The following is a 60,948-nucleotide window of genomic DNA, read 5'->3' as shown; positions in this document are numbered from 1 at the left end:
CCTTCCTTTTGTTCCAGATCATAGAAAGACTCTGGAGAGGGAAGGAACAGGTCCACTGTACAACCAGCAAGTTTTTTAAACTGGAAAGTTTTTCTAAGAACTCTAAAGTAGTAAAGTGCATTTGGTAGTGGGGGAGAGGAAAAGAAATGTATTTTTAGCAGGAAATGAAGGGATGCTCAAACATAATTCGTCTCTTTAAAAGAGAATACCATTCATCTGTCCCCTGCCATCATCACAGAGCTTCAGGCACAAGGGATATTCCACAAAGATTTCCTGAGGACAAAGCTGAGATCATCTTTTCACAGCTACTGGGCAGCAGTCAGGACTCCTGAGTTCCATCCTCCACTTTTTGGGTAAGCATCTCCCTCATCCACACCTCCCTAACCCAGCCTAACTCTCCCTAAAAGCCTATCCATCCCAGAATGGGTGACAAGTTCTTCAGCCACCTGGTAGAAGGGACACCTGGGTTTGAGTCCAGCTCTGCTTAAATAGCTGGCTTCAGGTAACTGACATTACAGCTGAGGCTCCCACACATTGTCTGTAAAATCATGAGCTGAGACTAGATTGGGGTTTTGAGATGTACCCAAGGGCTCCAGGTCCCAGGTACTCCACTTCCACATGGAGTGATAAAGATAGGGAGCTCATAACACGGTGGTTAGGAGATGGGCTTCAGAGTGAGACAGACTTGAGTTGGACTTTGTCACTTACTAGCTGTCCAACCTTGGGCAGGATTCTTATTCTCTCAGCCTCAATTTCTCATCCATAAAAATGAGGCTAATAAAGGCCGGCCCGTGGCTCACTTGGGAGAGTGTGGTGCTGGTAATACCAAGCCACGGGTTCGGATCCCTATACAGGGATGGCCGGTTAGCTCACTTGAGAGAGCGTGGTGCTGACCAAGGGTTAAGATCCCCTTACCGGTCATCTTTTTTTTTTTTTTTTTTTAAATGGGGCTAATAAAATTACCTATTTTGTTGTTGGGATTCAATGAGATCACATTTGCAAATAACTGAGCCTTGTGCCTCGCACATGAGTGCTCAATAAATGTTAATATGTTAATGGTTGTGATTGTTGGAATGGGCTTCCAGCTAAGATTTCATTTGAACTGAGTTCTGTGTGTGTGTGTGTGTGCATCCAGCCACTGGACTAAAGAATCTGAGCCCCTCCTTAGCTTCGAGATTCTATTCCTCCCCAAATATCTTTCCATCCAATTCCTCTCCATTCTTCCATCACTAACTTTTCTTAATTTTAATCTTTTTCTCCCCTCCCAATAACTAAGTGGCCTTTCCTAAACTTCATCATTTCTTGTTACCCACTTAAATACAACACCCTCTGGTTTTTAATGAAAAATTGGAGGTTAAGTCCACACAATCAGAGGTGAGTTAGTGGCTTATAAAGTGACTCACTATGTCAACATCCCTACTCCACTCACCCACTCCACTCCCAGGAGTCTCCAAGTCTGTTGGGCCATCACATGGGGAAGCAAAGACTGTCAGCCAAGGCCAGCCATCCAGGGAAGAAGGGTGCATTGTGGCTGGAGGCTGGACTGGGGTAAGGTTCAGAAAGGCTACATAGGTGAGATTTAGAAGGTGGAAAGTCCTGGGAATAGTTTGGAGGAAAGAGAGGGGCTGGGGTGGCTCTCCAGGCCCCCTAAACATTCTAGGATCCCCAAAGCCTTTCCCCTCTCTAGGTACAGTGCCAAAGGAAAAAAAAAAAGAAAGACTTGTTGAAATAAAACAAATATACCAAATATAAGAAATATACCAAAATGCTAGCCATGGTTGATCTAACAGAAGAGGACTCTTTTTAATCTCTGGGATTTTTTTTTTTTTAAATAAATGTGGTCATATAGCTTGTTAATGACATTTAAGTATTTAAAATCAATTTAATCAGTTGTGCTCAGCCAAGGAAACAAACAACAACCTAGAGAAAGACTGTTTTGGCTCCCACTGAAAAGTAGCAGGCTCCAGTCCTCAAAAGAAGACCATAAAGAGGAGAAATAAAAACATCATGAATATCTGCCTCCCACCCAATTCAGGCCCCTCTGGGCTAGGGACTCACTGAAATCCACCTTAAAGGAAAGGCTGCCAAATGGCACCAGGCCACAGTGCTGGAGAGAGTAACGAGGAGGAGGTGTGAGGCATGAGGAGTGAGTAGGACTTCCTGAGGAGGACTTCTGAGAGCCACCAACAGGACTAAGGTCCTTACTAGCAACTGTGGTGGTGCAGAATGACCAGTCCACAGGGGTCAGGACACCTGGTTTTAGTTCTCTGCCACTAACTTGCTGCATGACCTTGGGCAAGTCAGGCCACTTCTCTGGGCCTCAGTTTCCTCATCTGTAAAATGAGGAGACTTGGTTAACTTAAAAAATTTGTACCAGGCCCTTACTCTGTGCACTGTCTTGATGCCGTGAGTAATATAAAAAGGAACGAGATAGTCATTTATTCAAATAATATTGAGTGACTACTCCATTTACTAGGCATTGTGGTTACAGGGATGAATGAGTGAGCGTCACTACCATCAAGACATTCACAACCTGATCAGGGAGACAGTGTGCAAACAAGTAGCGGCCAACCAAACACTGGGTGCAGAGACAGGTGTGGGCACACAGGGGCACGGGAAGGAGTGGCCTTTTCTATTGGGGCCAGTTGGAGGAAGTATCAAGGAAGAAAAGAGGCATGAACTGAATCTTGTAGGATCCTTAGTCCCGACCCTCAAAGAGTGCACAATCTAATCAGGGGTTAGGACAAACACTGAAACAGCTGCCACGCAAGGCAGAATGAAACCACCACAGGTAATCCAAGTTCAGAGGGGAGTGACTTAGGTGGGGTAGAGGAAGGAACAGACAGGAAGCACAAAGAGGCCAGGAAATGATTTGCAGGAAATGGCACTGAGATAAACTTTGAAGGATAGTTTCCTGTGAGCCCCGGGATGCTGAAGAGGCATTCTAGATATGGGGTCTTCACAAGTAAAGGCACGATATGGGGACTGTCAGGGTGTACTCAGAAAAGAAGGCACAATAGAGAGTGGAGACGAGCAATGCTAGAAACCAGCTGAAGCCATCATGATAAAAAGCATTGGAAATGACAGACCCTGGGCCAAGTACTTTATATCCTCACGCCAGTTCTTGGATGTAGGCTTTCTTACTACTCCCCCATTCTTTCAGATAAGGAAACAGAGGTCTGGGGACGTTACAAGGTCACATGGCTGACAGGTGGCAGAAATAGCATTTAAGCCAGGTCTGTCTGATGCCCCATCCTGACCTCCTTAACTACTGGAATGCCAGCCAGTGTCATTACCAAGCCCTTCCCATCAAAGGTCTTTGTTCCAGTGTACCTGGCCTGGCACATCACCTCAGACATGTGGGCACCGAAAGGTCAGTCTTTGCCTTAACCATGGAAGCTGGCTTGATTCAGCCTCTTCCACTTGAGCATCTACGGGACCATCAGAATCTCCTTCACCAGAATAGAGGGGATGGATGGGGCAAGGAATACTAGGATTGCTGAGGGTGTTTTGTGCTCCGCTGTCTGCTGGTCTTGTTTTTATTGTTCTACAATGGTGTAGGCTGACAAGTTTCTACTTCTCCTTTGATCAGACTAGTGTCCTTGTGGCACTTGGCAGATCATTCTGCCATGACTAGGGTGGATGGCTTTTCTTGAGACACTGGAATTTCAACTGGTCCTGGTACATTCGAATGCTATCCAAGTACTGCTGGATTCTCATAGATTCCCGTCTCCAGCGCCCCAGCTTTCTGAGCTGATCTGTCATGAACTTTTTTTTCAGATGGTCGTACAAGTGGCTCATCTTTTTCTTGGTTTTGTCTGAAGCTCTTATCTTATAAAAAACAAAGGTGCAGTTAGGATGAAGTAACCATTTCACAGCAAGAGAGGCATCTGTGCTGCTGATCTGGGGGTGGAAAATGTGCCAGTTGGACCTGATATTCATTCCATAAATGTCTTGACTCATAGGCAACCTCAGTTTCCATATTTGTACAAAATGGGCATTAAGCGAGGTAACCCCTAATGATACCTTCTGACAGTCTGCAGCCTAGAAGTCTGATTTTGACCTTAACAACATCTCTAGTTGAAGACTAGAAAGAGATGGGAGGGAGCAGTTGGGGGGTGGGGGGGGGTGATCTTGTTTCTTTCCCTTTCTGTAACTCCTATCCCCCTGCCCCTATTGATCATTTGGTGGTTCCCACAAATTGTCTGTTTCATCTCCTGTATATCACACTGAATTCTACTTATTTCTTCTATGGTATAACTTCTGTCCTGTCCACAACAAGACCGTAAGGTCTGGGAAGGGATATCCTATGCCTTACTCATTCATTTATTTATTCCAGTGAGCTAGATGCAGGAGATACTAAGAAAAACCAGTTGCAGGTCTTTACAGTAACTACAATGTAGTCAGGAGGTGAGACACAAGCCCCAATATTTCTAAGCACAGCAGAAAGAGATATACCCCTACGAGAAGCCCAGAGTTCAAAGAAGGGAGACATCGAGAAAAGCTTCCCGGAGGGTTGACATATAAATTGGGGTTGGGTTTTATAAATTCATATCAATTGAGGATGGGGAGATTTGGGGTATTTGGAGTAGAAACAGAATCTGGTGGATGACGATCCTGGGAGTCTATGTTTTTAGCAAGCTTTCCAAGAGATTCTGAAAAGCACGAACATTATCTGAAGACCTAGCACAACGTTAATCAAAGGCGTCCTTCATAAAGACAGTCAATGGTGGCATGACTATTTGTCACAGGAAGTTAAAGAGGGAGAGTGGGTGACAGAAAATATGGGCAATAAAAGACAGCTAAAATGGGTGGTCTCTAAACCTGGCTGAGCATCAGAAATATTTCAGTTGCTTGATAAAAACATAGACTCCAGGGATTCTAGCTTAGTAGGGTTTGGATGGGGGCCAGAAATCTATATTTTTATCATGTACCTGAGATGATTCTGATCCAGCCATTGAGAAGTAAGCGGCTACTTTTACCACCATTTCTAGTCCACCCCATAACGGATGGCTTTTTGGCCTCTGTCATCAAGTGATTTCACCTTGAGCATTACTCTTACCACAGATCAGGGTTTCTCAACCTTGACACTGTTAACATTTTGAGCTGGGCAATTCTTTGTGGTGGGGAGCTGTCCTGCACATTGTAGACTATTTAGCAGCCTCCCTGGCTTCTACTTACTAAATGCAAATAGCATCATCCCACTTGTGATAACCAAACACGTCTTCAGACGCTGTCAATTTCCCCTGAGAGGCAAAACCACTCCTACTTGAGAACCACAGCCATAGATAAAGGGACACCAGCCATCATTCACTGTTCTGAGCATGCTCAGACACTAGACCTTTGCTGTCCTCATTTAAATCAGTGCATACCCAAAGCTTCCTCTTCCCCAAATGTGAGCACTTTCTTGGAGAGACAGAAACACTTTCACATTGTCACCGAGGCCATCAAATCCACTGAATTCCTGCAAGCCAGGCTCTCAGCTAGTCACTGGGTCTACAAACATGGAGAAGACAGTTTCTGTCCTTAAGGGAGGGTGGCCTGCACAATGATCAGTCCAACCCAGGTTTGCAACTCTGCAATGATTTTCTGTGTGAGTGAACTTAGTAAAGTTACTCCATCTCTCTGAGCTTCAGTTTCCCGAACTGTTGAATGGGGGAATAATAAATAATGCCCATCAAGTACCTAAACATATATAAAGGCTCAACACAGCTTTAAAAGTAAGTTTCTGGATGACTGAAGGATGACACAGCCCTCTGGTACCTAGAAAGCCAACTCAGGAGTTCCAGTTATAGTATTTCATTTTTTTTTTTTTTTAATATTATTTCAGAGATCCTCACCCCACCTGCAAGAGGTACAATATTCCCCATGGACTGCTTATAGGGGTGGCCCACAATCCATCCTGGGCCAGTAAGAATACCCCACACCACCTGGCCACAATGACTGGAGCAAGAATGGGCCCATGACCCAACTGGGGCCAACTGGAGTCTGTCTCCAGGATTTGTCTAACATGAGCAACACTGGAAGCACTTCCACTTCCATTGTGGTCTACAGGGTTTCCCGTGGCCCTGCTCTCAAGGGACAGCCAGCCTGATGATGATGTCAATGTCCAGAAAACAGCAGACAAAGGAGATGAAGAGGGAAAGTGAAAGACACACTTGATGGTACTGGAGGCCCTGGCTTCTCTCATCCCAAATGTTGGTGACCCTGCCCTATCCATTCTTGATTATGTAAACCCATCATTCTCCATTTTGCTTGAACTACTTCAAGTTCAGCTTATATCACCTGCAACTGAGAAGATCTTAATAGATCCTATTTTACAAATAAGAAAATGGTCCTGGAGGAAGTGTGATTCATCCAGGGTCACACAAAGCTAAGTTGGCTTGCCCGTCTCCAAGTCCATCGCATTTCCACACCCCTGGAAGTTAAGCAGAGGAAGAAATACCCAGGCCCCTAGTCTTCTTTTGGTCTTTGTGGCCCTCAAGAGAATCTGGCATCATGCCTTAAGGCTCCCCCACTCTTTTCTTTCTTTTTTTTTTGGCAGCTGGCTGGCATAGGGATCCGAATACTTGCCCTCGGTGTTATCAGCACCATGCTTTCCCAAGTGAGCCAACCAGCCAGCCCCTCCCCCACTCTCTTCAATATCAGAATCCCACAGGCCCATCCAGATTTGACCCTGGAACACAAAGGGAAGTTCAACATAGTCAATAAGGAGGCAGCCACTCAACTCTGGGCTGCCTGCTTTGCTTGAGGAAATGAGTACATTCTTGGAGTCCACAATGCTTATTTTTCTCTTCCTAGTGTCCAACACACTACCTGCCCCAAGCAGGCCCTAAAGACACGTTTAATGAATTAATCAGTCAGGGTTTACAGGGAGCAGTGGGGTGACAGCACTTTGAGCCTTTGAGTAAGCAGGTAAAACCCTACTTGTCCATAAGCAAAAAGTGGGAGAAGAGCTTCAGTTCTCATCTGGAAAATGGGGGTAATCACCCAAGGAAAAAACTGAACAGATAGTGTTGCTGCTAATTCAAGCCTTAGGACCCAAGACTTTGTATGGAAGATAGTAAAGGTCTATTCATGGATTCCCTAAATAGAGATAATGTGCTTTGAGAAAAAAAAATGCCACAAGACCCACGAGACATGGAACAGGTGTGACACCTTGGGCAAGTCGGTAATAGTATCAATTGCCTCCTCTGTAAAGTGGGGCTGCCTTAGAGCACCTGGATGGCTCCCTATCACCTCTGTGACCTGTAATCGCCTCCCTCCACCCCCCAAGGATATGGGGAGAGTGAAATGAATATGGGTCAAGCCACTAACATCCTGTCAATGCAAAAGCTTATGGCTACTTACCTCCATCTCATAGATTCGTTGTGCACTGAGGTTGTCACGAATAATCACCTGAGACAAATGGCTCTTGGGTAAAAGTTTTTTCACCGCTGCTTCACTGGAATTCATTAAACTGGAATGAGGAGGGGAAGGTGGTACAGGTTATATATGGCCGGGATCAGGGCCAGGGCCTGATTTGATGGGGGAGTGGCAGAGCTTCCCCAGGTTTCTCAGGACAAGCACAACTCTGTCATAATTTTCAGAGGAGCAAGAGAGTAGCCATAGGTTTCTTCTTGTGGAAAAGGTATGCTAAAGGGGTATTTCTTGGGTGCTTAGAGAAAAATCCATCCTGAGAAGGCTGTAGGAGGGTCCAGGGTAGACCACAAGAGAAGAGTCAACAGGGACTCAGAACTGTCCTCAGAAGCAGTCATCTTAATGACATAATGCAGAATGAGAGGGAAGGTGTGCGTCTTAGAGGAGAGGAGTAAAAGTTGAGGGGTAGGATTCAGAGGGATGAATTTGAGAGAGACTGAAGTGGGGGGCCCTTGCTCCAGAGCCTAGGCCTAAAGGGGATCTGGGTGGCAGGGGGTAGATCGAAGAAGGGAAAAAAGAAAATGAAGAGTTTAGACAAAGGTTAGACTGGTTAACAGGGGAATTCTAAGGGAAAAGGGTTTGAGAAAAGTGTACAAAGGTGAGGGAAATCTGAAGTGGACAGGGGCTCTGGAGACTGTGGAGGGTGAAAGGTGGAAGACAGTGTGGGGTGGGGTACAATGGAACCAGGTGCTCTAGGTGAAAACAGAAATAACAATTTGGTCAAAATTGGATGGGACCAATAATGGATATTTCCAGGCCCCAAGTTTTCACTTTTTGATAATTTGATTCCACCACAAAGTGGTTTTACAAATATATACCTTTAAATATTTTTGCCCATTTAAAAATAATTGTTTCTATTTTCTTTCTAAAAATTGAAACCTAAATATACAACTACAGGGAAGCAATTGAATAAATTTTGGCAAGTCATATGATAAAATACATGTAATTATGTATAAAATGTAGATATGTATGGTGTATTAGATGAAGAAAAAAAGCAGGTTACTAAACAGTGAACTTTTTGTGAATTTTTCTTTTTTTTTTTTGGTGGCTGGCAGGTACAGGGATAAGAACCTGTGACCTGAGAGTTTTCAGGCTGAGCTCTAACCAACTGAACTAACCAGTCAGCCCCATAATGTATTTTTTTAAAAAGTATAAGTATGTTGTAACACATATATATGAATGGATCTGGAACAATATACACAAAGACGTTAACAGTGATTGTCTCTGGCCACTCATTTTGTTTGTGTCTTGTCTGACTTTTCTACAAGTGCACACTACTTTTATAACTAGAACAAAAAAGACAATCTTTAAAGGATAAAACATTTTGAAGGATTAGAATTTCTTTCCAATTCATTTTCAGCCAATTTGGGACTATAGTATTGTGAATGTCTGTATATTTACAAACTAGTATGAACAAACAAAAGTCCTCAATCTTGTATTTGCATGTTTTTGACTTCGATGCACGGCAACACGTTATAGACACGGGATGACGGAGAAGGCTGGTTTAGAGATCAAAATGCTCACACACAAAATCCCCCAAATCCTGTTCTTTTTTTAAAAAAAAAAAGACCTAAAATATTTAAGGATACATAAAACCACCCACTCAGTGGTGCACCAAATTTACCAATACTAGAAAGGAAAAAGAAAAAAGAAAAAAAGAGGCAGTGACTGGAAATATTCCCTTTCAAGTAGTAAATAATGGTCATTTTGAACCAAATTGCATTCCAGCCGAAGTCCTCTGTGGGAGCCTGCCTGGAGGATGCTGTGGGTTGTGGAATGGAAGGCGGGGAGAGGGGACTGGGTTTTGCGAGGATTGGGGCCAGGCAGAGAGGACTGGGAGCTTCTCCAGGGCCACTGGGGAACGTACAGCTGAGGAGAGGGCTGCTGGAGCTGGGTTTCCTCAGGGTCTAAGGAGGTTTGGGCCAAAGGGCACTAGGGCCACACGATGTCAAGCCGGGGTGACTGAAGGGCCGGGGCCGATTAGCAGGAAATGTGGGTTGGAGATGGGAATTCCGGCTCTCTCCGGAGCCCGCGCTGAGGGCGTTCAGGCTCCTGGGGTCCGAAGAGCTGGACTGGGAAGGAGCTGGGGGCCGGGTCTGTGAGAAATCCAGACTCCCCTGGGGTCTAAGAAAGAGCCAAGCTCTGCGGGATCCGGGGCCCTGGGAGAGCCGGGGGTCCGGCTGAGAGAGTGTAGGTCTGAGAGAGTTCGGGCGCTCCCAGGGGTCCGGGGGTCTGACGAACGCTGCGGACACCCGGGCGGCACCTGAAGAGCACCGGCTGCTGCGTGGTCCGTGGCTGCAGGAAGCAGATCTGCGGACGAACTTCCAAATCGATTTCTGGGCGACGACCGAGGCGATAGCGCCGTAACAAGCTCGGGGTGGCGCCGGAACTGGTGGTTGCCGAGGCGGCGGTCCCATAATCCGTGGACGAGCCCGGGTTCCACGTGACCGAGGGCCTAGCCGGCCGTGCCGTTGAGTCTTCCACCCTGAAGAACGACTCGGGAATGGGAGCCTGGTTGGAGGTCATGATCCAGACGCTCGCGGACGCGTAGTGAGACCCGCGGGAACTCCCTGAGCTGAGCGCGGCGCGTTGCCCGGGAGACATGCGAGCGGGGCGGGGAGTGTGCGCAGAGCCGGAGGCTGCGGACGCGGCAAGATTGTCCCTCGGCGGCCGCCGTGCTGCGACCCGGCGCGTTGCCGTGGAGACGGATTGGAAGGAATGGGGTGGGCTAAGGTGCACTGAGCCGACTCTGCTTCTCCACCCGTAAAGCTGGGATCGCCCGGTGGGGTAACCGGGTGAGCCGAGGCTGAGATTTCTCCGAAGACCAGGCGCGGCCGATGCTTCCTATCGACGAGGGACCACTGCTATGGAAACCAGAGAGTTGGTCCGGCAGGGATCGTGGCCCCGGGATCGTGACGGGTCTTCACTCTCCCCGAGACGCTCGCCCGAGGCTTCGTTGCGCGGCTGCTTTCTGAACGAACCCGCCCGCCCTCCTACGGGAAAGAGGTAAGACGGCCGGGGTCTTGACACTGAGCCAGCGAAGAAGGCTATTCCATTGCCACCTCCCGGGGAAACTTACCTGGCCCTCCCCTGGAAGTGGCGCCTCGCTCGCGACAACCCGGGGACTTCGTTCCACGTTTATAACGTATTTAACGAACGCCCCACGGTGTTTGCCGACTTTTCCCACACATAATGGATCAGAAAGACCAGCTTTCGGACCTTGCATTGTGACCTGAACAAGTCTTTCCCCCGTGTCTCACTTTCCTCCTGCGTTAAATGGAGATATTAACTGTAGAAGCCAATCTGATTAAGTTGCTTTGAAGATCGAGCCAGACAAGGGAAGCCAAAGGCTACTGCAGAGTTGCTATTTCCCTGCCTCCTTCCGTTCATACTAAACGTTCCTCAGATCTCTCTGTCATTTCTTCAGGAGATCTTTGCGACTCCCTATCCCTAAGCCTGGAATAAATCCCTTTACTCTTCATTCCTACAATGCCCTGCATTCAAATTTCCCTAAAACGGCAAGAAGAATAGTTAACATTTTTAGAGCTCAATCTGTGCCAGGCCCTGTGTCAAACACTTTATCTGGATTACCTTATTTAGTCTTCATAACACCCTTTTAAAGTAGGCACTGTTATCCCTATTTCCCAGCGCTGTAATACTTGTAATTGCGTGTTTAATGTCTGTCTCCCCCACTAGATATTTTTTCTTTTCTTTCCTTTTTTTTTCCTTTTGTTATTTGCTTTTCCCACTAGACTTTTTTTTTTTTTAAGATGACCTGTAAGGGGATCTTAACCCTTGACTAGGTGTGTCAGATCCAAGCTCTTCCAAGTGAGCCACGGGCCGGCCCCCCTACTAGATTTTTTTTAAATTGACACATTGTACATATTTATGGGGTGCAGAGTTATATTTCAATACATGTATACAAACAAGGTATGGTGATTAAATCAGGGTAATCAGCATATTCATCATCATAAAAATTTATCATTTTTTTGAGCTCCTCTCTTCTAGCCATTTGAGAACATACAATACATTATTGCTAATTATAGATGCCTAGCACTGCTGTACATCACTAGAACTTATTTTTCCTATCTAGCTGTAATTATGTATTCATTAACCAACCTCTTCCTATACCCCCTCCCCCTCCCCTTCCCAACCTCTAGTAACCACAATTCTATTCTCTACTTCTAAAAGCTCAACTTTTTTTAGCTCCCACATATGATTGAGAACTTGCAGTATTTATCTTTATATGCCTGATTTATTTTACTTAACATAATGTCTTCCAGGCTCGGGCTGGCCGGTTTCTCAGTTGGTTAAAGTGTGGTGTAAAAAGTCTTTCAGGCTCATCTATGTTGCCACAAATGACAGAACTGCATTCTTTACCATGGCCAGGTAGTATTCCATTGTGCATATATACTACATTGTCTTTATCCATTCATCTGTTGGTTGACACCTAGATCATTCCATATCTTGGCTGTTGTGAATAGTGCTGCAGGGGATTCAGATATCTCTTCGGTATGCTAATTTCATTTCCTTTGGCTAAGTACCCAGTAGTGGGATTGCTGGATCTTATGGTAGTTCTATTTTTAGTTTTTTGAGGAACCTCCATATTGTTTTCCATAATGTCTGTACTAATTTACATTCCTTTCAACAGTGTATAAGACTTGAGGTCTTCGAGGAAAGGGGCCATGACTGTCTTATACATTCCAGTATCTCCAATACCTAATATGGTGCCTAATAAATATTTCTTGGCCAGCATGAAAATAACTCCTCCATCACTATCCTCCCTCTAAAGAACAGTGTCTCTTCTGCAGACTTTCTGTCACTGTGATGAGCAGCAGTTTCCTCTATTTCTCTTAACTCACTGGGCACGGGTTTGGGGAGGAGGGGTCTGCTTCTGTCCGGGTTTCCTTATTATGAGGATCCAGAACAATCCTTAGCATTTAGGCTTCCACCTGCATTTGGGGGAGCTTTTTCTTTGCCCCTCATATGATTTTTAGAACAAGCCAGCCCCCCTGATTGCCCTTTCCAGGGTGAGTCTGATGCATTTGACCCTTGGGCTTTGGCAGGTAGGATTTGCCTATGCAGTCTTTGGCCTTCCTCTCCAGTAGACTAAGAACCACCCCAACCCCACCCAGCCCCTCCCTGAAATTCTAGAGGAATATGCCAGAGAACTCATCCTTTCCAGAAAACCTCTCAGAAAACAAGAGTCTTGGTTGTTGGAGTCATTCCTTCGTTCAACAAATATTTATGAGGCACCTACTTGTGAGGACATAATTGGCACTGGTGGGTGATATAATAGGAGAAGACAGACACATCATAACCCTAAAGGGCACACAGTCTCCTGGGGAGACAGACTTTAATCAAACAATCAGGCAGATCAAGGCCACATCTTCAAGTGGTAAGTGTTGGGAAGGAGAGAACATAGGGCTGAGAATGTCTGGACAGGGACTTGATCACACATGGGCGAGGGGTGTGCTCCCAGGAGGTTTCCCTTAAGGAAATGACCATTGGGCTGAGATCCCAAGGCTCCTCAGATTTCTGCAGTCCTCTACTGAATGGGACAGATCAGGATCTGATTGGCTTAGAAGGAAATGGGGTTCTGGGTTGAGAGATCAGCAGAGGCAAAGTCCCCTGGCTGGAGAGGACAGGATGTCCATAAACAACTGTAAGTGTCTCAGTCTAGCCGAGGCCCTTCAGGACATGGGGAAGGCTAGTAGACTGGAGAGATGGGCAGGAACCAGACCACAATGGTCTTAACAGTGGGCAGCTGCTGAAATATATTAAGCAGGGCAACAAAACTTTGGCTCCTCATCTGTCTGTGCCTAGTGAAGGCTGTCATTTGGCCTTGAGAAGTGTGATCTAAATCTGAATGCTTCTATTGTAGTGAAACATATACAGATGTGCTATTTTTGCAGCTTTATTCAAGAATGAGAAAGTGAGGGGCCTGAGACTTCTTAGGAGAAGGAAGGGGTCTGCCCATCCCTGGGGCGCATGCCACAGCCCTGTGGCAGGCTGCATGGTGCTGGCGTGGCTCGTCTTCCTGAGGCTCTGCTGCCTCTCTGCACTTGCTCCTGGGGTTGCTGTGATGCCCGTTATGCTGTCCTTCAGGAAGCTTTTGGCCACTTCCTTCCTCAGGCCCTCTTTAGAGGCAAGGTGCAGGAGCATGTTTAACAGTACAGGACTTTTGTCATTTAACATCAGTTTTACATAGGCACATCCTGTCTCTTCAAAGAGATGGTTCTTGGAGGAGGACAGCTGGGACCCTCCTGCTTTTATCCTAAGCCCCTCCAGTGACTCCCAGCACAGTGGGCTCTGGTTCTATGTCACTGGTTCAGGGTCTCATGATTGGGCCATAAAGTCAGAAGACTGAGGAGGGAGATTATGTAAGTGGTGTCCACTTAGAGGGATTGGAAGGAAAGAGAGAATTTTGAAGAGGGGAGAAGAGGGCTGTGAGAGCCTAGCTGGAGAGTCAGGCCAGGTCACAGCTGAGGGATACAAGTCGGCCTGCCCATCTGGAAAGGTGGGGCCCCTCAAGGGAGGCCTCAAGTGCCAGGCTGGTGGACTTTCCCTTTGTCCCATAGGATAATCCCATTAGACCATCTGAGAAGCACGCTGAACATGCAGAGTCTTGCTCCTCACCCTGAGAATCTGACTCAGTGGGTTTGGAGAGGGGGCTGGGTATCTGTATTTTTAATGCATTCAGTGGGTAATTCTGCTGTGATGGTCAGACCACCTTGGGGAGTCCTGTAGGTCCATCCATCCATTTCCCAGAAATCCCTGGGGTTGGCCTGCTGGGCTCCTGCCCTCTAACCATCCTCTCCCTCCCTGCAGTTTTCTGTGGACACAGCCTAGCAGAAAGGTGCAGCCCTCACACTTGGCTGACTGCTGACCCCACCACCTTGATGACAGCGCCCCCGCCTGCCTTCCCAGTTCAGTTCCGACCGCCCTCAGTCAGCGGCCTCTCACAGATCACCAGAAGCCTCTATATCAGCAATGGTGTGGCTGCCAACAACAAGCTCTTGCTGTCCAGCCACCAGATCACCACGGTCATCAACGCCTCGGTGGAGGTGGTGAATACCTTATACGAGGATATCCAGTACGTGCAGGTGCCTGTAGCCGATGCCCCCGTTTCGCATCTCTATGACTTTTTTGACCCTATCTCCGACCACATCCATAGCGTGGAGATGAAGCAGGGCCGCACGCTGCTGCACTGTGCTGCTGGCGTGAGCCGCTCGGCCACCCTGTGCCTTGCCTACCTCATGAAGTACCACGCCATGTCCCTGCTGGATGCCCACACATGGACCAAGTCGTGCCGGCCCATTATCCGGCCCAACAATGGCTTTTGGGAGCAGCTCATCCACTATGAGTTCCAGCTGTTTGGCAAGAACACTGTGCACATGGTCAGCTCCCCCATGGGAGTCATCCCTGACATCTATGAGAAGGAGGTCCGTTTGATGATTCCACTGTGAGCCATCCTGCCAGCCCCTGCATTGGGGTTAGAGGTACAGATCTGTTGTTGATCTGCACCAAGATCTGAACTTGGACATTCTACTTTTGATAATACCGAAAAAAACAGATGATGCCTTTTATAAGGGCCAGAAGAAAGAAAGGGTTGCTGCATCTTTTAATCTGCTAATCCATATCTTTTTTTTTTTTTTTTAAAGATGACCGGTAAGGGGATCTTAACCCTTGACTTGGTGTTATCAGCACCACGCTCTCCCAAGTGAGCCACGGCCCCTAATCCATATCTTTAAAGAATAAAGTCACTAATTGTAAGAGGGTGAAGATAACTTTTCTACCCTGTGGGTGGCCAGCCATGGCTGCTGGCCAGAGGGTAGGGTGGGGCAGGTGGTACCCAGGACAGAGACTAGCACCCAGTGCACTTGGCAGGCCTGGAATCCTGAAGCCCTCCCCAGGACTGGCTAACCCAGGAATGATTCTGCCACAATCCCATCTTGTTCTTTCAGACCCAAAGCCAGAGCCTTAAGCATCACGGCACCTCCTGTGCTTTTCACAGTGTCAACCTACTGGATAAGTGGCTTTCAAGTGCTACTCCAGGATCCCAGGGGACCCCAGACCATCCCTGCTTCCACTTTCACCACAGTGGCCCAACTCTGGTTTTCTAGATTAAACTTGTGCATAAGATAGTTTTCAAAGAAAGCATTCCACTGTATTAAATTTTTTTGAGTGCTATTGTACATAGCAAGGTCTCAGGAGCCCTCAGCAATCACACACCAACCTTTGATGAAAGGTGGCATCGGTCCACTTCTCCAGGGCACATGAGGAAAACAGGCCTGACAACAGGCCTCAGGGGTTTTTCTCACAGGCCTTGTCTTGGACTGGGACCCAACCCTGTCACCTCTCCGTGTGAACTGGGGCCTCTGGGAGCCTCAGTGTCTTCATCTGTCCAAACAGTGACAGCCCTTTTCTCACAGAGTTGTCATGAAGATTCAACAATTCCTTAGCACAGTGCCTGGCACATGACGCATGCTTAGTGTAAATGGCTGCCCTCATCATGAATGATAGATTCTTTGGCCCTGCTGGTCCCAGGTCAGCACAGTCATCCTCACAAGGGCATTTCTCCCTTCTGTGCATAGCCCTTTATTGTTTACTAAGTGCTCTTCCAAAAAGTCACCCTGTGTGGAAAAAAAAAATGGTTTCAGTCCTTTCAGACCCTACCTCAGAGGGAGCTAGACTTAGAAGCCTTTTAGGAGGTCCCATTGTGTTTCATCTGGGTGCGGCTGGGGAAACAAGCAAGGAGCACATTCCAGCCCCTCACAAAAGACCTTGTTTAGAATCGCTGACAGAATCGCGCCAGCGCCCCCGTCTGACTGACTACCAGGATCCACTGGGTCACGTGTCAGAGGGTTAAACGAGAGGGCTCCACCAGTAGGCCTGGGATCCAGGATTGTTCAGACCCCCTCCATGCCTGAAGAGCTGGCTCAAGACCAGCTGTTCTAACCCAGAGGTTTTCAGACATGGGGGACAAACAAAAGCACACCTGCTCTGCTTAAGGCAGAGCAGTGGGTCCAGTGGAGGCCAAATGTCCTTTCTGTCCAAGCCTACCTGCACCCCACTTTCACAAAGGGAGTGCCCAGGGGTGCAATTGGAGGGAGCTGGGGAGAAGGAGGAAAATCTCTGCTCGAAACTCATCCACAGACCACCAGGGCTGGTATGGCAGAGCCCCCACAAATCAACTTTACTGGCAGAAACCCAGATGGAAAATTTCTTTTAAGGCATTTTTAAAAATAACTTTACTTGTGTATTTTTTTTTTAATTCTCAATTAACATACCGTAAAATTAACTTTTTTGGATGTATAGTTTCTATGTTTTAACACATGTAGATTCATGTATCTGCCACCACAATCTGGACACAGCAAAAATCACTCAAGAAATCCCCTGACACTTCCCCTCTGTGGTCAAACCCTCACCCCACCCTGGCCTCCTGCAAACATTCATCTATTTTCAGTCTCTATAGATTTGCCTTTTCAAGAATGTAAGTAGACTCATACAGGATATAACGTGGAGACTGCCTTCTTTGACTCAGCATAATGTCTTTGAAAAACATAAGTTTTTGTATGAACATAAGTTTTCATTTCTCTAGGGAGTGTACCTCAGAGTGGGATGCTGGGCCATGTGGTAGAGGTATGTTTAATTGTATAAGAAACTGCCAGACTTCCAGAGTGACTATTTTGCATTCCCACCAGCATAGTATGAGAAAGCTATTTTCTCTTCATCCTTGCCAGTATTTGAAACTGCCAATATTTTTTATGTTAGACATTCTGATAAGTGTGTGGTATTAGCTCTTTATGGTTTTAACTTGCATTTCCCTAATGGTTAATGATGTTGAACATATTTTTGTGTCCCTAATCCTTCCATATTTCCCCTTCAGTCAAATGTTTATTCAAGGCTGTTGCCCATTTTCTAATTGAGTTTTGAGAATTCTTTATATGGTCTGAATACAAGTTTTGTGAGGTATGTGATTTGAAAACATTTTCTCCCAGTCTGTCGCTTTTCTTTCCATTCTCTTAAAAGTGTCTTTTGCAGAGCAAATATCTTTAATTTTGATGAAATACAAATTACCAAGTGTTTCTTTTGCCAATTGTTCTTTTGGTGTCACGTATAAGAACTGTTTGTCTAACCCCAAGTCACAAAGATTTTCTCTAATGCTTTTAAGTTTTATATTATTTATTTATTTCTTTTATCCTTTTGTATAAGGTGTGAGGTTTAAGTTGAGGCTAATTTTTTTCACATGGATGTCCAGTGATTCCAACTCCATATGTTGAAAATTCCTCTCTCTGTTGAGTTGCCTCTGTGCCTTTGTGGGGGTCTGTTTTTGGACCGTATTCTGTCTGATACATGCATCTTTCCCTTCACTAGTGCCACACTATCTTGATTACTGTAGCTTTATAGTAGTGTGATCCCCCAATTTTATTCTTCTAATTGAAAACTGTTTTGTTTATTCTAGTTTCTTTGCCTTTCCATATAAATTTTAGAATCAATTTGTCTACAACAAAAATCCTGCTGGAATTTTTATAGGAATCGCATTCAATCTATCAATCAATTTGGGGAGTGTTGACATTTTTACTCTCTACAATGATTTCTCTCATCAGTGTTTGTAGTTTTCAGCATACAGATTATTATTTTTAAAATTTATTTATTTTTAAATTTTATCGTTACACAATGTAAACATTTCTTGTGGCCCTTTACCAATTTCTCCCTAACCCACCTCTAGGTGGAAATTCAGGTTATTGATTCGAGACCTGTATTCCTCAAACTTTGATTTTTTGTATTTTCATTTTGATCATTTCAAATATCTTATAATTTCCCTTGAGATGTCCTTCTTTACCCGTGGATAATTTAGGAGTGTGTTGTAATACACTTCTGAAAGATATTACAAATATACTACCTTTCTATTGGTTTCTAGTTTAATTCCATCATGGTCAGAAAACATACATTGTATGATTTCAATTCTTTTAAATTTGTTAAGATTTAATTTATGATTAAAGATTTTGTCTACCTTGGCAAATGCTTCATGTGTGCTTGAAAAAAAAATGATGTATTCTGGATGGAGTGTTCTATAAATTCTAATTTGGCCCAGTTGATTGATGGTGGTTTCAGTTCTTTTATACCATTCATGATTTTCTGTTTACTTGTCCTATTGATTACTAAGACAGTAATGTTGAAGTGCCCAACTAAAATTGTGGCTTTCTCTACATCTCCTTTCAGTTCTATTCATTTTTGTTGCATATATTTTGAAGCTTTGTTATTAGGTGCATACCTAGTTAGGATTGTTATGTCTTCATGGGGAATTGACCCTTTTATCAATGTATAGTGTCTCTTCATCCTGTTAATTTTTTCAAGTCTGCTTTGTCTGATATTAATATAGCCACCCAGCCTTGTTTAGATTGGTATTTGCATGATATATCTTTTTCTACCCTTTTACTTTTAACCAACTTATATCTTTATATTGAAGGGAGATTTCTTGTAGACAGCATATAGTTGGGTCATTTTTTATATATCCAGTCTGACGATGTCTGTCTTTCAATTGGTGTGTTTAGATCATAATTATTGATATTTGGATTTAGGTCTACCGTCTTATTTGTTTTCTGCTTACCTTCTGTTTTTCATTTCTCTGTTTCCCCATTCCTGCCTTCTTTTGGATTATTGAATTTTTTGAGTATTCCATTTTACCTTCTTACTATGTCTCTTTATATAGTTTTTTAATAGTTGTACCAGAGATTATAATATACTGTTTAAATTTTTATAATCTACTTAGATATAATATTTTACCACTTAAAGTTGAATATAAGAGAATGGTTATATAAAAGTTGAGTAAAGACCTTGCCACCCTATAGGTCTCTTTACCCCTCCCTGCTTTATGTTGTAGATGTGATACGTAGTACATATACATGTTGAAAATCTTACCACACAGTGTAGTTTTTGCTTCCAACCATCATACTTTTATTAGATATATTAATAACTTAATATACATATATTATACATATAGTAAGTAAGAGGAGAATATTTATGATTTCTATTGCTCTTCCTTTATTTCCTAAATTCATATTCCCTTTGGTATTATCTCTCTTCTGTCTGAAGAACTTCCTTGAACTTTTTTTAGGAGGTCTGCAGGCAGTGAGTAATCTCAGTTTTCCTTCATTCAAGAATTTCTTTATTTTGTCTTTATTCCTGATGAGTGTTTTAACTGGTATAGACTCCTGGAATGACAGTTGGTTTTTTGTTTTTTTTCCTTTAGCACTTTAAAAATGTTCCATTGCCTTCTGGCCTCTGTGGTTTCTTATAGGAAATCTACAGTCATTTTAATTGCTTTCCGATAGGTAATGCTTCATTTTTCTCCTGCTGCTTTCAAGATTTTCTCCTTGTCTTTGGTTTTCAACAGTTTGATTATGATGTGTGTGGGCATAGATTTCTTTTAAGTTTTCCCCTCTGAAATTCACTTGGCTTCTTGAGTCTGTGTCTTTCAAAAATTTGGGAAGTTTTTAGCTATTATTTCTTCAAATATTGTTTTCACCATACTTTCCTCTAATCCTATATCTTTGATGCGATAAACATTAGATCTTTTTATATTGTCCCACAGATTCCCAAGACTTCATTTTTTAAAATAGTTTTTTCTCTCTGATGTTCACATTGGATAACGTACACAGGATCCTAAACTCACGATTGTTTGATTTACAATTTTTCAGCTTTACAATGGTGCAAAAGAGATATGCATTCAGTAGAAATCATGCTTTGACTTTCGAATTTTGATCTTTTTATGGGCTAGCGATATACAATACAATACCCTGTCATGATTCTGGGTAGTGGCAATAAGACACAGTTCTCAGTCAGCCGGGCAATCACAAGGGTAGACAACGATACTCTACAGTATACTGTGTTGCCAGATGATTTTGCCCAACTGTAGACTAATGTAAGTGTTCTGAGCACTTAAGGTAGGCTAGGCTATCTTCAAGTTCACTGACTCCTTTGTCATCTCCATTCTGCTATTAATGCCAGTGCATTTTCAAATTTTGATTATTGTATTTTCTTAGTTCTAAAATTCCTGTTTGGTTGTTTTCTATGTCTTCTGTTTCTCTGCTGAGACTTTCTATCTTTTATTTCTAAAATCCTTTTCGGATAATTCCAACATCTGGGTCATCTCAGTGTTCAGACTTTCCTGATTCTTTGTATGTAGAGTAAATTTGGATTGTATCTTAGACATTTTGGATATTATGTTACAAGACTCTAATTCTTATTTAAATCCTGCTGAAAATGTTGGGGTTTTCCTTTAGGAGGTAGTAGACTTATTTAGGTTCAGTTCTGATCTGCCTCCTGTGGCTGTAGTTCCAATACCAGTTCAGTTTTCAAAGTCTTTGCCATATAAGTCAGATTTGTCCTAAGCATGTGCCATCCAGGGGCCAGTCAGAAACCTGGATGTTCTACCTACTAGTTCCGCTCTCAAAATCATTGCAATACTGTTTAGGGTCAGATCCATGCATGATGAACCTAGGAGTTCATATGCAACTGTATGGAATCCATTTCTCGAGCTCCCTCCTCTCCACAGTCTCCCCATACTCTCCTGTTTTCAAGACCCCCCTTTTCCTGGTCTTCTAACCAGAAATTGGGGCCTTTAAGTCTCCCTGCTCAGCCACATACCTTCTGTGATTGGGTCTGCTCTGAGGCCAAGTAACAGGATGAAGGGAGAGAAAAGGATTCCCCTCTGTCGGAGTTTTAGGTGCTTTCTTGGCCTCCACCACTGCTCCTGCTGCTCAGTTTCAGCTTCAGTATGGGGGTTGCCTGGAGACAGGGCCAGACAGAAAAGAAAAAATGGGATTTTCCTCACTCTCTATCTTCTAAGGGCTCCCCTTCCTATTCCTCAGACCAGAAAGACAAGGTGTCTCTTGGAGTAATTTCTTTCTGTGTCCAGTGAGCAGTTCCAGGATTCATACTGGCTTTGAGACCAGGCCAAGATATACGGTAGCAAACAACAAAACAGGAAACTCTCTGCCACACTGTACTTCAAGTTCTGGTTCCCGTCCCCAGTCCACCTGCTATCATTTCTTTTTCAAGTCCTTGGATAGCTGACTCATGCATTCTGGCCAAGGCTTTTAGTTGCAGCCAGCGGGAGAGACAGACTATGCTGACTCTATCTTACAACTGGAACCCTAAGAAATTTATTTTTTAGAAAAATACAAGCTCATTTGTGGAAAAAGGAAAATAAATATGGCCATCCACAATATTCTTATTTTCAGGCAGTAACCAAGTCAACATTTCAGTATTGTGGTATATTTCCTTCCTTATAGGCATATTTTTTTCACAGCTGAGAAAATATAATTTTGAGTCCTTTTTTAAATCCCTTATTTAATATTCAGAATTTGATGTGGTGGGACCAGGATTTCACAACCTAAGTGGGAGAGGTTGAGGGTTCTTCAGAGGATCCAAGTCCTTTTCCCAAACAGTTCACTCTGTTCTTTCGGACTCAGAGTAGAGTGGCCTGTGACTGAGACAACCTAGGAAGAACAATGTCATGTTGGAGTTTAATGCGACCCTGGAGTAGGGGAGAAAGAAATGATCCCACAGCCCGGCAGCCTGGTTTGGAGCAGGGACTGCAGTCCTCTGTGTGATTTCATGAAACTTTAACTTTCCCACTCCAAAAGTGAAGAATCACTTTTTTTACAATTAAGTAAAGTCAACTAAATTTGATTTGAGAAATTTCGGTGAAGTTCATAATACCATGTCAGGTAAATAGGGACATGCCGGTAGCCTTAGAGATTTCCCCGAACCACCTCTGTTGAGATAGTGATCTCATTACAAATCCCAGAGGCAGGTTGCTGTTGACCTTGAAGCAAACAGCCCGGCTTACCTATCCTGGGATGTTCAATCCAAACGCCCTAAGAATTTATCATCCTCTACCTCGGGATTTAGGATCTATATCACCCAGGAAAGAGCTTGGGATGAAAGTTGAGAGGTGTGGTTCTTACCCTGACTATTCCACCACTTGGCATTGACTTCAGACAGATCCTGGATTTTTCTGGAATTCTGCCTCCTCTGACATCCTTTAGTCTCCTACACTGTTCCTGAGAATAGCAGGGATACTAAGTCAGGCCCACTCCCAGGAGACATGATTGGCTTCTCTGGGTCAAGAACTCCTGATGGCCTTGCCAAGCCTTCCTTAGCCTGCAGCATGGTTAAGAATGGTTTTCAGGGGCTGGCTTGTTAGCTCACTTGGTTAGAGCATGGTATGGGTAACACCAAAGTCAGGGGTTAGGATCAGATCTGAGGTCAGGTTCAGATCCCAGTACAGACCAAAAAAAAAAAAAAAAGGCTTCCACCCAACCTTGCCTTCCTCTCTCCTCCACTGAGAGTCAAACTTGCATCACAGTCTGACAGCTCTCCCAGCCTTCCCCAGCTCCCCTCCCATTTTCTCTCACAGATGTATTCCGTATAAAATCCTGCACTTTGAATCCCATCTTAGTTTCTGCTTCTCAGAGGGCCCAGACTAACACCCCATCCTGCCCACCTCTTAGGGGGCACAAAAAGATATACAAAAGCAGAAAACTTTAAACACACATAAACGCCTGTTACCACAAATCCTTCTGGACTTCCCCTTAGCAAAAATTTGTAATGACTTTCCCTAGGAAAAAGAATGTTCTGCTGACTGAGCTGGGCAGCACCAGGCTGGTGAGGGGTCAGGGCAGCAAGGTGGACCTGGAGATGATCAGAGCATCCAGGGCTTCAAATACCAGGCCAAGGAGCCCAGACCTTGTCCTGTCTGCACTGGGAAGCAGAGAAGGCAGCCTCCAGCTCTTACTGAGCAAACATTTGCCAAGTGCTTGCTATGGGCCAGGATTGTGCAGTACAGCACTTGGATGGGGAGGATGCAGAGGTGTAGCCGACAGGATTCCAACTAGAGCAGGAAGCTCCCAGACTAATTCCTTGTGGCCCCAGGCTGTATCCTTAAGTCCTCAGGCACTCACTCATCAAACATTCACTGCCTCCAGATGGCTTCAGTGATCCCATCCTGGTATTCATGCCCTGTATAGTCAATGTGGGAAGGCCCACACTGAATAAGCTTGACATGTGTAACAAATAAGATAGAGAAATAACAGAGTGTGACCTTTGAGATTAGATCCAAAAGGACATTTGTGGCTCCTTGCTCTCTTCAATCACTCACCCTGCTGGAAGCCAACTACCATGTCATGAGGACACTCAAGGAACCTCATGGAGAGGCCCACAAGGCAAGGCACTGAGGCCTCCCAATAACTGTGTCAATGACCTGTCTTGAAGATAGATCCTCCAGCCCCAGTCCAGCTTTCACATGACTGCAGCTTCATGAGAGACTCTGAGCCAAAACAGCCCACTAAGCCACTCCCAAATTCCTGATCCTCTGAATCCATGATAATTTACCCCAAATCAAAGCAACTGATGCCCACTCTACCCCCAGCACTGTTCCCACTGTTATCTACTCACCTAGACCATAGCAACAGGTCTTCCCTGGTCTTGCCTCCTGTCTCAAGCCCCTCCAATTTTTCCTCCACATAGGATCCGGACCAAACTGAAGGTCCATTTATCAAGAAATGTTTATTGAAAATTATGGCTCTTTCCATGTCTCTCCATTAAGTATTTTGTGTTATTTCCAGGAGGTGTTTGCAAGTGAGCAGGAATAGTGCAATGGTGGAGTTTATGGCATCCCTGAGTTGATTTGGGGGCAGAGTAGGGAGCAAGAAGAGTCCTTATTTTCCACGGCCCCCTCGAATGACAATCCCAGGGCCATGGGAGGGGCACTCTCCTAGCTGGGGCTGAGACAAGCCTTTGTTCTGAAGTACACGATGGCAGGATGCCCAGCACAGACCAGCTTCCCTGGCTTCCTCTGAGGCAGGACAAGAGGGCAGGAGGCAGGAGCATGCCCCAATGGCTCTCAGTGTGTGGAGGAAGGCTGAGGATGGATGGAGGAAGGCTGAGGATGGATGAAGAAAGAAGCCTTGGGCAGGAACCAGGAAGCACCTGTGATGAGAGTCAGTTTGCTGGCATCGCTTGAGGACCTGCTACATTTCGGCCAAGGTTGCTAAGCACTTCCCATGCATTAGCCCATTACAGCTTCCCAGAGCTATATGGCATTAGGTTCTACTGCCGCCCCCAATTAATACACAGAGACACAGGAGGGGAAAGTCCTTGCCCAAGGTCAAACGGCTTGGACGTGCCAGAGCGAGGATTCGAGCCCGTGTCTGACTCCACAGCCCCTGTTCTTGACTCGAACTCTCTTCTGCCTACTCCATGCCAGACACTGTGCTGGTCAGGGCTGATGAGATAGCAGCGAGCCCTCCTGAGAACAGTCCAGTTTAGAAGAGAGACAATAATCCAGTTCCAGGGGTGAGATGTGATCAGGGACCTACCTGGAGAGGTGCAGGGAGCTTGGGTGACCTTTAGCTGTTGTAGATACAGGTTGGCACAGCATAGGGTGGGGGTGGGGTGAGGGAAGAGCTTTCAAAGAAGGCAACATCTGTTATCCAGAGGAGAAGGCTTCATAGCAGGGACTGGATACAAAGACAGGCTCAGAGAGGTGAAGTGACTTGCCCGAGGCAGCAGAGCTAATGAGAGGCAGAGCCTAGAGGGACAATGACATTTCAATGGGACTCTCCCCGATCTGGGACCTGCTGAGCCCTCACCACTAGTTATCACTATTATCCTTACCCCCAACAATACTGATACTGTGAAGACAAGAGAGACCAGCCTGGGGTCACACTGTGAGTGGGAGAGGCCAGGACTCAAACCCAGGCTTTCTGACTCCCAGTCTAGTGCTCTCCATGGCCACTGCTGGGAGAAGAGATAGAGAAGGCTTTGGCTGTGGCCTTGGAGGAATTGCCTCAATGTCCAAAGGTCCTGAATCTGGTGACAAACCAGCTCAAAATAAACCAGGTCAAGTACAGCTCCAATTACCCCCTGTCCCCATACCACCAGGGGTAGGCTTTGGTCTGACAGGAGGCTCACTCATTAGCCAAGCATCCCATGAAGCCCAGGAGCCTGGGTGAGGGTGACGCAGAGAGGTTCCTGCTATAGCAGTGGGCCTCCTTGAATAGGGAGGGATCTGAGTCATCAAGAAGGCTCTGCCCGAACAAAGCCATCTATTCCTCTGCCCTGCCCGACCAAGCCTGAGAGTAGAGTCCAGAGGTGCCCAAGCTACACAGGGACAGGGCTGAGCCAGTGGCATCTCTGAGTCACAGGGAGGGTGGGCAGTGGGTGACTCATCCCAGACCCACTTCTGCAAGGCCAGCCTGGGTGGAGGCTGGGGCCAAGAAACCCTGGGCTTGTCCTCCTAGGCCCCTGCTGCCTGCCCCCAGCCTTGGGCAGATCCTTCCTGCAGCCCTGCCTAGCACTGGCTGGCACTGTGGTCCTTTATGAATTCTGGTTACATGAAGGAATGACTGATTCCTCCCTGAATCCCGGTCCCCTTAGGCCCCAGCCCCAGCCTGGTCTAGCTCCCTGCTCTTACACAAAGAGGTGACACTTTCCAGGTGGGTCTGTAACCTCAGAAAGGGTGGATGACTAGCCCAAGATAGGGACAGAGCCAGCTGGCACCATCGCCTCCTTCTTTACTCCCAGCCCTGCCCACCAGGCTTCTCATGGGAATCCTCTCCATGGGGATCATCAGCCCCATTTTGCAGATATGGAGACTGAGGCTCAGAGAGGGAAGGCTCCCTACCCAAGGTACACAGTGAGGTGGGCAGAGCAGGATTAGATCCCAGGTCTCCCCACTCCATCCTGGGTCTCCTGGGGAGGTAGTTGGGAGGGTGAGTAAAGTACAGAGAGCCGAGGAAAGGCTGAGAAGTGGCATGACAGAGCTGAGGGCAGCCAGCCAGTCAGGGAGGCTCTGGGCTGGCTCTAGAAGTGGACTCCTGTCGCTCCCCTGAAGGCCCTGGGCCAGCTCTACCATTTCCCCTGCTCTTCCTCCATGAGTCCACTCGAACCCTTGCCCTCTGTACCCACAGCCTGAGCACAGCCTGTCGTCAAGAACCTTCCTCATCAGGACTCCTTTTTGGGTTTCTCTTTGAAAGAATTGCAGGTTTGGGTTTTCTCCCGCAGGCCAGGGTTTAGCCTTCAGAAGGCAGGAGGATGTGCAGGAAGAAGGACCCAGACAGAAGGAAAAGCACGTGAAAAGACTCTCATGAGCAGGCCTGGTATTGCAGGGACTTGAAGTCGGTGAGGCTAAAGGCCAAGCCCAAGGGGAAGAGAAGCGAGGCCACAGGGGCCAGATCCTGAGGGCCTTGTGGTCTGGGATAGAAAGTTCTGACTTTGTTTCGCAGAGCAGTGTGGAGCCACAGAGTGTTTTAGAAAGATCCCTGCAGAAAAAGGGGACTGTGAAGAAGAGGGAGTCGTCTCTTCCCAGGCAGAGCAGGGAAGAGGCCTCTGCCACCATCCAGAAGAAGGGCAGTGGTGGCCTGGCTGTGGAGGGACTTGAGATAACAGGGCTAAGCTGGGGCCCTGGACAGGCCGTGATGGGTAAGGAAGGATGTTCTAGTTTCTGCATGGGTGGCCCACTGCCCTCCCTATATTCCCTTGGGCGTATAGCCAAGAAATGACACAGGTGTACAAGCAAAAATAGTTTATTTGAGGACGGAAGACCCAAAATCGGGGTTCCCGGGGTGAGGCCGCAGCAGCTGCCTGGAGTTGGCACAGACTACCACGGCTCCCTGGAGGAACCCAGCAGCAGAGGCCCTTCCCTGAGCCCCTAGCTGCCTCCCCCACCGGAGGAAGGATTGTGTAACCTCTAAGAATCATCATCATCATCATCTTAACACATTTGAGGTTTTCAAAGTTTGCCCAACAATTTTCGGCATAGTTGTTGATACTAATCATAAAAATTACTCTGACGAGCGCAGTGACTGTGTCAGTCTTGGACCCACCATCCAGTGGTGAGTGGGGTTTGTGACAGGGGTGCAGCAGACAGAGACAAGAGGCAGGTCTCTCTGGGAGTCCCCGTTCCAGCCTCCAAGGCAGCCTTCCAGAAGGTGACTCTCCCTCCCATGGCCTGCTCTCCACTTTTCCCACGGCCATTGGCCGAGGTTAGTTTCAGGCTGGGGCTGTCCCAGGAGCTCCCACAGGTCTCAAAGACCCTTGCCAGGCTGGCCCCTCCGCCACCCCCCCTGGTGGGCAGCCCAGGAGGCCACAAACTCGCAGTTGTGATAAAGGAACATTCCTGAAAGGGTCAGTGCAATGCCTACGTAGCTGAGGGTGCTGAGGCGGCTGCCAAACAGGAGCCAGGACAGAATGAGGTTGCCCACAACAGTGAGGTTGCCCAGGACGTGGACGGTAAGGGCAGAGGTGAGGGCCAGCAGAGAGAAGCTGGCCAGGTTGTAGAGCACAGACAGGAGGCAGCTGAGTAGGACGCAGGCCCAGAGATGGGAGTCAGCCAGTGTGGGCAGCGGGGCCACGCCAGCCTCCAGCACCAGGGCCGCGCCTGCCAGCAGGCAGAAGCTGGGCAACGAGGTGGCATACAGCAGGGTCACCGCATCCAGCTGCTCCTCCTGCAGCAGGGCACCTGTAACCAGGACAGTGGCCATCAGCACCCAGTGGGGAGACAGCCTCCACTTGGCCAACCCAGTGTGACCTGTATGGCTGATCCTCCAGGGAGCCTGCCTAGCTCCTCAGGGAGAGTTAGTAACTCTTGCTTTGAAATGTGATGGTCAAGGATCAGAGTCAGACCATCTGGATTTGTGACCTGTGTCCACTCCTGACCAGCTGTGACCTGGGCTTGCAAGAAGCACTTAGCCTCTGTAAGCCTCAGTTTCCTATATGGAAAGTTAGGTAATAACAAAGCCTAACACATGGGATTGTTGTAAAGATTTTTAAAAGATAACATATATAAAGCCCTTATAAGGTAAAGTCCTCAGTGAATGTAAAACCATAAATATATATAAGCCTGTTACCGCCCACTTCAAACCACTTCCCACAAGATGAAGCAATAATCTGCTTGGCATATCCAAACAATCAATAAACAAAAAGTGGATTTAAAAAAAGTCTTCAGGGGCTCCCCAGGCCCTGAAGGAAAATGTCCTGCAGTTCTTAACCCAGCTTTGAAGGCCCTGCACCAACTGGCCCTGACCCACCTTTCTTGGCCTCAGCCCTTTTCATACTCACGAAGACCCAATACTGCAGCTCCAGCCACCACTGCAGGGATGGGCCAGCAGAGGGTCCCAGTTCTGACACTTACTACCCATATAGCCTTTACATTAAAAAAAGATGGGCCTGGCCAGTTAGCTCAGTTGGTTAGTGTGGTGCTGATAACACCAAGGTCTAGGGTTCAATCCCTGTACCAGCCAGCTACCAACAAAAAAAATAAAGTTTTAAAATAATAAATTGTTTAAGTCAAAATGGTGGGTCCATTCATTGCTTCATTCACTTATGACCATTGGGATGACAAGGGAACAACAAGAAAGTCATTGTGGGCTCTTGGCTATCACTCATGTTTATAAGCATAATTAGCATTTTTTGCTACCAACACTGGGGCTTGTGAGATGAATCCAGCACTAAGAGGACACCATTCAGCTTTGCAAGGAGAGAAGGGACCCTTGCACGGTGTGAACATATGCCTGTATATGCATGTGTGTACACGTGCTACCACCCGGCCAATTCACAAAGGCAAGGGTGCCAACGTCAAAGTTAGATATGTCCCTGGTGAAATGACAGTATTTGCATGAAGGCAGCGACGGTTTGGGGCCTTCTCCAAGTTGTAGTGGAGAGAGATGAATGATCTATACAAGTCCCTGCGCCGGCTCTCCGAGCCTCTATGCATTTCCTGACACACACTTTCCAAGCAGCCACAGAGATGCTTACTCATAAGCTATGCTTAGAATAGGAAATTTTATTTCTCTTGATTTCATTCTGATGTTTTGGCTTTGTTCTCTAGGCAACAGTCTCTCCAGCTCAAGCATTTCTAGAAATGAACAGATAATCAGGATGCCTCCCAGTCACTGGCTCCAAATTTAGCTCTATTATGAGCTGCCTGTGGCCTGCATGTTAAAAGTCCCATCACAGGAAGGTGTTTGGGTTTTCAGGTGAACTTCAGCTTTGGCGAATTTCACCCCTGTGAGGCATCGGGGCAGGAAGGCTCTTACCTCCCCACTCAATCCCTTGTGCCTGTTCTGCATCCTGCCCAGGCCTCTGCCTCCCCTCCCTGCAACCCAGGCAAAGGGCAGTGATTCCATTAGAGGTGACTCAGCCCCACCTGGGGCCCCCAAAATGTCAGCCTGTTGTCCTGCCTCCTCAGCCCCTCAAACCCTCCATTTCAACCTCTCCTTCTCCAAAAGGCATTTTTGTCTCAGCATAGGAAACGCACCCAAGCTTCTGCCCCATGCAGACAACAGCTGCCCCTCCTCTAAACCCCGTCTGCTTGCTGCTGGCTCATCCCCTCTTGGCTCCTTCACTGGCTATGTGATATTAGGCAAGTCACCCTCTCGCTATGGCTCAGTCTCCTCGTGTGTAGTATGGGGAGGGTGACAACATGTGAGGTGCTGGGCACAGGGCCTCACCACAGTTGCTGGCATGATCCCCTGCACTCTGCTTCTGCTGACTGACACCCACACCCTGGCACGGCCTGTTTCCCATTCCCAGAACACCCTTTCCAGCTATGTCGGTATGATGAGCCGGGCAGAATGTGAACATCAGTAAGTGCTCACTACCAGGATTACATTATTATTATCATTACTGCATGCCTCCTTTCCTAGGCAGCTTTCTTGGGTCTCCCCAGGAAGAAGCAACTGCCCCAGCACACCTGTACCCCCCTTTGCTGTAGAACTTCTCTCTTGCAACTGTGATCTCTACTTCTAAGTGCATCTCCCCAATCAGCCTGAGAACTCATAGGACAGGGATTGAGTTACCCTGCTCTGTGACACAGGTGGGTATAGCTGAGAACAAGCTCAGCAAGCTGACACCCCATTTCCCAGCCCTTCTGTGGACAGGAGGGTGGCATCACCCCTCTCCCCATGTAGCCCCTTGGGCCTTCAACTGGGCCAGGTAAAAGGAAAGCTGCTGGCCCTGTCCATAGCTGCCTGGGTTCTCCTCTTCCTGGTCTTTTGTCCTCTGCTCCCACGGAGTCTGTTCTCAGGAAAGAAGCTGGTGTCAGCCATTTACACTCTAGTTTGAATCTGGCCCTTGTGTCTGTCTTGGAGCCTCTGGCAGTAGAAACCTCCTCTTATTCAAAACCCATCTCAGCTCCTGGCTCTAGTCTGTTCCTCCCCATCCCTGCAGGGCTTCCATCTCTGTTGGCAGGGCCTCCAGCCTCCTAAGTTCCCTTCTTAGCACTCTGAGCCATGGAGCCTAACTAGCCTACCAATTCAGCTATCAGATCCATCAATAAATCCATCACTTAAGGAATATCTGCCCTTGGCCAGGCCCTTGGCCAGGTGCTGGGGATACAGAGATGACCCTAAGTCTGTCTGGTGGGAAGAAGACAGATAACCAAGTGGCTATAATACAGAGCATTCAGAGCCACGATGGGGGAAGCAGAGGGCACTTGAGAGCTCAGAGCAAGCACCCAATCTGCCCAGGGGGTCAGGCAGTTGAGACCTGGGAGTGAAGGAGGGAACTGGTCAAAGTCAAGAAGCAGCCTGGTGCCAGGCACATGGCAATCGGTGCCCTAGTGCCTGAGGCATGGCCAGCTGTAGACCCTCCTGCAGGCCAGGGCTGGCTGGGGCCCTGTGTGAGGAGCACTGGGCCTCAGCAGGTGCAGTGTGGGACTTGAGGCTGGGACCTTCAAAGCCTGTGGCCTTGCCCAGCAGGGCCCCACAGGGTCAGGTTTCCCAGAGCTAACTCATGCCCAGAGCTCATGCCCAAGCCCAGTTTCCAGCTCTCATGTAACCTAAGAGCAAAAATAGAACTGGGCTTTGGCCCAGTACCTGAGAGGATGGGGACAGAGCCTCTGGGTCCCAGCTCTGAAGATGCCAGGGCAGGACTGAGCTCTGACTTCAACCTTCTGCAGCTGGAGGCTGCTCCCAACCCTAGCCCAGAGCCCTCAGACAGACCACTTCCCTCTCCCTGGCCTGAGTCACAGGATCTCAGGATTGGAAGGGAAGGAGAGCAAGAGGCCCCTTGCATTCCATCAACTGACCCTCTTCCACTGAACAGATGGGAAGACTGAGGCCCAGATAGGATCTGGACCTGCCCAAGGGCACTCAGTAAGTATGAGCAAAAGTATGGCCAGAACCCAGGCCTCCCCCATGTCTCCCTTGGGTTGAGGCAGAGAGAGGGTGGGGACTGTGACTCAGACACCCCTCAGTAGGACAGGCAGGAAGCCAGCCTTTGCCCTTAGGCAGAGTGATCTAGTAGGGTCTTGGCCTGGAGCCTGGGCCTTATCCTCTGTCCAGAGCCCCACTGCCCCCTTTCATCAGAGCCAGTCTGGAGTCACAGGAACCAGGCTTTGAGTCCTTAGGAGCCGTGTGACCTTGAGCAGATCATGAACCTCTCTGGGTCTCAGTCCCATCATCTATAAAATGGGGATGAAGGTGGTGGTTGCCATGATGACTCAAAGTCAACACCCGGCACTGGGCCTGTCACACTGTAGCTCCCAGTAAATATCAGCCCTTCCTAGACTTAGCCAAACCCCTTGCCTTCCAAATCCCAGCTCAAGGCCTTGCCCTCTTTTCCCCCACCCTGGTCCACAGCCTTACACCACATCACTTGGACAGCATGAAGTCTAACTGCCTGGGTTCTAATCTTGCCTCTGCTGCTTGCTAGCCACATGGCCCAGGGCAAGCCCTTCTACCTCTCTATTAAGTGGGGACAATATAGCACCTGCCTTGATCACAGGCAGTACGGGGATCCAGTGAGATAAAGGGCTTGACAAAACATGGGACACAGATCACTGGCAACTATTATTAAATGTTGGTCGGGCCTCCAGAGCCTAAGTTTGGGGCCTAGAACTCACTGAGCTGTTGGCCCTCTCTGAGCCTCAGTTTCTGCCTCCTCCAGAGCCATAAGCCTCAGTTTCCTTGTCTGTAAAATGGCGTAATGGCCATGTCCCCCACAGGGCCATCCAGGCCACACATTCACCCAACCTCCACCTCCTCAGCCAGTGACCCAGGCACTCACTCTGCTGCACGGACTTGAGGCCTCGGAGACAGGTGGCTACCAGCAGGAAGCCACAGCCAGCGGGGGGTGTCCGGAGTTCACCAGCTAGGCTGCAGGCGGCCCCCAGGCAGAGTGGGCCCATGGCAGCAAACTGCAGTGGGTGGTGACGACGGCCAAGCAGCAGCACTGACAGGGCCAACGTGAACAGCGGCGTGGTGGTGGTGGCCAGCTGTGCCAGGTCCAGGGGCACTGTGCTCAGGCCCACGTTGCCGCAGGCCATTGAGGTGCCAAAGGTGAGGCTGAGCAGCAGTATTTGGCAGCGAGTGCTCCCTGGCATGGGACGCCGTGCCCCCCGGTGGCATGCCAGCGCTGCAGCCAGCATGTGCAGCGCTGAGAGCAGCAGGGGCCTCCCAAAGCCGTGCACTGTGAAGATCCACTTGTTAAGGCTTGACATGCTGGCCCCAGCCAACAGCCATACCAGTGCTGCCAAAGCCACCCGGCCCCGGCTAGGCTGTCTGAGGGTTTGGGGGCCGCCAGGGGGCCACTCAGGGGTCACAGCCACCCGAGCACCACCAGCCACTGCTGGTGCTTCAGCTGAGGTCATCCTGCCGTCATGGTGCTCCAGTGGGCAGCAGCACATCTGCACCAGTGGGGCTGGGGCAGGAGGTGGGCTCCCCAGTGACCAGCTCTGGGCCACCAGAGAGCCCTGCTTTGGGCCAGGCCAGATCCCAGTTCCTTGTACCTTGTGCTCCGTCTCAGACAGGTGAGAGCACCACTACTTGTGCCAGGCCCGTGCCGGCATTGGTCTGGGAGCTAAGCTGACCATGTTCTCGGTTCAGACAGGGTAGAACCCTGGGATGCCAGAATCTATAGTGCGCAAGCCTGGCCTAGTAAGCTCTGGGCAACTCTGCTCCGTGCCAGATGAAGTCTCCACTCTCCTCCTCGCCTACGATGGGATCCTCTCCTTGTTCTTTTTCTTCTTCGGTCCCCTGGCCGTTAGGGTGGGGATCCAGACACTGGGACCTACTGCATGCTCAGGCCGTGACCAGGCCTGGCAGGGGCCATCTGGGCTCCGCGTCCGGTGGTGCCCAGGGGGTCGCGGCTCGCTGCCTCCGACTGTTCCCAAGCCGTACGGCTGACAAGCCGGCCCGAGCTCCGGCCGGGGCTAGGCGGCGCGCTCAGCTGGGCTCCAGCAGGACCTGCGCTCCAGCTCCGGCTCCTGGCGGCTCCGGCTGCGGCTGTGGCTCCGGGAACTGCTCCCGCCCGGCTCCAACCGGGGCCGTGCCCCGCCCTCCAGGCGCGGTCCCGTGCTCTCGGCTCCGCTTCCTCCACTGCCGCCACTGCCTGCGCCCCACCCGGAAAATTGAGCTGAGCCCCCGGCCCCGCCCCCGTCCAGGCCCCGCCCCCACGCCGCCCGCTCGCAGGCCCTCCCCCATCGTCCCTCCATTCCTTCATCAGCGCCTCGTTCGCCCTTGGCCTGCGCATCTGTCTGCCCAGTGGAGCCCACCAGCGTTAGAGCTGGAGTAGTCAGCATGTCCGTCCCCGCCACCGGTGGGGATCAGGCCCCTCCCCACCCCGCGCCAAGGCTAGCCCAGCATGTAAAATAACATACAGGGCTTGAGACACAGGGGTATCCCACCCAGTCGCCCAGGCTATCTTCAAAGAGCAGGGCATGGAGGAAGGACACGCAGCTCCATTCCAGGACCCAGTCGCAGGCCCAACTTATCTCTGGCCACAATTATCTCTTGGGACCTCAGCATCCAGCAGAACTGGACCAGAAGATCCCTTAAGGTCCCTCCATCGCCCCTCCCTAGCCCCAGCATCCTTCCCCGCCTCCTAGCGCAGGGCAGCGCCCTCGCTGAGCCCGCGGAGGGAAGTTGAATCACCAGGGCTACCCAAACTACGGAAGCAAGGTACCGCTGGCTGCCATCCATCCCCAGCCAGCAGCCCCTGCCTTGTCCCCTGGGCACTTGGAGCTGACTCATAGCTGGACCTCCCGGAGTCCACCTCCTGTCCCCATCCCTAGCAGGACAGAGCCCTGGGCTGGGAGGCAGGCAGAGCAGTTGCCACTGAGCCCTCGCCCTGTCTGGATATCAGTTTCCTCTTCCAAAGACATGCTCTCTGAGCTCAGGGTCCGGTAAACAGCACACGCTAGAGCAGGACAGTTGACCCAGATTCCAGGCCGGGCCCTGCCCTCCCTGAGCTCTGGAGTCCAGGTGCGCAAGAACCAAGGCCCCGCCAGGTGCCCAGTGCAGGCTGGGAGCCTCTTTCTTGTCACTGGGCTTCTTTCCCAGGGGAAGCTCCTGCCCAGCAGGACACAACTCACCCCTGGCCTGTTGTCTGACCAGCAACCTGTCTGGAGAAACAAGACCTCAAAGGAGGACTGCTTAGCCCGGCCCATGGGGCCCTCTCATGGTCAGGCCATGGAATGGCTGCAAGTGTCCCCCCCATCCCCCACCAGAATGACTGAACTCTAGTGAAAAACTTCCAACCTCAGAGGAGACCTGCTGAATCAGATGCTTTCCGTGGGGGGTGGGACCAGGAATCTACACTGTCACATTTGCCTCTGGTGACTCTGACTGCTGGAGACTGCAAATCACTGCTTAACAGCCCAGATTACAGAGCAGGAGGTGCAGATGGGGGGATTTCCAGGCTGAGGACCAAAATAAAAAGGTATTTAGTCAGGGTTTCTCTGGGAGGGGACACAGGAAGGAAACAGCCAGCCAAGGGAGCAGCCCCTTCCCTCCATTTCCTGAGGAGGAGGAATCTGGGCCCTTTAAGGGTTATATTCTTTTCTGAGATTTTGTCAGTTTTCTGGTAAGTTTCCTTTAATAAGGAACAATAATAATTTTTAAAAAAAACAAACAATAAAAAACACCCTGACCTTTTCAGAGCTGAGCTGGCAGGGAGTGATGGGTGGTGCAAGTCTGTCTACACCTCCTCCAAGACCACCACTAAGAGGCTTCCACCTGCCCTACTTGGTGAGGAAAGCGGATTAACCAAGATGAAGCCTGGGCAGGGTTTTGTGAATGGAGAAGAGTGTATATGCCAGAGTGGGGCTAGGGGAGGCTGAGGGCAGAGCCCAAAGCAGGTGACCCAGCAGCGGCCATCCCAGATGGGAGCCCAGAAGGGCCAGGGCACAGGAAGAACTAACACCACCGGCTGCCAGGGAGGGAGGGCTTCATCCTCCCACTCCCCACTGTTAACCCTGGAGGCAGGTGCTGGGATGACCCCACTCACAGACAGTGGGGAAGGAAGCAAGGTACCCAGGGGGAACAGCTTGAGTGGTGGTGGGAGATTCAGACCAGGTCTGTGTGGCTCTACAGCCCCAGCTTTTAACTCGCAGGCAGCAGGGCTCCCACCAGGATACTCCCTTGTTGCAGAATGGGAGACTGGGGTGCCCAGCTTCACGGAGGGCAGCAAGGGGCTCCTTCACATTCCTTGCGGTCAACCCAAAAGCCCAGAGCAGCCTGCCCTTGCCCACAGGCTCCCCAAATCCCTCAAATCTGAGTGCTACCCTTTGGGGGCCCAGGCTGCTATGGGAAGCAGGTGATGCAGAGAGGAACCCTAAGGGACTCCACAGGGGAGATGTATCCATTTCTAGCAACCAGGCTGCACAGGCTATAGGACAGGCCTCTTTTCTTGTGGCTGCACGTCCCCAGACGGATCACTTCACTACTCAGTTTCCCCATGTATGATCTATGATGAGATCACAGGCATAAACATGTTGTATAAACTAAAGTCCCATTCCACAGCTGGGAACTAGGAAACAGGCTTAGAGAATGGAAGTGGCTTGTCTGGAGCCATCGAGGTCTAAATGTAGGCTAGACACAAACCTGCTCCCTGGTCCTAGAGGGAGGGCCTCTTTTTTTTAGACTCTTACAATGAGACCCTGCACAGAACATGACTGGTCCTTTCACCCCCAGCTTCTCAGGGTTCCTGCTGATTATACCAGGTTAGACACCTGACACCAGTATTCCCATACCCCAGTGACTTTGGGACATGGGCTGAGAAAGTAAAAGGGGGCTGGGGGCTTGAACTGGAAGGTGGCAGAGTCCCTGCTGGGGCTGCATCAAGAGGAAGTTCCACCATGAGGCGGAAGAGGCAGAGGCCTGAGGGTAGTGGAGATGAGGGAGCCCTGAGACTCAATTTTTTCTTTTTTTCTTTTTTTTTAAAAAGCTGATCGGTAAGGGGATCTAAACCCTTGACTTGGTGTCATCAGCACCACGCTCTCCCAAGTGAGCGAACCGTCCATCCCTATATAGGGATCCGAACCCGTGGCCTTGGTGTCATCAGCACCACACTCTCCCAAGCGAGCCATGGGCCGGCCCTCTGAGCCCCAATTTTAATTTTGCTACCACCCCTGGCTGCCCCCACATTCATAGGCTCGGTCTTTTCAGCCAATATCCTTTGATTTGAGCAGGATTCAGTAACTTCCTGCCCCTCAGAGCCAGAGACACCTCAACTAAGGCATTCCCTCCTGGAGGGAGAATCAAACCCAGCTCACAGACCCTTCACAGCGCAGTGCAAGGGAGCTTCCTGCCCACCTCTGAGTCTCCATACCTCTGCAACAGGGTTGTTAAGGGAAAGTCACAGGGCAGGTCCCCAATCCTCCCCAAAGTCCCCTTGCCATGATGAAGGAAGGGCATGTAAACAAGATTCTGGAGTTCTGGGTGCAGACATTTCACCTTCAAAATGGGGGCCAATGCTGCATTTGGCTACCTGTTGCTCCATGTGTGTTTCAGCAAAAATACAACGTTGTAAATTTCCTGTTTCCCCTACCTACCCAGACCCTAAATATCTGAAGCTGGTGCTCTAGGGAGAGGCACATGTTTAATCTTCAGTTTCGAGGAGTACAAGTGTATTACTGTGTCTTCCCAGGTACATGGACCCAGCCCTAGCGTACTGTCCATCAGAGAGCCCCTCTGACGGTACCTCTTCCTAAACTTGGTGGGGTGGGGTATGGCAGTGCCTCCTTGGGCTGAACCCACCTTCCAGAGGGCAGCCCAGAGCCCTTCCCCCCACTGAGAGGCAGAGTCCCCACATCTTGTCTGCTGAGGCCCAGGATGGTGCCCTGACTGTGCCTTGGTGAAAAGCAGGGAGTGAGACCCTGGCTCTCAGGTCCTGGGCCTCCAGTTGAATTGGGGCTCTGCCATGTAATCATATCAATCATTGAAGCCCCTAATTTTCAGTGTTTGAGTGGAGGAGCCAGGAGGCCACCCCAGGCCAGGTCTGTCTACCTCCTAAGCCGACACTGCCTCCTACAGGGTTCAGACTGAGTCTGTGACCTTGGGTGAGTCACTTTCCCTTTTGGAGCACCAGTTTCCTTATCTGTAAAGCAGAGGTGAGAATGAAACTCTCAACAGCCTCACAGAGTGGTGCAAGACAGTGTCCAGCAAGTAAGTGCCCAGATAACCACTGCTGGCATCACTCCCCCCAATATCCAAGAGAACCCTCCCGCACCCTCCTCTCCTCCCCCGCGGGCATCTCTCCCTTCTCTGCTCCCTACCCCTGCGCTTGCAGAACATGAGGCACCAGGATGCTGCAGCAAGAGCCAATCAATGCTTTAATTATATCAGAGGTGGGCACTGAGCAGCCTGCTGAGGCCTCGCCAACTACTGTGCCACAACCAAATCTGGGGCTGCCACCCTGACACCGACTGGAGAGCTGAGGTCAGGGCCACAGCCCTTGGGCCATGGAGGCTTCCTTGTAGGGCCCCAAACCCAGTGTGGTGGTACTCACAACACCAGCAGCCAGCAGACTGCTTCTCTTCCTTCTGCCAAGTAGTCTGAGATGCTTCACGCCCTTCAGATCACAAGGTGGTCTTCACCAAAGGCCTGAAGGGCCAGGCTGGGCCAGACCTGGGCTGACAGACTTTGCAGAGAAGGTGCTTGGCTCCCTGCTCCAGGGTGGGCTGTAGCTTAGGACCCTCATAGGGGTAGTGGCTGGGGTCCTCCAGGAGACATTAGTCCAAGCACATGGGAGGGGACTGCAGGATCAGGTAAGTGCCTGTTCCAGGGATGTCGGGTGGGAGGGCAGAAGCCCTGGGAGTGTGCGAGGCTGCTGGGGTGAGGGAGCCCAGGGGCTACCAGCGAATCAGCCTCAGCTCGATGGTTTCACCATCCTTGGGTCTGTAGTCAGCAATACCTGAAGAAGCAGATTGAACAAGGGCGTTAACAGGGCAGAGCATCCCAACCCTCAACTTCATCTTCCAGACCCCCCACCCTGAGGCCAGGGTCTGTAAGATCCACCCAGGGCTTGGTAGTGGGAAGATGGGGGCTGTCCAGAGACAGATGAGAGACTGAAATCAGCTGTGACCTCAGGGTCCCTGAGGCCTGTGGACTCATTTCATAGCAGGCAAGCCCCTAGAGGGTGGCAGTACAGGACAGCATGCTGGATGACAAACACAGGGCAAAATGAACCAGGGACCCGGACAACACCTGACAGGTGGGTTCACGGTCTTTATAATACCCCAGGGGCCATCAGGAAGAGGGACTTGCTCAGTGCAGTCTGGAGGGAGAACCAGGACCACAAGTGAAGTCTCCTGGGAGTCAGCCCTTACTCATTAGACAGAATCCAGGCTCCAGTAGGACACCTGGGTTCGAGCCCCAGCTCTGTCACTCATGAGTGTTGTCACTTTGGGCAAGTTAGTGAGCCTCTGGGAGTGCCAGCGTTCCCACTGGTGCAATGGGGATGATGATAATACCAACAACCTGCAGGGGAGTTAGAAGAGGCCTTTGAGAGAACCCAGAGATGTTTCCTTTCAATGGAGGTGCTATGGTCTGATGTTTGTGTCCCCCAAAAATTCATGTGTTGAAACCTGACCACCCAGGTGATGGTATTAGAAGGTAGAGTCTTTGGGAGGTGATTAAGTCATGAGGGTGGAGCTTCATGAGTGGGGTTAGCGCCCTTATAAAAGAGGTCCCAAAGAGTGGCCTGTCCCTTCTACCATTTGAGGACATAGCTAGAAAGTGCCATCTATGAGTCAGAAAGTGGACCCTCACTAGACACTGAATCTGTCAGTGTCCTGATCTCAGACTTCCCGGACTCCAGAACTATGAGAACTACATTTCGGTTTTTTTTTTTTTTTTGGCAGCTGACCAGTGCAGGGATCTGAACCCTTAACCTTGGTGTAACAAGGCAGCACTCTAACCAACTGAGCTAACCGGCCAGCCTGAGAACTACATTTCTGTTCTTTATAAACCACCCAGTTTACGGTATTTTGTTATAGCAGCCCAAACGGACCAAGACAGGAGGGAACTCAATTACTATAACTCCCAGCCACTTTCCACCCCAAGGAAGGCAGAAGAGTGACATGCAAGTGGTTAATTGGGAAGAATAAACTAGACATGTAGACCGTGCCCTTCTTTATTCCTTATGGGAGTGGGCTTCCTGCTGGACTGGGGGGTGGGGTGAGGGGGGTGTACAGAACAGGGCAGGTCTGCTTCCTGGCTGGGTCTACCTAGTTCTCACTTTCAGCTACATCCTGCGGTCCAGGCTTTATCAGTAATAAAGGCAAGATTTGGAGTCTCTGCCTACTGCCCCTTTGTTTTATTTCTCACTTTATTCAGAACACAGAAAGGAAAAAAGAATACCATTTAATGGACTCTCTCAGAAAGTCCCACCTTCTATAAGGCCCTTGGCACAATGCCTGGCACATGGTAAGTGCCCAGTAAAAGTTCCTGGAGGAAGGGAATGTAAAAGGAACTTTAGCAAGAGTAGGGACAGATGACCTTTAAGAGTCTGTTCAGTAACTGGGCTGGTACACAAGGATGCTCATGATGGCTTGGGGCCTAAGAGTTAAAACTGGAGACCCTCTAAAGGTCCAATAGGTGTTGACAAGTTGTAGCCCATGCATCCTATTCCACACCCCTTTGTGCAGCAGCGCAGCACCAGATTTGGGCCCTGACTGACCTAAGTCAGATGTGATAATCCCTTCCCCCCAGCCATTGGTGCATTCAGATCCTGGGCAATCTCCCAGCAACAAGGATGGGTCCAGGAATGGGCATGTGTCACTATTCAGCCTTTGAGATGCCAGAAGAAGTTTGCTGGGGGATTCAGAAACCAGTTCCCTTGGTCATAAAAGGGAGTAGCCCCAGGAAGGAACAGAAGGGTCCCTCTGGAGGAGGAAGCCATGAAGAGAACAGAGCCAGAGGAACCATAGGGAAGCAGGGCTGGAGCTCTGCTTATAACAGTCCTGAAATCCTGAGTCCTGCTACCTCTGGACTTCTAGTCACGTGAGCCAATGGCTATCCTATTGCTGAAGCTACTTCACATTTTGCTTCCTATTACATACAGCCCATTAGATCACAGCCTTGTAACACCAAGGTCAAGGCTTCAGATCCCCATCCAGGCCAGCCGTCCCCCCGTCCCCCCAAAAAGAAAGAAATACCTAAAGGATGATATAGTTTATGTGGCTATTACAAACAAAGAGGAAGATCTACATGTACCAATATAGAAAGATGTCTACAATATATTAAGAATGAAAAAAATAAGTTGCTAAATAGTATATAGAGCTGCGCTAGCTACATGCGAAAACTGAGCACTTAAAATCTTAGTACACAAAAAAAGCATGGAAAATATGTCATTAGTAACCTTGGAATGATAATATTTTGGATATATTGGGTTAAATAAGATATATTATTAATATTAGTTTCACCAACTAGAAAATTTAAAATTACACATGTGGCTGACATTTTATTTCTATTGAATAGCATTGATATAGAGTATGTCTCCATTTTTTATGAAAGAACAAACTTACATAATTTTAAAAGTATCTAGAAGAAAATGCACCAAAAGTTAAAAGAAGTTATTTCTAGGTAGTGAATTATTATTATTATCATTTGGCAGCTGGCAGTATGGGGATCCGAACCCTTGACCTTGGTGTTCTAACACCATGCTCTAACAAACTGAGCTGACCGGCCCGCCATAGGTCATGAATTATAGATGATTTTAATATCCTTCTTTTGTACCTACCGATTTCCTAGACAACTAGGAAAACAATAGCTTACAATAACTTACATAAAAAAATTCCACAATAACTTACATAAAAAATTCTAAGAATTCAGTTAAATAAACTATAGTCCTGTGCTGCTTAATGACATTTTGGTCAACCACAGACTGCATATACAATGGTGGTCCCTTAAGATTATAATACTGTACTTTTACTGTAGTTTTTCTATGTTTAGATATGTTTAGATACACAAATACTTCCCATTGTGTTACAACTGCCTACACTATTTAGTAAAGGAACACGCTATGCAGGTTTATAGCCGAGGAGCCACAGCTGTACCTTAGAGCACAGGTGTGTAGTAGGCTATACTGTCTAGATTTGTGTAAGTACACCCTATGATGTTTGTACAACGATGAACTTGCCTAACAACACATTTCTCAGAATGTATCCCCACTGTTAAGTGACACCTGACTGTGTGTTCAACCTTGAGCATCAATGATTCTATGAAGCTGTCATCCAGGAAGGTTCAGGAGAAAGCTGTGAGTTGATGAAGCTTGTTGCTGGGTCAGGAGTGGGTAGGGGACTCATCAGGGGTGGCAGGCCACCAGACTCACCCTGCAGCAGGGGGGTATCAGGGGCTTGTAAGAGCTGCCAGAACTCACGATCGCCAGCCTCTTTCCCCATCACGGAGATCACGTAGGGGCCTGACAAGGTGGCTCGTGTTCTATATCTACAAAAGGGAAAGGTGAAGAGAGAGAAGAGGTGACTGTTGTTCGCAAAGAGAGGAGTTGAGCTCACCGCACCAGCAAAGTCCTGCCCTCGCCTTTGGGCCAGCACCAGGCAAACCCTTCCTGGGCCACCTGGCCATGGTCCATGGGTCTCATCTCTACTGCCCTCTCTCCAGCCCCACTGCTACTGCCCACTCAGGCTTCATCCTCTCTGTGTTGACCGTGACCATGGCCTCCAGGAAGGGACACCTATTATGTTATCAACTTAGCTTAACTTAGTTGTTCCCTCTCTGGGGGCTGATGTTGCAGAAGGTGAGAATCAGAAGCTGTGCAATGAGAGAAAGCGAAGCCAGCATGCAGACAGAGGCAGGCATGTGGGAGGCAGAGTCAGAGACACCTGGCGGCGGCACTGAGTCTCTTGTTCTGGAAGTTTCTGTGGCCCAGAAGCATTCCACTGTCGTTGGAGCCTGGTTGCTCAGTCTTCTCTCTGATTCTACACACTCCATACTCCCTGTTGCCTGAGAGGGTCGGAGTTAGACTTCTGACCCTGGCAACTAAGAGTCCCCTTCTTCACAACCCCTTCCTTGAGCTCCTCACCTCCAACTTCACATTTCTGCAACCCATTTGGATGCCACTGCCAAAATGATCCTCTTAAAAACCCCGGGAGCATGTCTTTCCTCCCTCTGAAGGGGCTTATCAATGGCTTCAGTCTTGAGAAGGGATTTTTTTAAGTTTTAAAAAACAGAAACCCACTCAGGGTGACTTAGACAAAGGAAAAGTCTTGTTTTAGGGGATGACACAGGGCAGCTCTTTCCCCTGGTCATTCCTTAACTCTGTGGGGCCACGTGGCTGCTTGGGGCCACTTCTCTCTACATGTGTCTGTCTGTCTGTCTCTCTGCAATTTTGTTCTCTCTGCTGTGTATTCACATTTCTCAAACATGGCCTTCCTGTCTGGCCCCTGAACCCAGTTCAGGCACTCACCCCCACTAATAAGAGAACTATTTCTCAGATTGTCATCCACAATGTCTTCTCAGGGATCCCCAAGCTCTGAATAAAAATGTTAAATTCTATCTGTTTTTCATTTTGATGACAATATCTAAGCATGAATACCAGCAGGTTCTGGGTAATCTCTGTCTGCTGGACTCAGCCCTGCCAAGGGCGCTGGGCATGTGTGTGGCCTCCCTACAAATGGGGAGGCTGCCCAGCAGCACTGCTCTATGCACTGCAGGTGACCAGGAAGAGAATGAAGATAGACTTCATAGTAAATGAAGTGTTAGGGCCAGGGAAGAGACTGGGAAGAGGGCAGCTCAAATATAGGGGAGTGCTGAAGCACAGGCCCAGCCTGCACCTGGGAGCGATCCCTGCACCTCTCTGCACTTATTTGAATGTGACTGGTTTTTATACTCTGCTTTCTATTTAATTTGCAAAGTTTTTTAGGATTAAAAATTGTCTAGAGCTATAAAGAGAAAGAACTTAATATTGACTAAACATGTCAGTACATATCTAAGTCATATTACAGAAGAAGTAAATTAATCCCATGTCTAGGTGGATTTTGTCCTTTACATTTCCCTGGCCTGAGATTTCCTGGCCCCAGTGACCCCAAAGCATCAGCTGTGAGCCCTCCCTGGCTGCAGGATGTGGGAAGTCTGGCTGGGGACAGAAATTGGGGCCCTCTCAAACTGAGACACATCTTTCTAGGGGAGAAGTTGGGGGACTAGGTGACCTGAAGGAAGACACTCAACTTCTCTGGGCCAGATTCCCTGTTGGTAACACAAAAATCATATTTATGTTATTTAGGCAGAGACAGGCTGGCATAGAGCAACACTTGGACATGCTTGTCCTCAGACTTGTCTAATCTCAGGGTGAGAAGCAAGTTTAAGTATGTTGTCCAACATCCTCAGGGTAATTAACAGAATAAGACTAATAATCAAATAATGTTTATGCAAGCTAGCCTGTATTGAGACCACATAACAAGCATGTACCACCATCTCTATATGCACTGACTCCTGGACTCCTCACACTGGCCCTGTGAGGACAGAGCACAACTGGTATCCTCACTGAGTTGTGGGTAAATAACTGGTCTGGGGCCCCAGCTGGAGAGCAGCGGAGCTGGGAATCCAATGTGGGGGCTCTGCCTCCAGAGCCTTAATGAAAATGACCTCTTCATAACAATACTGGCCCACAGCTCCCTGCTTCCCCAACAGCATGGGCAACAAAGGATGGAGAAGGTGGAAGCAAGAAGCTGGGCTGGTACCTCTCCTGAGGGAACCCCTTCCTCTACCCCCTTTCAGGCACATGGGGTTGGGTGAGGTGAGGGCTAGGAGGTGGGGGCCTCACGTGAATTCTCCTAGCTCCTGGGCCGTCTTCAGGACATCTTCCAAGGAGGACCCGGCAAAGACAGAGATGGATTGTTTGTATAATGGCAAGATGCTGGGGACCTTCAGTGTGACGCTGATGATCTCTGGGACTCGGGTCTGTGAGAGAGTCTTGGTAGCTGGTCTCATCATGACTGTGCCAGGGAGAAAGGAGGGGCAGCTGGGGTGAGGTCAGAGAGCCCGGGTGTTGGTCCTCCTCTCTTCCCTCAAAGACAGTGTGGCCCATCTGGACCTGATCCTTTCTCATGTTGTCATCTCAACTAATGTCATCACCACATGCTCAGCTGAAACCTGCTGCCATCCCAGTCTCCCCTGTCCCTCAGCTCCCACATCACCTCACTGCCCAGGGTCGGGCCCCTCACTGATTTCTCTGCCTCCAGTATCCCCCCTCCCACCTATCTCCTACATAGCATCCCAGATGGCTCTTTCTAGAACATACAGTTGTTCACGTCACTCCCCATTACCTATGATGCTCTCTCTTCCTTTTCATTCATCTGCTTGCCATTCCTGCTTGTTTTCCCAGACCCCACTCTTTTGCAAAAACATTCCCCAAAATTCTTCACACTTCTGTGCCTTATTGCTGCCTCCTCTCTGCTCGGCCCTCCCTTCTCCCTTCTCCATTAGCAAATTCCACTCACATCTCCAAGTCCCTCTCCTAGATGAAGCCCTGATTCATGCTGCTAATTGGGGCTCATCATGTTGTATCAGAGTTAACCAAAATGTTTCTGTCCCCCATTCATTCATTCCTCCATTCATTCACTCACACATTTCTATGCTGAGTATCACCCAAGGGGCCCACAGAGAGATCTCCATTTGGTGTCTCCCTCTTCACAGTGTGAGCTTCTAGAAGCTGTTACCACATTTTTAGCCTCTGTGTCCACAAACACCCACAAACTCTGTTGACTCAGCAAATCAGGACCAAGCAACCTCCCCTCTGGAGCACACAGGTGTTGGTGAGAGCTCTGCAGGTTGTAAAGAGCTATACTCCCATGACAGGCTTGGCTACCTCTTGGTGCCAGGCAGTGTGGGGAGATGAGATCCACATAGGTCTTGTTGTTTAGGACAGGCAGCAGCTGGGAGATCATGAGAACATTCTGGAAGGCCCCATCCTGCAGGCTGGCCAACAGAGCAGCCCTTGCCTTGAGGCATGCTGTGCCCAGTTCCACCCTGGACATGGGGGAGGTCATCAGCAACTGGTGACAGAGTAGGGGAGAGAGGGAGGAGATGGGTCAGCCAGAGGGGAGAAGCCAGGACTTCCAGCATCAGACCAGTCCACCCCCACTGACCCTCAGGGTGGCCATGCCTTCAGGGTCTCTTTCCTACCTGCAGTGCTAGTGGGGTGCTATAGACATTCCCAAAGTGGCCCTCGGGGGTCTGGGCCTTCAGGACCTTCTTTCGTGCTGTCCTAATGGCCATGGTGATCCGTTGTCCCTGATCAGGGTTTAAGTTGGAGTTCTCCAGACAAGTGAGGGCCAAGCCTGCCATGGCCATCGTGTCTGCGGGGAACAGGACATGTGATGAACTAGAGAGACAAGGTCTGGCAGGGCCTTGGGGCTCAGGCCCTGTGGCAATGGGCAGCCGCAGGAGGCTTGAAGAGGGGGCAACATGGTCAGATCAGGTAGGGGCACCAACTAGGCCTGGTTTACCCAAGACTTTGCAGATCTGGGCACTGAAAGTCCTATGTCCCAGGCAAATTGGTTTGGCTCATCAATCTCCTCCTTGGGGGCTAGAGGTTAGGGAAATAGACTGGAGGAGGTGGACCAGGAGGACTTGATCCTATATCATTTGTTCCCAAATCTGGCTGCACAATGGAATCACCAAAGGAGTTTTAAACCAACTAATGCCTGGGTCCATCCCCAGGTAGTCTGATTTTGTGGGTTTTTTTGTTTGTTTGTTTGTTTCCTTTTCTTTTCTTTTCTTTCTTTCTTTCTTTTTTTTTTTTTTTTTTTGTGGTTGGCCCCTATGGGGATCTAAACCCTTAACCTTGTCCTTGGTGTTATAACACTGTGCTCTAACCAACTGAGCTAACTAGCCAGCTAAACTATTGTATTTATTTATTTTTGGGGAGCAACTGGCCTGTATAGGAATCCAATCCCTTGACCTTAAGTTAGTCTGATTTAATTGGTACAGGGAACTGCCTGGGCCCTGGGGTTTTTCAAGCCCCTCTTCACCCCCGATTCCCCCCTCCAGAAGATTTTAATGCGTCCACAGTGGTTTTTCTACAAGCCTCTGAGGCAGAACAAGCTCCCTGCTGGCAGGGGCCCTGCTGCCTTCTTCTCCCTGGGCACCTACCCCCCCAACCTACTCCATCCTACCCCACCCTGTGTGAGGTGCACACATTCACTCATGGGACTCCAGGCCTGGAAAAACCTTGAATCACAATGATGAGAAATGGAAATAGAGGCCCAAAGTCACACAGTGAGGAAGCAGATCCAGAATCCAGGCCTCAGACTTCCCAGCTCATATAATGATAAGATCATAGCTATGCACCCAGAACTTTCTCCATGCCAGGCACTGTGCTAAGCAAGCCCTTTGCTGATATGGCCTCCTTTATCGAGGTGTTGCTGGGAGGTCGTTTTACCTGAGAAGCTGAACCGGAAAGGCCACCTGACCAGGGGTCCCCCTATTAACGTGTGATGCAACTGGGGTCAGGATCCCAGTATAGCTCCAAAGTGGCTTACAGCCACTGCACCACACCTGAGCCCTCGCTACTTCACTTCTAAGGGACTTGATAAGGAGGGATCCCAAGGAAAAGTGAGCATGGGGCCAGGGTGTGGAGGCCTTTAGTTGGGGCTAGGGGCTGAGGGAGTGCCAGCCTGGCCTCAGCAGAGGCTGACCCACTCACCGACAGAGAGGTGGCCCTGTTGGAGATGCTGGTCATGTTCTATAGCATACAGGAGCTTGCCCACCACACTGTCATGGAGCCGCTTCTGGTGGACACACAGGGCCAGGATGCTCAGGCTGTACTGGTAGTAACTGGTCTGGGGGTGGCCCTTGTGATCGTGCCCTGGGAGCGAGAAAACCCAAGGGTAGGGGTGTCATGCCAGGCCTGAGGGGTTGCCTGCCTCTCTGCCCCCTCCTGGCAACCAGCCCCAATAGCACACAGGGCCCCACTGCCTGCACTTCCAAATGCCTTCCTTTGGGATGTGGGATCCGTCATTCCTTCATTGCCTCAACCTGTACTTGCTGAGGCTCCATTATGTGTCAGGTGCAATGCTCAGGGCAAGGAGTACAGGGATGACAGCGGGCTCTGTGCAGATGGGGCTTCTGACCATAAAACCACTCTTGCTCATGAAAGCATAATTGTAACTAAAATATGGGCTGCGGTCCAAGGAACCCTATAACAGAGTCTTCAAATAGCTGGGAGGTCAGGGCAAGATTCCCCAAGGAAGTGATGCTGGGGGTGGGGGGAGGCAAAGGAGGAGTTAAAGTGGAGCAGGAGTGAGCTAGGAGAGGGAAGCCATTCTAGATGGAGGGAATATGAATGAGGACTGTGGCTTATGAGCTGAGGGAAGGCCAGTGTGGCCAGAGCCCACGGAGGATGGGCGAGTGGGTAAGCAGGGCCGAGCCAGGAGAGGAGAGAAGGGCAGACAGGCTGGGCATGAGGGCTGTGAACAGAGCAGTGAGGGGCCCCTGCTGGGTTAAGCAGCACTAACAAGACCAGATTTATGTTGAAAAGTCTCACTCTTGCTTTTGTGTGCTGGGTCGAGTCAGGAGGCAGGAAAGTTAGCAGAGACAGGCTAAGGACTATGTAGTAAGGAGACTGTGCAGTTGTCCCAGAAGGTGGAGAGTCAGGTCAGTCTTGGTGGCTGAGCAACAGAGTGCATGTGGGGTGCAGGAAAGGCTGGATCAAGGATGGCTACCAGGGCAGGCCCAAGCCTCTAGGTGGATGGAGAGACAGGCAGTATGGAGGGCAGGAAAGAGGCCTGGGGAGGAAATGTGAAGTTCTGATTCTCACCAGAGAACATTATATGATGAACCCTCCTAGCTGCTCCCACCCCCAGCAGATGGCGTCCCCTCACCAATGGCCCTCTTCTCTTCCTCCAGGAACCACTTGAGCTGTGAGACCAGCCTGGCCCCCTTGTGGCCCCCGACAAACTCGCAATTGGCTCTGAGAGCAAGCAGGTAGAGGGCCAGGTGGCCCCTGGAAGGCTTGGTCTGGCAGTCACTGTTATCGTCACTGGAGGCAGACCTAGGACAAAGGCAGTTAACAACATCTTTGTAAGAAAGTACCCACTCTGGTAAGTTTGGCTTGGGGGTGCCTCCCACCAACATCACAAAGTGGGAAAAATCCTAACAGTTGGAAACTTCGCTAGAACTGCTAAAAGTAAGTGTAGTCAGCTATGCTATTGGGAGGTGTATGCCACAAATATTTAATGAGATGAAGGATTAAGCTCAAAGATAAACTCTGAGGGCTCCTGCATCCAAATAACCTGTGCCTGCCCCCCCCATTTTGGCCATGCTTAGCCCATGCACTCTCCCCTTTCTTTCCTCTTCCACCCTGCATCCACTTCTTGAGAGGGAACCCAAGCAGGAAGTGCTCCACAGCTGGATCTGGTTCTTCACCTCTCATTCATACCCCAGAGCAGGCCTCTCCTTAATGCCCCTTGGAAAGGGTGCACAGAAGGATGCTGCTTCTGGGCTCACTATGAAAGAGTGGGATCATCAATTACTGATGTCTGCCTCAGGCTTGGGAGGGGAGCACAGAAAGAGGTAGGTGCTGCTTCTAGGCTCAGTATGAAAGAGTGTGGTCATGGATTAGTGATGTCTGCCTCAGGTGCAGAATGCTGCAGTAGCAGCACAGAGCTCTGTGTTAGCATCTCTGATCTAGTTCAACTAACCACTTCATTCTACAGACAGATAGAGGCCCAGAAAAGAAAAACTGTGCCTAAAGTCTTCCAACAAAGCAGTGACAGGTGCAAACCAGAACCCAGGTCTCCTGTCTCTTAGCATGTGGAGAAAGACATGGGGAAAGAAGAGAGAATGCGGCAATACTCCAGGAGGCATTGCTGGTGATAGAGCTTGAGTCTATGCAGGTAGAGGTTCTCCTTGGTCTCAGCCTGCAGGCTGGAGAGGCGCAGGCCCACATAGATGCTGGGGTTCAGGTACTCCAGGGAGAGTGCGTCCATCCAAGGCAAGAGGTGCTGGCCCAGCTTCTCTACCAGGTGGCTGTCCACTTCTGGTATTTCTTAGAAAAGAAAATGATGCAAGTGAGGTCACAGAGCCAGGCCACCACAAGGAGCTGCTTGGACCTTACCAGGGCCAACTCCAGGGAATACATATCCCCAACCCCAACTCCACCCAGCACACACCCCACTTGCATGGGGAAATGCAGCCATACTGAAAGGGAGTGGGCAAAGGGAGGAAGCAGGTATCCCAAAAGAGCCAGGGAGATATGGTGGGCCCAGGGCAAAGGATGCTGTCGCCACGCAACCACTTTGCTCAACAGGAGTGATAGCGAGACTGGATGCCAAGCTGCAAGGTGTGCCCCAGGCACTGGGCCTGATCTACTTGGTCTCACGCCAGCCCTGTGATGTAGTTACTATCGTCCTCACTTTGCAAAAGAGAGGAAACAGAAGTTCAAAGTCATGTTGTATCCTACACTAGGCTGCAAAGCCAAGGATGGTCTTGACTGCAAAGCGCCTGTTCTTTGGCTCCCTGCCGAATGTGTGTTTTGCCCCTTTACAAAATCTTCAGCCCACACGCAGAACGTGTTACACATCCAGTTCTCAAACACTGCAGACTGCCAACTGGTTAACTGGGGCTGCCTGGTGAACTTCCTCCATGCAGATCTGAAAATCACGCTTTTCCTGTCATCCCTGTTTAAGTGAAGAGGACCTGAGATTGTGAGGAGAGCTATCAGAAACTTGTCACCGTTTGCAGCTATTTATCTGTGTGCTGAGGGATTTACTTGAAGCTACCAAAATACTGACATTCCCTGGAAGCAGAGCCTCAGGGATATTTCCCAGCTCCAGCTGACTGCTGCCTGCCCCACTTGGGGTATGAACCCGAGCTCAGCACAGGATAGCTTAGAGTAGTTGCCTTGGAGGCACTTTTGACTTTCCATCCCCATTTACTGCCTCCCAGTTGCTGTTGGGCTCCAGCTGCCAATGGTGGTCTCCACTGTGCCACATCCCAGGATGCTGGGCAGGCCACAACTGCCAGAGGACCAGGGAAAGGAACTGCTGCAGAGCGCTTCGCCCGCCTCCTGGGGCTCCCGGCATGAGGACCAGAGTTCCTGTAACAAAGCCCCATCTCTCCAGGTTTGAGTCCTACTGCCATATGCCTGTTTTCCCAAAAGTCACAGGCTGGCTGGTTAACTTAGTTGGTTAGAGTGCAGCATTATAACACCAAGGTCACTAGTTCAGATGATCCCTGTACATGTCAGCCACCAAAAAAAAAAAAAAAAGGCACAGATATTTGTTGCTATAAGGTGACCGACCATTCCCTGGTGTGACACCTTAAATAATTCTTTGCGGTGTGAGCCCAGGCTGGAGCACGTGGCTGGTTTCTTACCAGTGTTAACTGTAACATTACAATGGGGGGTGGGGTGGTATTGCTTTTCTCTTCCCTTTCTCTTACCAGAGCCTTTCTGTGTGTCTGTATTCACTTCTATAGGTCTGTCTCTCTCACTCTCTCTCAATCTCTCTGAGGCTCTCTGTGTCTGTCTGCCTCAGTCTCTCCCAGCCTCTCTTTGGTCATCAGTGTCTCTGAAACTCTCTTTCCCTCTCCCTTTTCTTGAAACGGAGTCCCCTGCCCCCACCCTGATCTCTGACTTCCAGCAGGATGAGTCAGGAGGGGTTAGAAGTGATAAGACAAGGAGCCCCGGCTGTAAAAGGAGGCTGATGACCACAATTCAACCTCCTTAGATAGAAGGAAGGAGCAGGCAGATTCAGGAACAGATTCACCCAGAGTAATAAAAGTGGCCTGGGGCTATGGCCTCCTGCTCCCAGGACCACTCAGCCCTGCCAGCTGAGGACTGCTTGGTTGACAGTCAGAAGCACAGGAGCACACCTTGCATTAGCGCTGGTGCAGCGATCCCTGTCAATTTCACAGCCATACAGAGCTTTAAGATGGAAAAGCAGGTGCTGTGGGACCCTCGCACCACACCAAGGAGGAAGGCAGGAGAGCATTCTTAGACCATTTTATAGGTGAGGGAATGAGGCTGGGAGCAATTAAGTGGCTGCACCCCAAACCCCAGTTCAAGGTTCCCCAGATCCTGAGGGAGGGAGGCTTTTGTGGGGTCAGGCTTATGGACTAACTGTCTGAGGCTGAAGACTGGGCCCACCACGCTGGCAGAGGGGAAACTCTGGCTGGCTGAACCCAGGTCTCCCCTGGGGACTGTCTGGAAAAGAACCAAGGGCCCAGGCCTATGGAGTCTGCTTTTGTGTAACACAGGGCAGGTGCTTCTGGTGCCCCAAGAAGTCCCTGGATTGGAGTTTCAAGAACTGAGTCCAGCAAAACTCTGGTAAAGCTGGAGCACTTTGAGCAGATCACTTGGTCCTTCAAACTCTTGACTTCTTCATTTCTTCATCTGTCACCTGAACATGACCTGCCTCTTAGGATATTTCCATGGTAACAAGAGACCATGGTGGTGAAAGCATATTGCAGAGCATAACCTCTCGTGCAGAGTATAAGGCAGGAAGAAGAGAAGTGGGCAGCCTCAAGTCCTAAGGCCTGCCTTCTGCTTCCTGCTTGGCCCCAATGCAAAAGTGGCCCTGAGTCTATGCACTCAGACAGGTCCCAAGAGGCCTCTGGGGCTCAGCCCTGGGACACAGAACTGGAACAGGCAGGGCCTCCACATACTCACTACCTTCTGCCTGGAATTCTTGTCCCCCCCCCTCCCCTTTTCTTGCCAGCTCCTTCCCTTATGGTCTCAGCTCCCATGTGGACTCCTGGTCCTCAGAGATCCTTCCCCAACCTCCCACCCTTTGCTGCACTCACCATAGCCCAACTTGTCACTTGATTTCTTTGGTCTGTCCCCTTCACTAAAACATAAGTGATAGGAGGGCAGGAATTGGACCTGTCCTGCTCTTTGTTCTTTCCCCAAAGCCTAACTCCGAGCCTGGCACAGAAAAGGCTCAACAAATATATGTTGAATGAATATGTGAACAAATGACTAAATTAATGAAGAAGATCTTTTCTGGTGCAGAGTCAGACACATAATTAATTCAATTCAATGTGTTAAACGATGAAGCCCAGCTAAGCCAAACTGCTGCAGGAGCACAGACAGGAAGATACTCATGAGTTCCCCCATTACACCCCTAAGCCTCAGTATCCCCAGATATTTAACGAGAAGGTTGGACAAGATAGTCCTCCCTCCTATGGACCCAGGAGAAAAGAGGTACCAGGTAGAGCTGGTTACTCACCACAGATGTCAGCAAGAGCCCCCAGGGCCCCCAAGAGGAAGAGGAAGGCTCCAAGGGGCCCCATGGCAGGAGCAGCTAGGTGGGTGAGCAGCTGCAGGAAGCGGGACAGATTCCTGGGGCTGGCCTTGCCGAGGCTGTCCTGACCACAGCCAGCCACTGCTCCGCAAGAGGCTGCTTCCTGTCACTGATTAATTCCTCCACGCCCACAGTGCACTGCTAAGTCAGCAGAGAGGAGGGGAAAAGTCTGTTGTCAGGGAAAGAGAAGGGCAAAGAACAGAGGAAGGAAGGGCACAGTCACCTTCCTGGAGGTAGGGGACAAGGGGAGGAGGAGGGCAAGTAGGGACCATGTGAGGCACCTCGAGGTCAGCCACATTCCGTCCCTACTGCTTAAAGAGCCCTGGACCAGCACAGAAGGCCTTATGTCTGATCTGCCCAAGTCTGTCTTGTTGTGCCTGTCTGGTGTCCCCCGTCATAGCGGGCAGACCAGCAGGACTGGGGTGCCTACCTGGTGCTTCTCACAGGAGGAGCCTCTTGAAGTGCCCACCCTGGCCCAGACAAGGAGCAGAACAAGGAGCTATAGCTGCGGTGGTCACATGAGTGAGGCTGCTGAAGTCAGCTGTTCTCCGCCCCTGCCAGCATGCAGGGATGGGGCGTTCCGCTGGACCCAGACCAGATGGGCCAGTTTTCTCAATCAACCGGAAAGATCTGGAAGCCTTCTGGAGAAGACAAAACAAAAACAAGTTAAAGAATGAGATTGTGTCATCCGAGACACCAAAGCATGGAAGGCAGGGCTGCTTGCCAGGACTAGGAAAGTAACCCAAAAAATCTCTGCAAAGGGGAGAGAAAACAAAGGATTCCTCATCTGCTCAGCCCCACAGAGAATCAGTGTACAAGGGGTCTTCAAAAAAGTTAATGAAAAGATTCATATCTGAACCTGTTGTCTTTGGGTTATAAGGCTATGCTCTAACCACATAAGCTAACCAGCCTCATATTAGCTTTTAATTCGATTTTTCCATGAACTTGCTGAAGTACCTTCATATATGAGTTAACTAGCGGTGGCTGTGTAACCGTGGCCAGGTGACTTAACCTCTTTGAGTCTGAAATAATTCCTCCTGTGAGATGAGAGGGTTGGACAAGCTGTGAGATCTTTCTAACGGCTCCTTTCCAGCTCAGCTTGAAGATTTTATGCCTTTCAGACACCTCTAATCATGTCCAAATAAGATTTTTATTGAAATTATTTTATGCAAATTGCCAAGATTTATTCTTTCAAGATAATGTTTTTGTGGCTGATTTATCACACATCAAGCTCTTGACATAGATAAATACAGGGATGTGTATCTGTTTACCAAAGTACTTCTAAATTTAAAATAAAATATTGTCCAGTGCAGGAATGCTGGGTGTGACCTGTAGGGGGAGCTCCCTTGGAGCTTCCAGGGAAAGGGGGAGGTTCAGCTGGGGATCCAACTTCAGCAAAATGAGGATTAGGACCTGCAGGGGAGCTGTGTTGGGGTATGTGCAACGCAGCTGCGTTGGTCCCAGATGGGACTGCCCTGGCCGCCCCACCCCTCTGCCTGGGGCAGGTGGCAGCAGTTATGGTTCCTGCTATCACTAGGAGGGCAGCCTGGAGGTGGCCATGATGGAGGATCTTCCTATCACCAGCCTCTGGTGAGAAGCAGCAGCAGCGTCCTTCCAGAGGGTCACCTCTGATCCCCAAGGGCTCGAGGGTGCTGCAGTGAGGGAGACAGACACCTCATTGCCTGGGACTCAGAGCCAGGGGGTGGGGGAGTGGGAGTGGAGGACAGTACATTTCCCATAGGTATTAGAGTATGAGGGTGGATCTAGGCTGTTTTCCAACATGTGGTCAGGGAAAGTGAAAAGGAAAAATGATCAAATTGTTTAGACCAGAATTTCTGTTTGGGGGACTATAGCTGAGAAAGTGAAAATTAGCTTGGAATGAAAAAGTGAAAGTCTGCCTGTCCACAGATTAGACTGGAATAACAGGCACAGATAAAGCCAGCTGCAATGTTCATAGGAAATGTTATTTCTACCAAAGCCATGCATTCTACAGCTGCAAAGTGTCCTGATAACCATGTTCTCTGAGTGACTACTATGTTTTTACTGAGATTTCATTTTTTAATTTTTCTAAAATTACAAATCATCAGAAATTTGCTGTTTGAAATCATATTTGTGAACAAAACATCCCACTCTTGCCTGGAGGAGCTAAGTCACTTTGACACAGAGAATCAGCCTTACATAAGGAGTTTCTAGACTCAACATTCCACCCCATCTTAACTTTGTGGTTTTCAAGGAAACAGGACTCTGTGTCCACTTTGTTGTCCTGACCTGAAGTTGACCCTTCACACACAGCCCTGGACAACTTTGAACCTATCAAAACACCTCTTGGTTTACTTCACCCTTCCCCCAAATCCTTTAATAACCTTTGCCTTTGTTTGGACCCCCACAGTCCCTCAGCTGGGTGGTCTCCCTCATGGCAATGTGTCAACAAACCTGACTTGGTTTGTTCCTGGTGATCTTCAGCTGATTGGGCTAGGACATAGCATTAAAAAAAATCCAAAAGAGAAAAATAAAACTGTATGCATGAAAATGGCATAAGAAGAATGCATACAACAAATACACAACTATATGGTTATATATAGAAGACCCATTTTAGTAATTTAAAATGTACATATATTAAATTTTTATTGTAGAGGCCACTTAACATGCAAAGGTGTTTATAGTGAATCTTAAGCTTAAAAAATATGTAACACATAATGATTGCACATAAAATTAGAAAATACAGATGTGCTAAGGAGGAGGAAGGGGGAGGGTGAAGAGGAGGAGGAAGAGGAGAAAGAGAAAGCAAAGAAAAAGAAAATCATCAAAAATCCCATAAGCTATGCCTGACAGTCTCCAAGACCCTTTAAGGGTGTCTGTGAGTTCAAAATTACTTTCATAATAATGCTAAGACACTATCTGCCTTTTCACTGTTTGGGCATTTACACTGATGGTACAAAGCATTGGTGTCTAAAACTGCTGGTTGTCTGAGCATGAATCTAGGCAGTGTCTCCAAACTGTACTAACAGTCACTGTATTCTTGGCCCCCATGCACTCCGGATGGGGGAAAAAAGCTGGTTTCACTTAAGAATGTCCTTGAAAAAGCAATGAAAATTAATTTATTAAATCTCAACAACAACAACAAAAGATCGTCTGACAGACCTAGACTCCACTTTGAGGCATTTGGCAAGTCACCTAACCTTTCCAAGTCTGTTTCTTTTTAAAATGAAGGTGTAACACCTTGCTCATAGGTTTTTTTTTATTTTTTTAATTTTTTTTCAGCTTTTTTGGGATATAGCTGAGAAAAATTGTATATATTTAAGATGTACAATATGATGATTTGATATTCATACACATTGTGAAATGATTACCACAATCAAGCTAATTAATACATCACCTCACCTAATTACCATTTGTGTGTGTGTGTGTGTGTGTGTGTGTGTGTGTGTGTGTGTGTGTGGTGAGGACACTTAAGATCTACTGTCTTAGCAAATTTCAAGTATATAACACAGCATTATAAAAAAATCAGAAACTAAAAAAGAAAAACCCAAAAAACAAAATGTACAACACAGCATTATTATTACTTTTTTGTGTGTGTGGCTGGCCAGTCAACACAGAACTAATAACGATAGTCATCATGCTGTACATTAAATCCCCAGAACTTCTTCACCTTATAACTGCAAGTTTGTACTCTTTGACCAACATCTCCCTATTTTTCCCATGCCACCCTGCTCCACCCCTACCCCCTGGCAACCATCATTCTACTTACTCTCTGCTTCTGTGAGTTCAACTTGCAGGTTGCTGTGAGTATCAAACAAGAGTACTTGCAAAATACTCAGTGCAGTGCCTGGCACATGGCTCAAGTTCATTCAATTTCAGCTCTTATTAATAGCTAACTATCAAAATCCATGAAAGAACGCTACAGGGAACTGTAAGTATCCACTTAGAGAAAATTCTAAGGGTCTGGATTCCAGCTTAGGAAGAGAAAACATCCCTGCATGTGACACAAGACTGTTAGACCATCTTAAGCCAGGTGTTAACAAAAAGAACCACAGGATCCGCTAAAAAGAGAAAAAGGGAGACTTTATTTTTCAGGCAAGAAACAATCTTAAGATTGGGGAAACACAACCTTCAGGCAAACTGAAAGCATATGCTCAGCTGAGGGAGGGGAGGAGACTGGCATTTTTGCATCCTGGGATCAGGTGACAGGCATATACAGTGAGCTTAGAGGAATACTATGAATATTTATGAAGGAGGCTATCGGCATGCACAGTGAGTGAATATATACGTAAATATATGGCACCAAGGTGTACTTACTACTGCACAGACTCCATAGACCGGCTGGCTTTGATATGGCCCCTCTTATCTGGAGAAGATTGTCCATTGAATCTGTTTTCTGCTTAAATGGAGCCATAGTGGATCCCCAAGAATAAGGAGGGGGCTGATGACTGGCGCCAGATGGACTTGCTGAAGGTCAGTGTAGAATTCCCAGCTATGGTTACTTTGGCCTTATCTTCTGAGAGTTTGCCTTTTACTCAGTTACAGGAAAGAAAAATTTCATGACAGTCAGTACCATAGAACATTTGCGAGCTGAGAGACACAGGTCTGCCCCCTCCAGCCTGCTGGACATGCTATGACAGGATTGGAGTCATCCTGTCTGACAATCTTCCCTTCTCTCCCCAGCACCCCCTCCCTATTTCAAGTGCCAGCTATCCTGACCAGGACCCCTGGAGGGGACACACTGGATTCCTGCTGGCAAGTCCCAGAACTGCCTAGACATCCTGGGAGCTGTTTTGAATCTACAGGCTTCTCTGCAGATTTTTTGGATGCACCATATTGGCTGAAGTAGGACAATTTCAGAGGTTTCTACTTGGTTTTCTCCACTATGAGAACTTTTACCCCACAGACCAGGGACCCAATATAAGCATTGCTCCTTACAAGTATATCAATGCCAATTATATGCTCAGGACTTGAGAAGTGCTCACTGGGTGGGTGTGCACAGCCAGTGGGCCCACTGTGAGCTACACTTGAGCCAGGGCTCCATTTATACCTTGGCCCCGGTGAGCCCCTACTCTAACAGAGACACCATGATGACGACTGGGTCTCTGAGTACCCATGCTAAGTTGGACCCTTTGTTCAATAGTACTTGAAACGTCTGGGCATTTCCCTTTCCGTAGTGCATAACCTGAATAAGTGGCCATGGGTCCCTTTGGGGAAGGATAGGGGGAATCATCACAATTTATACATGGCATGGTATTGAAGGGTCCTTTCTCCTAGGGACCTGGGAACCTCTTTAGTCAATGAGTTCCACATCTGAAAACTGGTTCAGGCCTGGAAACCAAGCAAAGCATTATGACTTTTTGTAGAGGCAACTGCCCTCAGCCTTCTGTTCTTCCTTAATTACCTTTGCTGCTGCCACTGCTGCTGTTGTTGTTATAGATGTTAAGCATTACCTTTGTTGGACCACCTGACCTATTACTCTGGGGATGGAGAGGGAGCATCATCCCCATGGATATTAATGAACCCAGCTCTGTAACCACCTCTCAATGTCAGCCCTAGTTTTGGGCCTGGTACCCAGGGGAGGACATTGTGGCAGTTCATGAGGAGGACACCCATTGTCTGCATGTATGTGGGTATCTCTACAACTACTTTCAGAACAGTGTAAGCTTCTACTAGGCAAGGGTGGGTTTATCTGCAAGCCCAGAGGGTTTGGGGGTTCTACAGTATCAACATCCTCTGGGCATCCATGCAGATGCCAGCATACTATGTTTCAGGGTCCCAGGTTTTCTCCACCTGGGCCTCGACCTGAGCGTAACAGACAGCATTTAAATATTTTTGGATCTCTGCTCCTCTAATAGTTACATCTTCAGTGCTGCTCAACTGTGTCTGCGCTCTTCTACTGCAGGCAATAAAGTCTACTTTGTAATATAACATGAGGGCCTCTTAATCTCACAATTAGCCATTAACTGCTTGTTAACAACCCCTGGTCTAGAATTATCCTTCTCCAGGGCATCCATACAACTTGGTAATAACCAGCCAACTGTCTTGTCTTTGTAGACATTGTTCAGCCCTCCTCCATACCTTTTTTTTTTTTTAAAAATAAAAGATGACCAGTAAGGGGATCTTAACCCTTGACTTGGTGTTGTCAGCACCACGCTCACCCAGTGAGCTAAACGGCCATCCCTATTTGGGATCCGAACCCACGGCCTTGGTATTATCAGCACCACACTCTCCTGAGTGTGCCACGCGCTGGCCTGTCCATATCTTTTAAATACCTCAATTAGTGCACCTGCCACGGCACATGCCTCCACTGGGATATCCTCCTAGGTCACCATCAGTGAAATCTTTAGCAGTAGAGCCACCACCTTGTCCCATGGACTTTTCTGTGCCCCACCTATCAACTAGGCTGGCACTCTCTTTTATTGTCAAGCAGTGAGTGACCCAGTCCAAGATCACTAAGGATAAAAGAGATTTTAATAAACAATTAACAACCTTGGACTTCTGGATATAGGTAGAACTCTGCACCCATGGAATCTTGAGTACTTGCTAGGTACCAGGTGCTTTGTGTGAATTATTTCATTTATTTTTCCCTTGAAATATGGCTGCTGTGACTGAGGAACTTAATTTTTATCTGAAATTAACTATTTTGAATTTAAATAGTCACAGGTGGCTGGGGGTTACTTTATTGGATGATGCAGGTCTAGAGGCTCCATTCTTTGTTATTAAAACACCAGTAATAATCCCAACACCTTGATTTTTCCAGTACTTTATGGTTTTCAAAACATTTTACTCCACTGCTGTCCTGTGATCTTGATGACAACTTCATGGAGAAATGGAAGCTTAGAGAAGTGAAGAAACTTGCTCAAAACTCCAAAACTGGAAGACTTTGCACTTGGCTGCCTGGCTCCTGGTCCCCTCCCTACATTGCACAGCCCCAGCAAGTCATGTTATATCTCTTCAAACTCTTCCACTTAAATGCTTACACATTAATGTCTGGTGTATTCTTCCTTCCCCTCTCACACAACCTTAACGGTCTTGGACTGTTGGGAGTGGAGAGTGCATCCCAGTAGGAAAGGTATATCCCAAGAGGAGTAACATTTCTGTTCTCATATCCTTTGAAGCTCAGATCCCATCTCTGCCTTGGCCCTCATACCCCTTCACTTGATTTCACAGTGCAATTTGATATTAATAAAAGCAATATTTTCTGATTTGCAATTTAAGAACCCAAGGAAAAATGGTCTGGGACTTATCTCCTCTTAAAAGACCTTTCTACTCAACACCTATTCCAACACTGTTTCTTGAATTCCTACTATGTGCCTAGCACTGTGCTAGATACTTAAAAAAAACACTATAGGCATTTTCTAGAGAAGACTTTGATTGAAATTTTTTCCATTTCTCTCTCTCTCTCTCTCTCACACACACACACACACACACACACACACACACACACACATACACACGTCAGTCCTTGTCCAAGGCCAACATTCATAAAAATCAAAGAATTTCAAGGTTGAGAGACAGTGAAGGTGGATGATTCTCATTTGTGTCACCTTTTTACAGATGGGGAACTCAGGTACAAAGACGTGGTAACCTGCTCAGAGACACACACCACGCACTGCTTAATTACAAAGCTCATGGTCCTTCCTATTCCCTACATAGTAAGCTGAATCTGATAAATGTTCATCCTGCCATTGTATTAATCATAAGAAGAAAAAAAAGAATAGCAGCTGCCATATATGATCACAGGCTCAGCACTTTACTAAGCATTGTATGTATGTAACATTAATTCAATTGAAACAAGAACTCTATCAGGATAGAACAAATAAATGCAAGAACCTATAGTTTGAAAATAATTATAAAATAGATAAGCCAGCAGATAACCTATCAGGAAAAAAGGGAGAGAGAACAAATATGCAAATAAATGATAAGGGAGAAATAACTATGAAATAAAGAGGGAAATTAAGGAATAATAAGCAGCTGCCTTGCTC

The 60,948-nt window shown here is 48.4% G+C and overlaps 4 protein-coding genes across 9 annotated transcripts; 1 reads left to right on the top strand and 3 right to left on the bottom strand.

Annotated features, from left to right (window-relative positions):
* Positions 1 to 3,633: 3,633 nt before the first annotated feature.
* C2H5orf52 (chromosome 2 C5orf52 homolog) lies at positions 3,634 to 10,023 on the bottom strand. Its single transcript, XM_063087745.1, has 3 exons — positions 9,683 to 10,023; positions 7,351 to 7,459; positions 3,634 to 3,831 (listed from the first exon to the last, which is right to left on the bottom strand). Exons 1-3 carry the CDS (start codon positions 10,021 to 10,023, stop codon positions 3,634 to 3,636), a joined length of 648 nt encoding a protein of 215 aa, XP_062943815.1.
* Positions 10,024 to 10,144: 121 nt separating this feature from the next.
* On the top strand, positions 10,145 to 15,537 carry DUSP18 (dual specificity phosphatase 18). Its single transcript, XM_063084667.1, has 2 exons — positions 10,145 to 10,425; positions 14,251 to 15,537. The coding sequence occupies exon 2, from the start codon at positions 14,322 to 14,324 to the stop codon at positions 14,886 to 14,888; it is 567 nt and encodes a 188-aa protein (XP_062940737.1). The 5' UTR covers positions 10,145 to 10,425; positions 14,251 to 14,321; the 3' UTR covers positions 14,889 to 15,537.
* Positions 15,345 to 33,123, bottom strand: SLC35E4 (solute carrier family 35 member E4). 3 transcript variants are annotated; one of them, XM_063084660.1, is made up of 3 exons: positions 32,503 to 33,123; positions 21,076 to 21,216; positions 15,345 to 16,055 (listed from the first exon to the last, which is right to left on the bottom strand). In XM_063084660.1, the coding sequence occupies exons 1-3, from the start codon at positions 33,119 to 33,121 to the stop codon at positions 16,051 to 16,053; spliced, it is 765 nt and encodes a 254-aa protein (XP_062940730.1). In that variant the 5' UTR covers positions 33,122 to 33,123; the 3' UTR covers positions 15,345 to 16,050. The 3 variants fall into 3 exon arrangements, with proteins under 3 accessions (XP_062940730.1, XP_062940727.1, XP_062940723.1); XM_063084657.1 differs by lacking the exon at positions 15,345 to 16,055 and having other exon boundaries at positions 19,394 to 21,216; XM_063084653.1 differs by lacking the exons at positions 15,345 to 16,055; positions 21,076 to 21,216 and adding an exon at positions 27,005 to 27,955.
* A 4,898-nt stretch (positions 33,124 to 38,021) lies between these two features.
* Positions 38,022 to 53,493, bottom strand: TCN2 (transcobalamin 2). Of its 4 annotated transcripts, none has more exons than XM_063086609.1 (10): positions 53,412 to 53,493; positions 52,907 to 53,119; positions 49,533 to 49,725; positions 48,560 to 48,729; positions 47,383 to 47,544; positions 45,861 to 46,033; positions 45,544 to 45,730; positions 44,500 to 44,671; positions 42,049 to 42,164; positions 38,022 to 38,628 (listed from the first exon to the last, which is right to left on the bottom strand). In XM_063086609.1, the coding sequence occupies exons 2-10, from the start codon at positions 52,968 to 52,970 to the stop codon at positions 38,567 to 38,569; spliced, it is 1,299 nt and encodes a 432-aa protein (XP_062942679.1). In that variant the 5' UTR covers positions 52,971 to 53,119; positions 53,412 to 53,493; the 3' UTR covers positions 38,022 to 38,566. The 4 variants fall into 4 exon arrangements, with proteins under 4 accessions (XP_062942679.1, XP_062942678.1, XP_062942680.1 ...); XM_063086608.1 differs by having other exon boundaries at positions 52,907 to 53,150; positions 53,412 to 53,484; XM_063086610.1 differs by having other exon boundaries at positions 52,907 to 53,122; positions 53,412 to 53,480.
* Positions 53,494 to 60,948: the final 7,455 nt, after the last annotated feature.

Source organism: Cynocephalus volans, chromosome 2 (assembly GCF_027409185.1).
Source record: "Cynocephalus volans isolate mCynVol1 chromosome 2, mCynVol1.pri, whole genome shotgun sequence".
Classification (NCBI taxonomy): domain Eukaryota; kingdom Metazoa; phylum Chordata; class Mammalia; order Dermoptera; family Cynocephalidae; genus Cynocephalus; species Cynocephalus volans.
Note: the sequence above shows the minus strand (reverse complement) of the source record. Positions and strands in the feature narration are given on the sequence as shown.

Coding starts and splice junctions, on each gene's coding strand:
- C2H5orf52 (XM_063087745.1), bottom strand. CDS start 10,023: ATGTCTCCCGGGCAACGCGCCGCGCTCAGCTCAGGGAGTTCCCGCGGG. Junction 7,460..9,682: donor CAGCAGCCGGTGCTCTTCAG/GTGCCGCCCGGG, acceptor TCCTCATTCCAG/TTTAATGAATTCCAGTGAAG. Junction 3,832..7,350: donor AACGAATCTATGAGATGGAG/GTAAGTAGCCAT, acceptor GTTTTTTATAAG/ATAAGAGCTTCAGACAAAAC.
- DUSP18 (XM_063084667.1), top strand. CDS start 14,322: ATGACAGCGCCCCCGCCTGCCTTCCCAGTTCAGTTCCGACCGCCCTCA.
- SLC35E4 (XM_063084653.1), bottom strand. CDS start 33,121: ATGTGCTGCTGCCCACTGGAGCACCATGACGGCAGGATGACCTCAGCT. Junction 27,956..32,502: donor CCTCAAGTCCGTGCAGCAGA/GTGAGTGCCTGG, acceptor TCCTGGTTACAG/GTGCCCTGCTGCAGGAGGAG.
- TCN2 (XM_063086609.1), bottom strand. CDS start 52,970: ATGGGGCCCCTTGGAGCCTTCCTCTTCCTCTTGGGGGCCCTGGGGGCT. Junction 48,730..49,532: donor CACCAGCAATGCCTCCTGGA/GTATTGCCGCAT, acceptor CCTTTGTCCTAG/GTCTGCCTCCAGTGACGATA. Junction 42,165..44,499: donor CAGGAGCTAGGAGAATTCAC/GTGAGGCCCCCA, acceptor TCCCTTTTGTAG/ATATAGAACACGAGCCACCT.